The sequence below is a fragment of the Dipodomys spectabilis genome, unplaced genomic scaffold (assembly GCF_019054845.1).
Source record: "Dipodomys spectabilis isolate Male_0828 unplaced genomic scaffold, ASM1905484v1 ptg000215l, whole genome shotgun sequence".
NCBI classification, from domain to species: Eukaryota; Metazoa; Chordata; class Mammalia; order Rodentia; family Heteromyidae; genus Dipodomys; species Dipodomys spectabilis.
In genome coordinates, this window is record NW_024870892.1 from 8678695 (window position 1) to 8749216 (window position 70522).

The 70522-nt window shown below is 45.4% G+C and overlaps 3 protein-coding genes and 2 pseudogenes across 5 annotated transcripts; 2 read left to right on the forward strand and 3 right to left on the reverse strand.

Annotated features, from left to right (window-relative positions):
* The first annotated feature begins 1237 nt into the window (after positions 1-1237).
* Positions 1238-15009, forward strand: Champ1 (chromosome alignment maintaining phosphoprotein 1). 3 transcript variants are annotated; one of them, XM_042697178.1, is made up of 3 exons: positions 1238-1315; positions 5758-5868; positions 11346-15009. In XM_042697178.1, the coding sequence occupies exon 3, from the start codon at positions 11398-11400 to the stop codon at positions 13792-13794; it is 2397 nt and encodes a 798-aa protein (XP_042553112.1). In that variant the 5' UTR covers positions 1238-1315; positions 5758-5868; positions 11346-11397; the 3' UTR covers positions 13795-15009. The 3 variants fall into 3 exon arrangements, with proteins under 3 accessions (XP_042553112.1, XP_042553113.1, XP_042553114.1); XM_042697179.1 differs by lacking the exon at positions 1238-1315 and adding an exon at positions 1489-1548; XM_042697180.1 differs by lacking the exon at positions 1238-1315 and adding an exon at positions 1489-1548 and having other exon boundaries at positions 5758-5857.
* Positions 14078-28638, reverse strand: Coprs (coordinator of PRMT5 and differentiation stimulator). Its single transcript, XM_042697183.1, has 5 exons — positions 28514-28638; positions 26262-26328; positions 23844-24053; positions 23203-23402; positions 14078-14206 (listed from the first exon to the last, which is right to left on the reverse strand). The coding sequence occupies exons 1-4, from the start codon at positions 28610-28612 to the stop codon at positions 23233-23235; spliced, it is 546 nt and encodes a 181-aa protein (XP_042553117.1). The 5' UTR covers positions 28613-28638; the 3' UTR covers positions 14078-14206; positions 23203-23232.
* A 7169-nt stretch (positions 28639-35807) lies between these two features.
* On the forward strand, positions 35808-45976 carry Ptchd3 (patched domain containing 3). The gene is made up of 4 exons (XM_042697008.1): positions 35808-36800; positions 37980-38101; positions 42563-42708; positions 44376-45976. Exons 1-4 carry the CDS (start codon positions 35808-35810, stop codon positions 45869-45871), a joined length of 2757 nt encoding a protein of 918 aa, XP_042552942.1. The 3' UTR covers positions 45872-45976.
* On the reverse strand, positions 39062-40585 carry LOC122122857 (annotated as a pseudogene).
* Positions 45977-49720: 3744 nt separating the features above from the next.
* On the reverse strand, positions 49721-51242 carry LOC122122695 (annotated as a pseudogene).
* Positions 51243-70522: the final 19280 nt, after the last annotated feature.

Sequence of the window (70522 nt, forward strand, 5' to 3'; positions counted from 1 at the left end):
GGTAACGCAGATACTGGGCGAGATCTGTTCGCTGTCCAGGAATGGACCTTACAATAAGAGTCTCATGGAGGGCTGGGAAGGTGGTTCAGTGGTAGAGCGCTTGCCTTGCATGCTTGAGGCCCTGGGTTTGATTCCTCAGCACCACAGAAGCAAAAAGAAAAAAGCTGGAAATGGTGCTGTGGCTCAAGTGGTAGAGCGCTAGCCTTGAGCTGAACAGCTGAGGGACAGCGCCAAGGCCCAGAGTTCAGGCCCCACGACTGAACCCCCCCCCCCCAAAAAAAAAAAAAGAGTCTCATGGAGTTTCTTACTTGTAGGCTTTGAACCTTAATCCTCAGATCTCAGCCTCCTGACTAACTAGAATTACAGGTGTCAGACACCAGTGCCAAAATAGTCTTAAAGACTAAAGCTTAAGGGCAAGCTTGCTCTGATTCTGAAACTGCAAACTAAAGTAATAAGTAATATGGTACTGGCACATGGACAGACATGAATAACAATGGAATAGAATAGACAGCTCAGAAATAAACTTTTTTTTGGTGGGTCGTGGGGTTTGAACTCTGGGCCTGGGCACTGTCTCTTCAGCTCAAGGCTAGCGCTCTACCACTTGAGCCAAGCACCACTTCCAGCTTTTTTCTTTTTGCTTATGTGGTGCTGAGGAACAGAACCCAGGACCTCATGCATGGGAGGCAAGCACTGTACCGCTGAGCCACCTTCCCAGCCCCGGAGTGTATGCTTAAACAATTTTCCCAAGGGTTCCAAGACCATTCAGGGGGGAAAGGATCGTCTCTTCAACAGACTGTACCATGAAAACGACGCCACACGGAAAGCTCTTTAGCACAGTATCGTAGGTGAAAACTGGTTCAAAGTGGATCACATGCCTAAATGTGAGGTTTGATCGTCCGTCCGCGTGCGTGGCGTCCGGAGTTCATTCCGTCACACCACAAGAAACAGCGCAGAGCTTCGGTAGACGTGTTGACGCTAGCGTAGAAGAACCACACTCCCGCAGTTCAAGGACTGAGGCTGAAGGAAAACCAGTGCGCGACCTAGATGGCAGTCTCTTCCAGTGAAAGCAAAACGGGGTAACAGGCAGACGGTGGGGAGAAACGGCCCCGGCCGCACCGCCGCAGGCTCCGCCCGCAGCCGCGGAACCTTGGGTTGAAGCCGCTGCGCGCGTGGAGGCTGTGACGGGACAGAGCGTGCGCAGCACTTCCGGGGCGGGGGCGCAGCACTTCCGGCAGGCCCGGCGTCGTGCCGCCATTCTGGCGGTCGCTGCAACCCTGGCTTCTGCCGTCCCCGCCCCCGGACGCGGCGTCGGACGGTGAGGAGTGGGCGGCCGGGCGGGGGTGGGCGGCGCGGTGCCTTTTGTGCGCCCGGCCGGGCGTCCATTCAGGACCGCGGGCCGCTCTCGCCGCCTGCTACCGGCTTCTCGCGCTTCGCGCCGCCGCCGCGCCGCTGTGGCGTTCCGCGGGCGAGGTCCGTCGGGTGGCGGGCGTGAGCGCTGGCTGTCCCTTTCCTAGGAGCCTGCGGCGGACAGGGAGCGGCCCCTCCCAGGTGGGCCGGGCCTCGGGTCGCTCGAGTCGGGCCGCGCCGGGCTCGGCCGCGAGGCGCGGGGCGGCGCCGGGGAGCGCGGGGCGGTCGCCCGGCCCGAGGGCCGAACGCGGGGCTGGGAGAGCGGGGAGGGCGGGATCCTAGGGGGGGCCGCTCGCCAGCTCCGCCCCGTCTCACTCGGGCTCCCCCTGGGATCCCGCGCATCCAGCCGGGGAGGAAGAGGAACCGCCGCCCAGAGCACAGCATTTCAGGGCGGAGATCTGGGACTCAGGAATTGCGCTTTAGTGCGAGTCCCGGGGAAGCGTGAGGCCTGAACCGCGGCCCCGAGCACAGATGGACCGCTACGACGACCGAGACTGTAGTTCCGTGCTCGAGCGCTTGGGTGGCGCCTGAAAACAAAGTCACTTCATCCCTTACCGCCAAGGCACCGCCGCTACCTAGTGTTAAGAGGTAGTGATCGAGAGGGAGGGGTATGGAACAACTGGGAGCGCTGTGTTCTTCCTGTGCAACTCATACTTTAAAATAAAACTTCAAAAGTAACTTTAAAAAAGCTAGATGGGGGCTGGGAAGGTAGCTCAGTGGTAGAGCGCTTGCCTTGCATGCTGAGGCCCTGGATTCGATTCCTCAGCACCACATAAGCAGAAAAGCTGGAAATGGCACAGTAGCTCTAGTGGTAGAGTGCTAGCCTTGAGCTGAAGAGCCGAGGGACAGTGCCCAGACCCAGAGTTCAGGCCCTACGACCGGACCCAAAAAAAAAAAAAACAGCTTGATAGAGGGGAAGAACAACAGTGCTTTTATGCATACAGACAACGAGTCCAACTAGCATGTAAACATGCTCTACATCTTGGATATACATCAGAATGCGATTTAAAAGATCATTAGTGGTAGTTAACCTCAAGATAGTGAATGAGATGAATTTGAGATTTGCCACATAGCATAGCATAGTACTTACTGGATGGTGGCAAAATGCAGTCTGTTGTGGTAGAGAGTAGTATGAGAAGAGTTTCTATTAATCTAAGCTGTTGAGTTACCTTTTGCTAGTCCACTCGCTTTCCCCCAGTCCTGGCTCTTGAACTCGGGGCCTGGGCACTGTCCCTGAGCTGCTTTTACTCAAGGCTAGCACTTTAGCCACCGTGCCACTTCCTGCCTTTTCTGTTTATGCCAACCCTAGGCAAGCACTTTACCACTAAGCTAACATTCCCAGCCCTGATTTGAGCTATTGATTTATTTTTACAGATGTGTATGAACGCTGATTTTTTTTTTAATTGTTAAAAACTTAAAGCTAAAACAAAACCACAGTCACTAGCCCCTGTCTGGAAGCTGGATTTTCGACTGGAGTCTGTAATGTCAGCCTGGGTAGTTTAGACAGGGTAGGAAAGACAACATTGTGTTACAGCAGAGGTTGAGAATCAGGACATTTCCCACCCCCAGTTTCCAGACTGAGTTGCTGCTATCTTTGACAAGTTGCTTCTTTCCTTCAACATGTTTTCTCAGTGGTAAAATGAAGAGGTCGGATTCCGTTCCTCTGAAGACCTTTTTAGTCCTCTACTTATTACTGGCACTACAAGTGTTGAGCTGGAATCTGCTTTGCTATTTTCTAGTTTACTAGAGATTATTTAGTTTTTGGTAGGTTGTGGGTATTGAACTCGGCCTGCAAACTGTCCCTTTAGCGCAAAGCTAGCACTCTACCAACTTGAGCCTCAGTGCCACTTCTGGTTTTGGGGTGGTTAATTGGACATGAGTCTGACGGGGAATTTCCTGCCTCGGCTAGCTTTGAATCATGATCCTCAGATCTCAGCCTCCTGTGTAGCTAGGATTACAGGTGTGAGCCACCAGCACCTGGCTAGAGATGTTTTTAAAGTGCTCGCCAGAGCTGGAAACAGAGTGTCTGGAGCAGAATATGGGAGAAATATGTATTAAATTGATACATGGATTCTAAATATTTGATAAGGCTCATTTTGTTAGTTTTGGCCTCTTGTGCTGGATTTTCATGATCTTAATCAGTTCTACTGTGTCAGTTTGATCATAATATGTAAAAAGAACCTGAGTAGAGAGCAGAACTTTTTCCTGTCCTCTGTCAGATGCTGGTCATTTGCCTAATCTTTGGCAGGGCATTTAACATCAGACTTGAGTTTGCTGAACTATGAGTTGGAGTTTTAAAGTTAACTGACAGGCAGTGTGCACACTGGTCTTCTCTAGTTTTAAAATTTTTAATCTGAGACTGGTTCTAGTCTTTAGGAAACAAGGGTATGACTGAGCAAATGTTTTCTGAGCACACATTTGGGTACCAGAGACGCACAGGGGTTACAAGAATGAATAAATGGTTGGATCATCTGTGGGGTGAGAGGTATGATTTGGTGTGGAGTCAGACTTCATGCCTACAGGGTAATGTCAGTTATACTGGAAGTGTGCATATGGCAGAGTAGAAAGGAGTGGGAAATCGGCCTCTGCATTAAAAAAAAAAAACTCAGAAGGATGAAAGAAATTTCTCGATGGCTAGATTGCAAGATGAATGTAAAGAAGAGGAATTGTGTTCTAGAAAGGCCTAAAGCTTGAAGAATCAGGGAATTACAGGAGTCAACAACTTGAAGATGCAGTCTATGAAGAACTTTATATGTTATGCTCTGATTTTATTCTGCAGGTGTCTGGGAGACTTTAAAGAATGTTCAGACAAGTTACCTCAGCCTTTTGGGTTTAGAGAGGACTCTGCTAGCAGCACCATGAGTGGGCTTTGGGGAAGGAGTTTAGAATTAAAGCAATGACAAAAGAATGAAGGAGGGGCTGATAGATATTTCAGATATATACTGGCAGTAGTTATGCCTGACTAGTTTATCCTATCCTGTGTTTGTCAACAAATAAACTAAATCATGCTTTGATTTTTGAAATGCACACACAGAGAGAACAGTCCTAAGCAATCACTGAAGCAGGTCCTTAAGAACCTTCTCTGGGTCAGAACTCTACCATCTGTCTCCTGCCAGAATCCTCTTCTTTTTCACCTTTGTGTTGTTCCTTCCACAATTACTTGTTAGTAATTGATAATCAACAGAATGTCAGCTGTTTTTACAGTATGTAGTCACACCAACAGTTGTTAAATGCTTGTCAAAACTGTGGCTCACACCTGTAATCCTAGGTACTCACGAGACTGAGATCTAAGGATTGCAATTCAAAGCCAGTTTGTCAGGAAAGTTTGGGAGATGCTTATTCTAGTTAACTATCAAAAACAGAAGTGGAGCTGTGGCTCAAATGGTAGAGTGCTAGCCTTGACCAAGAAAGCTCAGGAACAGTGCCCAGGCCCTGAGTTCAGACCCCAAGGCCAGCACAAAAAAATGATATAAGACATGGGACAACATAAATTGAAGTTAGATGGTGAGTTTGAGAAAGTTCTGGCATAATCTGTAGTAGGTTGTCATGTGAAATTAAACCAGAACAATGTCCCAGGGAGTGGGGAGCATCTACTGCTCTGATGCTGTTTTAATAAAGGTCCAAGCTTAATGGGTTTGACCTAGTAATGATGGGACCACTGTTGGAGGGTTCCACATGATGAGAGAAGATATAAGGATACTACTGTAAGGGTCAGGGTTATCATTGGCATGTAATTCATTCCTCCCTCCTTTCTTTCCTTCCTGTCTCTGTCTGTCTGTCTGTCTCTCTCTCTCTCACTCTCTCTCTTTCTCTCTTTCTCTGTCTGTCTGTTTCTCTCTGTTGGTTGTGGGCCTTGAACTTGGGGCCTGGGCACTGTGTATGAGCTCTTTTGCTCAAGTCTAGTTCTCCCACTTTGAGCCACAGTGCCACTTCTGTTTTTTTTTGAGTAGTTAATTGGAGTCTCATGGCAACTTTTCTGCCTGGGCTGTCTTTGAACCATGACCCTCAGATCTCAGCCTCCTGAGTAGATAGGATTTGAGGCGTGAGCCACCAGCACTTAGCTGTATCACTTTTTGTGTATATGTGTGTACTGGGCCTTAAACTCAGGGCCTTGATCTCTCACTAGGCTTTTTCCCTCAAGGATGATACTTTTCCACTTGAGCCACATGTCCACTTCTGGCTTTTTGCTAGTTAATTAGAGTAAGAAGCTCATGGACTTCTCTGACTGGGCTGGGTTTGAACCTCAGTCCTCTGATTTCAGCCTTCTGAGAAGCTAGGATTACAGGCATAAGCCACCATTTTCTGACTTCAGGCATATACTTTTGATTACCTTTCCTTTTTTTTTTTCAGATTCAACTTCTTTTTGTCCTACTATCGTCTGTTTTTTGTGGGTTCATCAAAAAGCCATGTAGGCTGTTTGCCCTTTGAAGACTACTTTTAAAGTGTCTAGGAAGACAGCTGGTAAGTCTATCAGGGGAAGGCATGCAGCGCTTTGTTTCTTTGCAACTCTGAAAGTATTGTTCTAGGATTTATAAAGCAGTATTCTACTAACATCTTTGCATATGCTGTTTATTTGCCTTAATGTTTTCTACTTTTTAAGTAGACGATTTTATCATGAGAGAATTTTTGGAAAGTGCTTGGAGTTGTTGAGGAAGAACTCTATAAAAACATATACTGGCCAGAAATGGAGGCTTGCACCTGTGGTCCTAACTACTCAGGAGGCAAGATCTGAGGATCGCGGTTCCAAGCCAACCCAGGCAGGAAAACCTGTGAGACTCATCTCCAGTTAACCACTAGAAAACTGAGCGTGGAGCTGTGGCTCAAAATGATAGAGCACTAGCCTTGAGCTCAGGGACAGTGGTCCAGGCCCCAAGTTCAAGCCCCATGACCCACCACAAAAAAACAACAATGTAATCTGGGCACTGGTGGTTCATGCCTGTAATCCTAGATACTTAGGAGGCTGAGATCTGAGGATCGAGGTTCAAAGCCAGCCCAGGCAGGAAAGTCTGTGAAACTCTTATCTCCAATAAACCACCAGAAGACCCAAAGTGGCACTGTAGCTCAAGTGGTAGAGCACTAGCCTTGAGCTGAAGAGCTGAGGGACAGCGCTCAGGCCCAGAGTTCAAGCCCCATGACCAACCAAAAGAAAATGTATACTATCTGTTACAGTACAGAGATAGTGCATGCAGGAAGATATGCTTGATATATATGTCTGTGGTATAATGTGGGATATGAAGAGTAGGTTCTATAGCATTCTTTGAAGAACTTGTTTTTGTGTGCATGCCAGTCCTTTGGTTTGAATGCATTGCATGGGCATTGCTCCTAAGCTGCTTTTGCTAAAGTACTAAAGTGCTCTACCACTTGAGTCATAGCTCTACTTCCAACTGTTTTTGGTAGTTTATTGGAGAAAAGAGTCTCATGGACTTTCCTGCTCACTTTTTTTTTTTTTTTGGTCGGTCGTGGGGCTTGAACTCTGGGCCTGGGCGCTGCCCTCAGCTCTTCAGCTCAAGGCGAGCGCTCTAGCACTTGAGCTACAGCGCCACTTCCGGTTTTCTGGTGGTTTATTGGAGATAGGAGTCTCATGGTCTCTCCTGCCTGGGCTGGCTTTGAACCATGATCCTCAGATCTCAGCCTCCTGAGTAGCTAGGATTACAGGCGTGAGCCACCAGCGCCCGGCTTTCCTGCTCACTTTGAACTGGGATCCTCAGATCTTAGCCTCCGAGTAACTAGGATTTCAGGTGTGATCAACTGTTGATTGGTTTGAAAAACTTTTTTAAGTTGGAGGGTATGATGGTGAAACTTGGTGGGAGGCAGACATGTGAGTGGATCTTTACAACTGGTTGGGAGAGTTGGTGATGGGTAGAGGAAAAAAGGATGTGTATGCTTTTATATATAGCTGTTTTTTGCCCACATGGTATTTAGTATGATGGCTCTTTTTTTTTTTTCTTGGGTCCGGTCATGGGGCCTGAACTCTGGGCCTGGGCACTGTCCCTCAGCTCTTCAGCTCAAGGCTAGCACTCTACCACTTGAGCCACAACGCCACTTCTGGCTTTTTTCTTTTTGCTTATGTGGTGCTGAGGAATCGACCCCAGGGCCTCAGGCATGCAAGGCAAGTGCTCTACCACTGAGCCACCATCCCAGCCCCAGTATGATGGCTCTTTACTCTGAGCAACCGTTGGCTGTTTACTGTTACCAATTAGAGCCAGATGGGACTATTAGGAAGATCTGTTTTTCTCTAAAGTCTTCTAGTTTTATTGAACTTTGGGCTGTGAGATGATTGATCCATTATTTTTAGATATTTTTCATATTTGTCAGTTAATATTTTCAGAAAATTTTCTAATATTAAATTACTGTATTAAACTAAGTTACTGTATTTTATATTCTTTTTAATCCTAAAAGCAATTTTCTAAAAGGATGTATAATTGTCCAGGGGTTAAGTATTCTTTTTTTTTTGTTGGTCGTGGGGCTTGAACTCTGGGCCTAAGCGCTGTCCCTGTGCTCTTCAGCTCAAGGTGAGCACTCCACCTCTTGAGCCACAGCACCACTTCCAGTTTTCTAGTGATTTATTGGAGATCAGAGTCTCATGGACTTCTGCCTGGGCTGGCTTTGAACCGTGATCCTCAGATCTCAGCCTCCTGAGTAGCTAGGATTATAGGCATGAGCCACCGGTGCCCGGCTAGGAGGTAAGTATTCTAAAAAAGTTGTTTTTTCCGTGGTCCATCTCCTTTTTAGTTTTTGACTAAAATCAAAAACATCACTGATAGAGGTAATAGAAACCAATAATGTCAACAGCAACATTTTTAAAAAAGGAACTTATAAGAGTTATTAAGTCTTCTATTGGTGTTTATGAGATTAATGAAGTATGCTGTTCTCTGAGGAGCAACCCATGGGGAGAATGTCTCTTCAGCATTACCAATAACACAGAGCGTGACACATGCTCTCATCAGCACTTGACACTTTTGGTGAGCAATGGGTTGTCACTTAATGAGAAGGCATTTCTTTTCATTTTTAGAGACAGGATTTTGTTACATTGCCCTGACTGTTTTGAACTCCTAGGTTTGTGTGATCTGTTATCCCAGCTTTCCAAGTAGCTGAGTCTGTGGGCTCATACCACTCTTCCTGACTATTAATAAGCAAAGATTTTATGCTCTTCTCACTTTGTATTAGTTTCAAATTTTATTTTATCAGTTTCTGGATTTCATGCTGAGAATGGCATGCCAGAATGGAAGTTGGAAGTGATGAAAAGTAAAGAGTGAAATGGTTAAAAAAAACAGAAGAGCCTGAGAATGGAGTTGGAAATTACATAAATACTAAATGGAATTTACATATAAAGTGAAGAAAAGAGTTGTGTAATCAGTGTGATTTAATACTTGATTTGGGGATGAAAAACTAGGTTGGACTGGGACCTCTTCATGCTAAGTGGGTTGGAGGTGGTGCAAGTCCTTTATAGGCTGGAGATGTAGCTCCAGTAGGAGAGGGCTTGCCTAGCCTGCACAGGGCCTTGGATTCCATTCCTAGCACTGCAGGAAAAGGTTGGGGTGGGGGCGCGGTTACAGATATAAGAAAGAATGAAGTCATCATAATTAGATTAGGGGCAACTTATTGATGATTAAAAAATTAACAGTGATAAAGCATAATTTAGATCAGGCATAGTGGTGCACAATTATTATCCCCGCACTTGAGAGTCTGAGACTAGAGGATTGTGAATTGAGGCTAGCCTGTGCTATGTAGTTAGCAAGACCCTGGCTCAAAAAAACAAGAAAAAGAAAAAGCATAATTTAAAACCTATAGTGTAATGAGAACAGTCTTAAGTTAAATTTTTTATGTAAACCATATGTGGTTTAAAACAATGCTATAATAAGCCAGGTGCTGGTGGCTCATGCCTGTAATCCTAACTATTTAGAGGAGGTTGAGATCTGAAGATTGTAGTTTGAAGCCAATCCAGGCAGGAAAGGCCATGAAATTTAGCTACAATTAACCACCAATAAACAAAGTGGAACTGTGGCTCAAAGTGGTAGAGCCCTAACCTTGAGCAGAAAAAAAGCTCAGACACAGCGCCCAGGCCCTGAGTTGAAGCCTCATGACTGAGCAGAAAAGGAGGAGGAATGGGGGAGTAGGGGACTATAAAGTTAAGAGACAAGAACCTGAGAAAATACTTTCAATAAAAAGACGTGGGGTTGGAGGTATGGCTCAATTGTAGAGCACTAGCCAGTGACTGAAAATGGCAGAAACCAAGTTTGAATCCTGGTCTCAGATCTAAAGAAAAAAAAAAAGGCTCTGTGTGTTTGTGAGAGAGAGAGGGAGAGAGGGGGAGAGGGGGAAAGAGAGAATTCTGGCACCTAACACAGGGCCTGGGTGCTGTCCCTGAGCTTGCATGCTCAGGGTTAGCACTCTACCACGGGAACCACAGCTCCATTTCTGGCTTTTTTGGGTAGCTAATTGGAGATAAGAGTCTCTTGGATGTTCCTGCCTAGGCTGACTTCAAACTGTGAAACTCAGATCTCAGCCTCCTAAGCAGCTAGGATTATAGGTATGAGCCACCAGTGCCCAGCTTGCTTATTTCTTACATTAAAAAAAAAAAGTAGCAGTGATTAGAAAAAATGAACAATATAAACCGACCATTAAGAAAAAAGATGTAGGGTTAATAAGAGAAATGGTTAATATTTTAAAGAGAAAAGCAGTTTAAACATTTGTGGAGCCATCTCTGCAAAGCTTAACATCAGGGTTTCAGCTTGAGCCTCTCTCCTCCAGCCAGCCACTGGGCAGCTTCCCAACCAACCTTCCTGGAGCCCTTTCAAGCCTTGGACCAAACGAAAATAAAGCTTTTTGCAGACAAAAAAAAATTGTGGTGACATAGATAGTGGTTCCACCTACGTGAAGTTAATTCTACATCTCTGCAGAGATCTCTTACCAGGGAGGTCCTTCTGATAGTTTCTGTCCGTTTCTCTATATCCTTTTACCTCCCCAGCCAGCACAGGTAGCACATTACATTACAAAGTGCTATGTTAAATATAAGTACCTCGCTAGAATAAATAGAAGTGTAGTTTTTTTTTTGTTGTTGTTGTTTGTTTTTTGTCAGTCTGGGGCTTGAACTTTGGGCCTGAGCGCTGTCCCTCAGCTCTTCAGCTCAAGGCTAGCGCTCTACCACTTGAGCTACAGTGCTACTTGGGGTTTTCTGGTGGTTTGTTGGAGATAAGAGTTTCACAGACTTTCCTGGCCAGGCTGGCTTTGAACCGCGATCCTCAGATCTCAGTTTCCTGAGTAGCTAGGATTATAGGCGTGAGCCACTGGCTCCCGGCTAGGGGTGTAGTTCTGTTGGTAGAGGACTCATCTAGCCATTTCCAAAAGCCCTAAAGCATTCTAAACAGTAAATGAATGGATTAAATAAAACAATACAAGAAATGTTGATACTAAACCAAATCAGCATCAGATTAACAAAAAAATACCTTTTGGAAGCAAGATTTAATTTTTTTTGTTGTTTTTGGTCATGGGGCTTGAACTCTAGGCCTGAACACTATCCCTCAGCTCTTCAGCTCAAGGCTAGCATTCTACCACTTGAGCCAAAACTCTACTTCCAGGATTTTGGTGGTTAATTGGAGATGTGACTCACAGACTTTTCTGCCCTTGTTGGCTTACCTACCCCAGACTTGGACTTGCCCTGGGTATCTGATACTTTTGCTTATTGTCTGGCACTCTACCACCTGAGCCATACCCCCTCTCCCATTGATTTTGAACCTTGATTCCCAGATGTCAGCTGCCTGTGAGTAGTTAGGATTACAGGCATGAGCTGCTAGCACCAGCTTCATAAATCCTTTAGAGATGTTTAATAAAGCATATAACATTGTAGACTCTTGGAATGACGCCTTCATAGCGTGGAGTAGAAGAACGCTTCATTCAAAATCACATTCCATAAAGCAACTCACTTCTACTTTTTGCAGCAGTGTTGCAAGACTGTAGAGTACACATTTGTCTGTGTCGTAAAGAAAGAAGATGGAAGTTTTGCCGGAACCGCGTAGACCTTCAGCACGCCTGGAGTGTGACCACTGTGGGTTCCGAGGCACTGATTATGAGAATGTGCAGATCCACATGGGTACTATCCACCCTGAATTCTGTGATGACATGGACACTGGGGGGTTAGGTAAAATGATATTTTACCAGAAGAGTGCAAAGCTCTTTCACTGCCATAAGTGCTTCTTCACCAGCAAGATGTACTCCAACGTGTATTATCATATCACCTCCAAACATGCAGCCCCAGAGACATGGACTGATAAACCAAAAAACCAGTTGAACAAAGAAGCAGATCCTGTGAAAAGCCCATCTCCTCCTGAGAATCAGAACATACCGTCTAGCCCCACAGAACCAAAGTCTGTGTCTGCTTTCTCCATGGAAGCACAGAAACTTAGTCCTGGATTGTCTCCAGAGTCACCAAAACCTGCCCCTCCTATTCTTCTGGAGCCTCAGAAGCCTGGCCTTGTTCCTCCTGAGCCACTGAAAACGTCTCTTTCCTCTGAACTTCCAAAACCAGCCTCTGTGGTTTCTGAAGTGCAGAAGCCTGGCCTTGTCCCTTCTCCAGAGCCACAGAAGCCTGCTCCCATGTCTCCTGAGCCAGTGAAGGCTGCTCATGTGAGCCCCAAGGCTCAGAAGCACTCTCCTTTTGCAGATATTGGTCCTCCCCCTTCAGCCTCTTCTCCAGAGTCACCAGTCCTGGCTGTTTCACCTGAACCTTGGGGGCCATCCCCAACTGCATCTCCAGAGTCTCGGAAGCCAGCCAGGTCTGCCTCTCCTGAACCAAGGAAACCATCACCTTCAGAATCCCCTGAACCTTGGAAGCCATTCTCTACCATTTCCCCGGAGCCACGTAGACCAGCCCCGGCTGTGTCCCCAGGTTCCTGGAAGCCAGGGACACCTGGGTCCCCAAGGCCTTGGAAATCCAGTCCCTCTGTATCACCAGGACCTTGGAAGCCAACTAAGCCTGCTTCATCTATGTCTCCTGGACCTTGGAAGCCAATTCCTTCTGTGTCACCTGGACCTTGGAAACCAACTCCATCTGTGTCCCCTGCATCCTGGAAGTCATCATCAGTTTCACCTGGTTCCTGGAAAACTCCTCCCACATCTCCAGAGTCATGGAAGTCTGGCCCACCAGAGCTCCGAAAGACAGCCTCCACCTTGTCACCTGAACATTGGAAGGCAGTTCCCTCTGTGTCTCCTGAGCTTCGTAGGCCAGGCCCACCACTCTCCCCAGATATCCACAGCCCAGCAGGGTCTCCAGAGCTCAGGAAACCCTCAGGGTCACCAGATCTTTGGAAGCTTTCACCTGACCAACGGAAAGCTGCCTCTCTTGATTTTTCTGACCAGAAAAGTTCCCGTGGTGGCTCACCAGACCTCTGGAAGCCTTCCTTTAGCATAGAACCTCAGAAATCTGTCTTCCCTGATGCCAGGAAATTGGGTCCTTCTGGGCCATCTGAGCCTCCCAAAGTGACATCAGATATCTGGAAGCCTGTCCTCTCTATCGATGCTGACCTTAGGAAGTCTTCACCATTTTCTGAGTCCACCAAAGTAGTGCCACCTGTTTCTCCTGAGCCACGGAAACGTGCACTTTTCCCTGAGACCCGGAAGCATGCCCTTTTCCCTGAACTCCCCAAACCTGCCATGTTCTTAGAGTCTCAGAAGGCAGCAGAGCTTGGAGATGAGCTACAGCTAGATGCTGGAGATGAGGAAAAATGTGATGCTTTGGTTCAGGAAGAACTTCTGGCTACACCTAAGAAACTCTTAGAAGATGCCTTATTTCCTTCCTCTAAGAAGCTCAAGAAAGACAGCCAAGAGAACTCAGATGCTGAACTTAGCAGCAGTGAATACATCAGAACAGACTTGGACACTACAGACATTAAGGGCCAAGAATCAAGCAGTGATCAAGAACAGGTGGATGTAGAATCCATTGATTTTAGCAAAGAGCACAAAATGGATATGACTAGTCCGGAGCAATCAAAACATGTGCTGCAGTTCACCGAAGAAAAAGAAGCATTCATCTCTGAGGAGGAGATTGCAAAGTATATGAAGCGTGGAAAAGGGAAGTATTATTGCAAAATCTGTTGCTGTCGTGCTATGAAAAAAGGTGCTGTTTTGCATCACTTGGTTAATAAGCATAATGTCCACAGTCCATACAAGTGCACAATTTGTGGGAAGGCATTTCTTTTGGAATCTCTCCTTAAAAATCACGTAGCAGCCCATGGGCAGAGTTTGCTTAAATGTCCACGTTGTAATTTTGAGTCAAATTTCCCAAGAGGCTTTAAGAAACATTTAACTCATTGTCAAAGCCGGCATAATGAAGAGGCAAATAAGAAGCTGATGGAAGCTCTTGATTCACCATTGGAGTCTCAGCAGATCTGATTTTTAAGGACAGCGTGAGTATTTGTTCGGCAGTGTCATTTGCTGACTGACATAGTTCATTAGCCTAGTTGGATCAGTATATGGTGATGTTCATGGTGTACTGTGTTGAATGTCTCTAGTGTTGCAAAGGAAGCATTTGGTTATTTTTTTTTTTCATGTTACCTGTTTATGTGTCTTATCTTGTAAGTCAATAAATTTGTACTGGGTATTCCAGATGGATAACGTTTCTTATTTAAGTATATTTGAATAGTAATGCAAAGGAGTAGATATTCCATTTAGTAAATAAGAACAAGTTATAAACACCCAGTTAAAATGTATGTGAAACTGATTTCAGATAATAGATATTATTAAGTGGAGAGCTCAGTAGTTTCCCTAGCCTGTGTGAGACCCTGGGTTCAATCCCTTGTACCTAAAAAGAAAAAAAAAAATTATTAGGTGAAATGCATAAGTATTAGGCATGAAAAGTAAAGTTGGAAAAGAAAAAGTTCTTCCCTTTACTGAATGTATTTTCAAATATGAGTTATTTTGTTTGATCATGTCAAATTAGTTTATAAATTTTTTAAAACAGTTTCTAGGTGTTTATTAGCTTTGATATCATGGAAAGGTGTAGTCAGTCCTCAGGGTCACTGATTTTCTGCCAACTAGGAAAGTTGAGTAAGTCTTGAAGGTGGTCTGCAGTCCTCTATAGGAGGTGAAGAGAAGGATAGTGTATTGGGAGTTTGCTTTTGTCCTTCATTATTTCCAGGAGAGTCTTCCATGTGGTGTCTTGCCCTTCACTTTCCTGCCAGCTCACCCTAACAGATGACCTTTAAGTTGTCAAATGTGTTAAGAGTTTATACTTCCTAATCCTGAACCTTACGTGCCCCTATTAAGGTTTAAGCCCAGGGCAATGGGTAGGAGCTGAAAGTCTTCCAGATCCATAGTAAAACGTTTTATAAACAGAACCAGGCATGGTGGTGCATATCTGTAATCCAGCTACTCAGGAGTCTGAGTGCAAGGATTGTTTGAGATCAGTAGTTAAAAGACCATCCTGAGTAGCGTAGTGTAGCCCTATCTCAAAACAACACAAGTGGACATTTCTGTTTTGAGAACTGTTTCAATTTTGTTTTCCATGGTTTTGTCACTGTAAATACCTCAGACCTGTTCATGGATTATTTTATTCTAAACTATTTAGTCAAATGTGTTACCAACCAAATTAAAAAGGCTTTCATGTCAGCAGTGTCTTCATGTGATTTCTTATGTGTAATTGCAATAGTCAGACTCTTGTTGCTATGGCAAATACATACGGGAAACAATTGAAAGGATGAAAGGTTTAATTACGGTTGATGGTTTCAGAGGTTTCTGTCTATGGCCAGCTGGCACTATTGTGTTTATCCCTGTAACAAGGCTGAAACACTATGAAGGAAGTGCCAGGAGATGGAAAGCTCATGGCATCCAAAGAGATCACAGGAAGGAGGCAGGGCCAAGATACACCCCTTAAAGGGACACTCCCAAAGACCCACTTCCTCCAGCCAGGCCCCACCTTCCCACAGTTCCATCACCTCCCAGTAATCTATCCATAGTTTGACTCTGTCAGTAGATTAAAACCATTGACCAAATCAGAGCCATTGTGATCCAAATGGTTTCTGGAAATGCTCTCACAGACACAGTGTGCTTTACTATTAGCATTCAACGAAGTTGACCAGCAAAATAAACCATCACAGTAATTTTCATTGTGTAATATCCAAATTCCATTTTTTTTTTTTTTTTTGTCGGTCGTGGGGCTTGAACTCTGGGCCTGGGCGCTGTCCCTCAGCTCTTCAGCTCAAGGCTAGCGCTCTACCACTTGAGCCACAGCACCACTTCCGGCTTTTTTCTTTTTGCTTATGTGGTGCTGAGGAATCGAACCCAGGGCCTCAGGCATGCAAGGCAAGCGCTCTACCACTGAGCCATCTTCCCAGCCCCTCCAGTAGTTCTTGACTTTTTTCCCCCTCCAATCCTGGGACTTGAATTATGGTCCTGGGTGCTGTCTCTGAGCTTTTGTGCTCAAGGCTAGCCATTCTACCACTTGAGACACAGCTTTATGTCCAGCTGTTCTTGTAGTTTAGTGGAGATCAGAGAAAGTCTCACAGACTTTCCTGCCTTGGCTGTCTTCAAATTGCAACCCTCAATCTCAGCCTCCTGAGTAGCTAGGATTACAGGTGTGAGCCACAGCATTGGGCTCAACCCTTTCTGTTTCCATTTTGCATTGAACATCATTTCTGAGCTGTGTTTTCTTTGAGCTCTGTAATCAAATGGTGTGTAGGATATCTCTACACACTAGTTTGTACAAGATTCGTTGAGCCCGGTGCTTGCTTCATTTCAGGTGTGATGGAGATTCTGATGCCTTGCCAGAATTGAGACAGTGGATCTCAATGAGCTATTTGACCTCAGAACCTTAAAACCCTGTTTAGTTGAACCATTTTTCCTACTGGAAAGTGTTACTCTCCAAGAACCACCTGAGTCAGGATAGATGTGAAAACAATTGTCTCAGTAAGGCAAAGTTTACTTCTGGTGGTTGTTTCTCTTTCTTACTTTGAAAAAAAAGTTATGTACAGAGGGGTTAAGTTACATAGGTAAAACGTACATTTCTTTTTAGACAATGTTGCCCCTTCCCTTTCTGTCTCCCAGTTTTTCCCTCCTGTTTCCACCCATGTTACAGTTCATATTCAACAGTGTCTGCTGCATTTGTTTACCCTTTTTCCTCCATTTCTGTGCCCTCCCTCTTTTGCCCTTTCAGAGACAGATAACACACAAGATAAAAAAGAAAACAAAAACAACAAAACCTCCTGCTTCTATTTCCTTGATCTTGTTTCAGTATTTTTTTTTTTTTTTTTGGGTCCGGTTGTGGGGCCTGAACTCTGGGCCTGGGCGCTGTCCCTCAGCTCTTCAGCTCAAGGCTAGCGCTCTACCACTTGAGCCACAGCGCCACTTCCGGCTTTTTTTTCTTTTTACTTATGTGGTGCTGAGGAATCGAACCCAGGGCCTCAGGCATGCAAGGCAAGCGCTCTACCACTGAGCCACCTTCCCAGCCCATTGTTTCAGTATTTTTTATGAGAGACATATAGGCATTGCTCCTTTGTGTACCTCCCCTTTGGTCTCACTGTGTGTGAATGCCTAGAGTCCTATATAATTCATTATGTCCTGGTGTACTTTAGATCTAATTTCCACATATGAGAGAAGAAAACGTGCTGTTTGTGTCTGAGCTTGGCTTGCCTCACTTAACATGGCTTGTTCTAGGTTCATCCATTTCCCTGCAAATGACCTAATGTAATAGCTGTGCAATATTCCACCATGTATAGTTACCACATATTTTGGATCAATTCATCTGTTGCAGGGCATCTGGGCTGTTTCCATAACTTGGCTATTGTGAGTAGTACAGCAATGTATGTGGATATGCATGTGTTCTTAAGTATTCCTGGCTTATGATGTTCTGGGCAGATGCCCAGTAGTAATATGGCTGGGTCATAGGGAGGTAGGTTTTTGTTGTTGTTGTTGTGATGTACAGAGGGGTTACAGTTTCTTGTCAGACAACGAATACATTTCTTTTTGAATAGTATCACCCCTTCACTCTTTCCCAGTTTTTCCATCTTGTCCCTCCCACCAGAATTCACTTCTGCAGAAGGGTTTGTAATCAGCCAAAAGTTTGACAAGCAAGCACACAGAGCAGGCAGGTTGCTCGCTATTTATCCCTAACATAGTAGGCCCTGCCCTTCTGCTTGGATTGGTTGAGTTCAAGTCCACAATCTGCTCATAATTGGCTAGTTTGAAGAGGGTAAGATGTATTTACATAAAGTGACCCTTTAAAAGTCTTGGAGGGGGGGGCTGGGAAGGTGGCTCAGTGGTTGAGTGCTTGCCTTGCATGAATGAGGCCCTGGGTTCAATTCCTCAGCACCACATAAGCAGAAAAAGCCAGTGCTGTGGCTCAAGTGGTAGAGTGCTTGCCTTGATCTGAAGAGCTGAGGGACAGCGCCCAGACCTAGAGTTGAAGCCTAGGACTGGCAAAAAAAAGTCTTGGAGGGCTGGGGTGGTAGAGCACTTGCCTTGCATACATGAGGCCCTGGGTTCGGTTCCTCAGCACCACATAAGCAGAAAAAAAAAAAAAGCCAGAAGTGGTGCTGTGGCTCAAGTGGTAGATTGCTAGCCTTGAGCTGAAGAGCTGAGGGACAGCGCCCAGGCCCAGAGTTCAGGCCCACGACTGGACCCCCCCAAAATAAATAAATAAAGTCTTAGAAATAAGATGCCAGGGCTGAGAAGGTGGCTCAGTGGTAGACTGCATGCCTTGCATGCCAGAGGCCCTGGGTTCGATTCCTCAGCACCACATAAGCAAAAAGAAAAAAGCTGGAAGTGGCGCTGTGGCTCAAGTGGTAGAGTACTAGCCTTGAGCTGAAGAGCTGAGGGACAGCACCCAGGCCCAGAGTTCAGGCCCCACAACCGGACCCAAAAAATAAAAAAAAGAAATAAGATGCCAGGGACTGCAGAAAGGCAGCGAAGAAGGTCAGATCTGCCCTGAGGACGGCCCTCCCCCCTCTTCTCCACCTGCCTGCCTGCCAGCCAGTCAGCAGAAACCCTGGGCTCAGGTCACTCCTGAGCTGCCCTGGCCCTGCCTCCCTCCCTCTCCTATAGACACTGACTTGACACAAGGCCCTCACTCTCTTTTCTCCCTTTTTCAGGTAGAAAAGGAGTTTATTGGGGGGAGAGCAAACTGCGGGCCTGCAAGAGATGGAGACAGGTGGAGATGGGGGCTGGGGAGGGTGTGTGGGAACGTAGGATAGCACATTGAGGGCCTTGTGTGGAGCCAGAGTCTATAGGGGAGGCGGGACCAGGGTGGCTCAGGAAGTGACCTCAGAGCCTGGGGTCCTTTGCTGTCTCACAGTCAGGTGATTGACAGGTGATTAATGGTTTCAGGCCAGTGGAGAGGAAGGGGGAAAGGGGCTGTTCTCCCAGACAGACCTAACAGAATAATAATAGAGAGAAAGTGGTAGGTAAAATAAGTTACCAGTGAAAGAAAGGAGAAAAAACTAGGCAGCAGTGACTGTAACCTGCAGTCCCAGCTACTTAAGAGGCTGAGATGTAAGTATTGTGGTCAAAGACATCTGGAGCAGGAAAGTCTGTGAGACTCCTATCTCCAGCTAATCACCAAAAAGCTGGAAGAAGAGCTGTGGCTTAAGTGATGGGCAAAGAAGCTAAGGAACAGTGCCCAGACCTTGAGTTCAAAGCCCAGTAATGGTACAAAACTAGAACACAAAACAGCCAATTTTTCTTGTTGAGGGTAAGAATACCTGCCATCTGGGCTATATCACTAGCAACTGGGCTCTTAGTTCCTGAAAGCAGTTCCTACTAGAATCTATGATGCACCAGTGTAGTAGCATACTAGGGGAAGAAAAGGGATTCTATCTCATTGGACTGCACCATTTGCCCCATCCAGGTTGCTATATAAGAGCCCTAACAGTGCCCCAGGGTAAGATAGGCTGGAGGAGGTTCCTAGGGCCTTGTCTTCTGGCTTTAAAAAAAAAAAAGGCCACCTGCTCAGTGTGTCATTGAAAACCCACCACCCCATTTGGGAGGCTGAGTGGGGAGGGTTCTTGGTAGGGCGTGGTAAATGGCAAGATGATCACAATGTTGCTCTGTTTTGTCATCTATAGAGGCTGGAATGTGCTGGATAGTATCCCTCCTAAAATTGTATGCACTGCCTAATCCCAGGACCTTTGAGTGAGACCTTATTTGGAAAAAGGATCTTTCTAGAAATGATCTTGAGACCATCCTGAACTACTCTAGTGGACCCTAAATCCAATCACAAGTAACCTCTTAAGAAAAGACAGACACAAGTCTACTTGTGTGTTACTTCCTCCCTGAGAGCAAGAACAGGCCTTCCCCTTGTTCATCCTGAGTATATGGGCATATAAATCTACAGAGGAACGCAGCACAACACATTTTACCTTTCTTTGCATATACACACACTGTGAGGTCAGCACACATATATTGAATTCTTACAATGTGCCAGTCTTTGAAGGTGGGTGGGTGTTGGAGTAACAATGATGACCCCAGTGATGGGTTTCATGATAACTTTTTCTGAGAAAACTCATCTCTAAAATCTGGAGTAATCCTGAGATTCACAGATGAGTTTATCAAACCCCACAAGAGACCAACTAACAGGAAAATAGCCCTTAAACAATCTTTGCATCTTGTTTAAGGCCTCTTTGTTTTCCCTGTGGATCATGCTGGGTTTTACTGCTACCCATTAGGTGAGTGGAATGTAGCCACAGATCACAGCCAGGAGAAATTCAAGGTGCCAATTACTGGCTCTTTTGTCTGCCACATTTCTTCAACCGTTATGAAAACATTTCAGAGATTGATTTTGAAATAAAAAACTTCCTTATAAGAAAAAAATAAAAGGGGCTGGGAAGGTGGCTCAGTGGTAGAGCGCTTGCCTTGCATGCATGAGGCCCTGGATTCGATTCCTCAGCACCGCATAAGCAAAAAGAAAAAAGCCGGAAGTGGCGCTGTGACTCAAGTGGTAGAGTGTTAGCCTTAAGCAAAAGGAGCCCAGGACAGCACTCAGGTCCAGAGTTCAAACCCCAGGACCAGCAAAACTAAATAAATAAAAGGAGAGCTATAAGAGTAATTGTCAAGAGTGGAAGCATACTTTCTGAGATAATTTCTCTCAATGGGGAGAAGGATCAGAGAACACTGTGAGGTAAATAGAAATATCTTCTTCAAAGAAACCATGACCATATTTTCCTCCAAGGCCACCAGCAAGTAAAATCCTAGAACAGTCCAATAAGTTTTGGTACCCTGAAATCCACTGAACTGTGCTTAGGCTAGGAACCAGCTAATAGAAACTGCTGAGAGCAGGGAAGCCATTGTTTCCCAAAGCTTTGGCTTTCCTAGTTAACAAAGTGGGGCCCAGTGCTGCCTTTTGCCTTTGTCCTACCCTTCAATTTCACCATTTTTCCTAGTGGTTTTCCTTGGTCTTGCATACTCATGTATGAGTATGCACACAAAATCACATTCCTCTAGATCCATTTTCTCATAGAACTAGGAAGCAGAATCCAAGTGCTTGACATACTAAGGACAGACAATGCAATGCCAAAATGTTTACCAAGCTGACACACTGCTTCTGTCTCTTAGGACGGCAAGTTAAGATTTATCAGGGAAGCTGGACTTGGGAGTCTAGTCAGTTGCTTCTGTGTATGAAAAGTGAGCGGTCTATAGCCTCTATTTCAGTTCCTAGATGGGGAAGAAAGCTCTCACAAGAGGCTTCACTTGGCTTAGGTACATGTGTGTCTAGGAGTAAAGCTTAAAAACCCTCTTAGCTTGCTGGGGTCTCATGATGACCAGATTGTCACTGTGAACATGGTACCAAACTAAGGGGTGAGGTGAAAGGGTTTACCCTACACAATTTCCTAAAGACAATAGAAACGTGGGAGCTGTCAAAAATAACCCATGCTGATAGAGTACATGCATAGCTAGAGCAAGGCCATGAGCTGTCTCCCGTCCTCCTTCCCGCAAATTGTAAATGGCACAAATCAGTACATAATTGCAAGTTTTATTCAAGATAGAAGATAGAAACACTTATCAGTACTCTTAGTACTGATGGATTGATGAGGAACCCTCCAGTACATCAGCTGTGCATAGGTAATGACCCATCTTCAAGCCCCCACAGTAACTTGTTCACATCCAGGGGTATCTCTTGCATCCCAAGAGTTGGAGAAGTCTACTCAAGTTTTCAAACTCAAGTTCTCATCTCACTGTCTGGAGTTCTTGTATCCTCAGAATTGTCCCAGGGATTCATGCAGTGAGGCAGAGTGGATAGGAATCAGTTCATACATTATCTGTCCTACAGCCCATCTACATCCTACAGGCCCTTGACCATCAAGGCATGAACCTCTTTGGCAAATGGTCCCAGCTGCCTGAGACATCAACATTTAGTACTGACTGACCTCTAGGTCTGCTCTCAGTATCCCCCATCTCTCTCAAGGTGCCTAGAGAAAATGCTTTGTTTTTACTTTTTTTAAAATTGTGGTACCTAGATTTGAACTCAGGGCCCCACACTTGCTAGGCAGATGCTCCTGCTAAGTCATCCCTTCAGCCCTCTTCTCCTTCAGATTTCTTCAGCAAGCACAAAATTCCTATGCCTCTAACCAGTTAATCAATTGAAAAAGCCAGAAAAAAAAAATGTCTTACTCTCCTCAATCCTGTGGCATGCCCATGCCTAGGTGATGAACAGGAAGCAACTACCTGCTTGTGTGGGAAAAAGGGGTGAGAGAAAACAAGTGCACATAGGAATTTTATCCAGACACTGGATAAAACCTCCCAAGGTTTGGTCAGTAGTTCCTTTCTTGGAAACTTACTATTTGAAAGAAATATCAGAATAAAAATTTCTGAGCCACATAGCTTTTAATCCCAACACAGGTGGAGGAAGGATTATGAGTTCAGTGCTAGCCTGGACTACTTGGGTCAAAAACCAAATACTAACCAAGTTTTATTTTTCTTCACCAAAAAAGCTAGAAGTGAGCTGTGACTCAACTGATAGTGCTAGCTTTGAATGAAAAAGCTCAGAGACAGTACCCAAGCACTGAGGACCAGCACTAAAACAAACAAAAAAACCAGCCAGGTGCTGATGGCTCACACCTGTAATCCTAGCTATTCAGGAGGCTGAGATCTGAGGATCGCATTTTAAAGCCAGTCCAGGTAGGAAAGTCCATGGGACACTTATCTCCAGTTCACCACTGGAAAATTGGAAATGGTGCTGAGGCTCAAAGTGGTGTAATGCTGGCCTTGAACAAGAGAGCCTAGGGACAGCATGTAGGCCCTGAGTTCAAGCCCTACCACACAAAAAAGAGAAAAGGTAAAAGTGACTTCATGTAATTTTGAGGGTTAAAAGATGAAAAACAATTTTATACCAATTAAGGATTATATTGTTGGCTTACTTTGCTTTTTATTTTCCCAGCCTATATAAAGCCCTTGTAAACTATATGTTGTTTTTCCATCAATGGGAATAGAAACAACCATAAATTCACCAAAATCTCTTGGATTCCATCTCCTGGACAGGAATTCCAGATGTACAGAAGAACAAAACTAAGATTTTTCTTCTTTCAGAGTCTTTTCGGATCTTTAATTACGGTAATCCTTACAATATAGTTGTGGGGCTCTAAATGAGGAATAAGGCTCTGCTCAGAAGCACATAATTAAATGGAAGAAAAGCAGACAAAGCATAGTGACTTTTTTACCTTTATTTATAAAGACAACAACTAACAAAGATGTGAATACACATTCCAAGGAGTGCATTAAAACAACAGAACTGGGGAAAACAATGGACCTTGTCTGTGTAGCCAACTCACAAACACTTCAAAGACAGGAAGAGATCTTGAGCTGGAGGACCCCAGTCCACACAAAGTAGAAAGTGCATTGCTGCCTTCAGTCTTCAGCATCATCAAACTGTCCCGTTTCAAAGACCATTTTTGAATAATGGGGTATCAGTGGAGGTGGGTGGTGCCAACTGGGATCATAGACCATGTCTCCTTGTGGGGCACAGCGCACCCATGGTTTGATCTCTTGAGAAATGCTCCCCTGGATATCATCAGCATCTGCAGGCAGTTTCAAAAGAAAGGTTGATGGAAGGATAGAAGATGAACAGGTTGCTAAAAAAAAAAAAAAAAAGCTAGGGGGCAAAACTTTTGTGTAGTGACATGTGCTATGTATGGCTGTAGACACAAATTGCAGACATGATTACTCTGAATCACCTGTTTGTGGTTCTCAGCAGTGAGGAAGCAAGTGGATGTCAGAGCACCTATATCTGCAGCCTCTCAGTTCAAAGGTTTTTAGAGGAGTAAAATTGTTTTTCATGTAGTATATTGTGGAGTCAATTTTTTAAAATCTTCAATATGAAAAAGAAGCTATCATAGATACTTCAGACCTGGGATGAGTATGAGGGTGAGTTCATACACTTGGCTCCCTCTTCCAAATTATTTGCCTTCAGGACTTGTCTGAGAAGCTCTGGCTCAGGACCCCAGGAATTCCATACCTACCATAAGGATTCCCTTGATCTGCTTTCAACTCCAAGTCCCAGTCTTCATTAAAAAGATCAGCAGTCTGTTCCCTGGGTGGACAGCGTGTTTCTTCTGATAGCTCCCAGGCCTTCAGTTCCCCATCAGCCTCCTCAGCAAAGCCTTCCTCTCCACAGTGTGTGCCCTTGCCATGGGTACAAATATCACTATGGGTGCTTTGGGCTCCACTGGCTAAGAAATCAACAGGAGGAAGGTCTTAAAACTGATAAAGCAGTAAAGGCCTGCTCTGTGCTTGGAAAACATTTGGTTGACTTGCTAGGGAGATAGTTTAAAACAAGTATACAGAGTGTGTGAGTTACCTGAGCACTTAAGAAAATGTTTGGTTTATGTTTTTAGAAGTAGATAATTTTTCAGTAAGATACTTTGTCTTAAACAAGGCCACAAATTGCCAGGTCCTAATAGTTCAACAGCAAGCCAAGCATGGCTGACATTTTTAGGTGGTTTACACATCACTGTGCCCAAGGGCCTCTGACAGATGTTACACTTTTACAATCCAGGCCTGTGCTGCATTTTGCTCTTCAGTTCTTCCCTTTGAAGGCTTCTAAGAACATGAGAGGTAAGTGCAGATGAAATGAGGAATGGTTTTGCAGAGAAAAGGGCAGGCCCCATCCGATCACAATGGACAGCCTCCATGTTCCCCCCATCCCAACATTGGGAAAGCCAGAAGGCACACTGCCAAAAGGTCTTTCAATGGAAGAAAGCCTAGGAAGGATAATGGACATCCGAGCAGAGTGCTATGTGATACCAATTGGGAGGTAGGAAAGGATTCAGTTGTTAAGCATCTAACACTATACTAACAATAGCTATAAGCAATGAACTAACAGTTTTAGAGTATAGGGATAGATTCTGTTTCTGCTTAGGTTCTGGCCTGTCAGTTACTAAATATGTAACTCAGCTGAAATTTACTTAACCTATTCCTCAATAACTGAAACACAGAATTACCTTATGATTCAGCAGTTCCACTCCTAAATAAAGAACTAAAAGCAGTATTAAGCAAAACAAGGATGTTCATGGAAACACTATTCAGTCACCAAAAGGCAGACCATACTGAATGTCCATCAGTGGAGGAATGATAGATGAAGTTTGCTACATCCAATGGATTTGTCAGACACAAAAAGAATGAAATGCTGATTTACCCTGCAACATGAATGAACCTTGAAAATACGCTGAGTCAAAAGAAGCTGAACTATTTACACTTAACTAGGCAGAACAGGTAAATTAAGAGACAGAAGTAGATTACTGGTTATGGTTCAAGAAGGGGATGACTACTTAATAGGTACAGGATTTCCTTTGGGTGATGAAAACATTCTAAAACTAGGTAGTGGTGATAGTTTGGTACACAGTGTAATTGTGCTAATGTGCCATAAAACGACAAGCTTTAAAATAGCCAAGCGGCAAATTTATGTGTCCTTTACCTCAACTGAAAAATATTTTTTATTCTATGTCTCCATTTCTTCATCTGCAAAATGGATGCAGTGAAATTTAGATCAAAGGAAAAGGAAAAAGAAACACTTAGCAAGAGCTGTGGTTAACACACAATGAGTATGCAGTGTTAGCTGCACTGATTACCCATTCTAAACTAACACTGTCCAATACAGCTTCCTACAAGGACAATATTCTATAGTCTGTGCTGTTCAACATTATTAGCCACCCACAAAATGTGACCAGCAGCCAGGTGTGGTGGCTCACGCCTGTCATCCTAGCTACTCAGGAGGCTGAGATCCGAGGATTGTGGTTCAGCACCAGCCCGGGCAGGAAAGTCCATGAGACTTTTATCTCCAATAAACCACCAGAAAACTGGAAGTGGCACTGTGGCTCAAGTGGTAGAGCGCTAGCCTTGAGCTGAAGAGCTGAGGGACAGTGCCCAGGCCCAGAGTTCAAGCCCCACAACCGACCAAAAAAAAAAGAGTGACCAGCATAACTACAGAGCTTAATTTCTCTTGAGTACAGAGCTTAAATTTACATAGCATCAGTGGCTTAGAGAGTAATGCATCAGACAGTTTTGGTCAAGATCCTCTCATTCAATCCTCAGAAAAACCCTAGGAAATAGGCATTATCAGCCAATTTAAAAGATAAAGGCAAAGTGACAAAACTCAAGTCTGGACTCTGACTAAAAACAATTATGCCTAACTTCAAAGCCTCTTCACTGTTAAAAGCTGTTTCTCTCAATAGAAGGGGTAGATCTAGATTTAAGAAAAGTCTTGGACTTCCTTGAGGAAAATCCAGTAGAGCTTCTAAACAAGGGATCTGTTGAAGCACTGGACAGAGAGGACTCAGCATCCAAGAGGCTGTCCAGAGAAAAAAAGGTGCCCAAAGACATAAGGATTCTCTTTTTGCCTCTCCCATCTCTCCCAACCACCCAACTCACTATCTACTTGCCTAGTTGATCCGTGGTGGTTTCACTCTCTCTCTTCTGACCACAATGGTAATCTGTGGCAAAGCCAGCCTGTGGAAGAAGAAATAATTACCAGCAACTTGGGTATCTGGAACATAACAGAAAGCCATTGACCCCATATCCACTATTCTTTTTTTTTTGGGTCCGGTCGTAGGGTCTGAACTCTGGGCCTGGGCACTGTCCCTCAGCTCTTCAGCTCAAGGCTAGCGCTCTACCACTTGAGCCATGGTGCCACTTCTGGCTTTTTTCTTTTTGCTTATGTGGTGCTGAGGAATCGAACCCAGGGCCTTAGGCATGCAAGGCAAGCGCTCTACCACTGAGCCACCTTCTCAGCCCCCATATCCACTATTCTATATGGCCCTTGATGATGCAAAGCTGGGATCCTGCACCCCACATTTCTGCTTTGCCAGCAACAGTTCTCCATCAATGCAGAGTGTGCCTTCCTGTAATGCCCAATGTAAGTCAGAAGCCAGCTTTACCAACACTTGCACAGCCTTGTCACTGGGTCTTTTCAGAGATTTAAGTTCCAGAACCTCTTTTCCAAGCTTAAGAGATTCCAGTGCCAGCTAGGGTAGCACCCTATCCTCAAAGCCTGGAATTTCTGCACTGCGAAGCCTTTTGACTAAGCTCATAAAACTTAACCAGGCTGGGAAGGTGGCTCAGTGGTAGAGTGCTTGCCTTGCATGCATGAGGCCCTGGGTTCGATTCCTCAGCACCACATAAGCAGGAAAAAAAAGCAGGAAGTGGCACTGTGACTCAAGTGGTAGAGTGCTAGCCTTGAGCTGAAGGGCTGAGGGACAGTGCCCACGCCCAGAGTTCAGGCCCCACGATCGGACCAAAAACAAAAAAACAACCATCATCCATTTCTTTTCTCAGCTATAGAGTTGGTGCTGTTTCTCCAGTTAGTTTCTGGCCTTTTTTTTCCTTTTGTCAGTTGTGGGGCATGAACTCTGGGCCTGGCCACTGCGCTGTCCCTCAGCTCTTCAGCTCAAGGATAGCTCTACCACATAAGCCACAGCACCACTTCCGGTTTTCTGGTGGTTTATTGGAGATCAGAGTCTCACGGACTTTCCCGCCTGGCTGGCTTTGAACCTCGATCCTCAGATCTCGGCCTCCTGAATAGCTAGGTGACAGGTGTGAGCCACCAGCGTCCAGTTCATCATTTTATTTTTGACTTTAAAGTTGCTTATCTTTATATCTAGTCCACAACGAACAAAGTCTGTCTCCTCACTAAATATGAGAGAGATGGGCCTTTAGTTGCACTGCAAAGCTAAATGCTGAAGTACTTGCATACCCCATAGTCAACCATATACTTCTCTGCCTATTACTTAAACACCCTAAAGCCCTGTGGCCTCCAAGCCCTCTCCAGTGCATGGAGAAATGTTCACCATTTACACATCAGTTCTTTGTCTGCCACCCTCTCTGGGGGCCGGGAGTGCCGGCTCTGCCTTGCAGAGCGCTGGTAACCAAGCATTTAGGGAAGACGGGCAGCGGGGAACAGGAGTGTACTATGTCTTGGGTTTGCGCTCACCTGTCAAGAGGGAGTACGATCGTGTATGGAATAGAATGGAACCCACTGCTTTTCACAGTCTGCGCGAAGAAAGCATCAAGTTCACTGCGCTAATTAACACCGGTCACCGCGTCACCCCGTGTTGAGCTGCCCGCCGGAGGGCCCCGACCACCCCCCCCCCCCGCCCCACCTTGCCCGGCCTAACAGGGAAGAAGCACTGCGGGCCTCAAAGCCTCTGCAGCCGTCCCGCCACCGCCCGGCCCGAGGTGCCGTCCACGGGCTGGACGCGGGCCAGGCCGGGCCACTCCAACCTCGTCACCGGTCACCCGGGCGCGGGCACCCGGCGCAGCCCTGCGCCGCACGGCCACTGTCCCACGAGCCCCCGGCGACGTCGCTCCGCTCCGGGCGAGTGCCCTCCCTGAGGCGCCTCGGCCGGCCGGACAAGGCGACGGGAAAGAAGTTTCTGGAAGCCCCACGTCAAAGGCGGCCTTGGGCTCCCACTACCAGCACAGTTGACCTCCGAGGCCCGTCCTCGCCTCCCCGGCCCCACCTGCTGTCCGCCGAGCCGCCGGTACTGCAGCCCTCCCTGCCCGCCCGCCCCGGGCCGGCAGCCGTTACCCGCCCGGGCACGCGCCCCGTCAGCGCTGCGCGTTCCGGCGGCCCCCGCCCCGCCCCTTTCCGCGCCGGGCCTCCGGCGATGGCCGCACCCGGCCCCGCGGCGCTCACCTCCAGCCCGGGGAGAGACGCCCTCGCGCTGGGCAGCGGGGCGCCCGGAGGCGGCCCCGCGACTCTCGGCGCCAGGGTCCCGCTCGCTAGAGGATCCATGCCGGGCTCCCACCGCCCGGCGCCACAGACGCTGCTCGACCACGTGACGCGCGGGCCGGGCCGCCAGCTCACGGGGACAAACGGAGGGGCCAATCAGCGGGGGCGCTGGCGGGATGGGGGCGGGGCCAGGAGGGGCGGGGCCTGAGGGGACCGGGGGCGGTGGACCCCGCCCACCTGCCTCAGGACCGCCGGGCCTGGGTACCCGAGAAGCTCCCGCAGATCGTAGCCTGGCGTGAGACGGCAGGCGTCACCGCCCCCTTCCCGCCCCCGGCCGGGCTGGCGGAGCCTCAGCTCCAGCTCCTCAGGCTCCCTCCGGACCTGTCAGAGCCAGGGAAGCTCCGACCACAGTCGCCCTGCGCCTGCCCTGGGCTTCCGAGAACGAAGGTGCAAGTGGACTGACAGTCTACCAGGCCCGTCGCCTCCCGGAACGTGCTGGAAGCGGGGACAGAGGGTGAGAGCCAGTATGCAGTGGATGGAGGCCGGGGCCGGGGGCGGGGGTCGGGGACGGCGCCGGCCCGATGGCAGAGGCCCCCGGAGGGCGGAGGGCCTGCGCGTCCCCAGCCGAGCTCGGGTCACCGCTGCCCATCCCGCACGGCCGCCGAGGCCTCGGAAGCTCGGGAGAGCCTGGCTCCCTGCTCGGCCGCAGCCCTCACCTCCTCCCGGTGGCCGTGGAGAATCGGGTGGCGCCCCACTCCGGCAGCGAGTCTTCCCTCCGCGGACCGCGACCCGTTGATGCCCACTCGGTTCCGCGGACCCCAGGCGCTGCCGGCGCGGTCTGCCGCTGGTGCGGTCCTGCGTGCGGTGGCCGCGCCCACCGAGACTGGAATGCCCGCCTGAGACTCCGCTTTCCTTCAGACGTGAAGTGCCACACGCCGCGGCAATTGTCACCTCAGAAGCCAGCGCCAGTCAGGTGCATTTTCATCACCAGCACTGGGAACGGATACAGGATGAGACCACCAGCACGGGTCGCCACGAAGGGGCCTCCGCTCCTCTCCCTACCCTGTGGGTAACACATCTCTTTGCTAAAACAAGAATTCCAGGTAAGATTTAGAAAAGTGAACCTCTTAAGCAGCTTGTGAGGAAACAGGCAACATTCTCTTACAAGGAACGAGAAGCAAACAACACTCAGAGTCCAAAAGCACAAAATAACTATCTCCCTCTTACTTTATGCATCGGATTCAATAGGCACTGAACATGGTAGGCAAAAAAGTACTGAATTTATAGGCAAAAAGGACTCGCCAAGTAAGGTTAGAAAAATTAGTTAACTTTGGCAGGGGGAACAATGTTATCTTCAACAAGAGGAAAAGTTTGTTTTGTTGGCGTGTCGTGCGGTTTCAACTTTGGGCCTGGGAGCTATCCCTGGGCTCTTCAGTTCAAGGCCAGCCCTCTACCACCTGAACCACAGTGCTGGTGGTTAATTAGGGATAAGTCTCAGGGACTTTGCTGCCTGCCAGTGGAGCCTGGCAGGAAAATTTGGTGGGGGGGAGCTTTAAAAAAAATTTTTGTCATGGGGCATGAACTCAGGGCCTGGGTAAAAGGAAGAATTTTGAAAGCCTTAAAAAAAAACACACATTAAGCAGGTGTCAGTGGTTCACACCTGTCAGCTACTTAGAAGGCTGAGATCTGAGGATCTCGGTTAAAAGCCAGCCTGAGAAGGAAAGTCCATGAGACTCTTATCTCCAATAAACCACCAGAAAACTGGAAGTGGCACTGAGGCTCAAGTGGAAGAGCACTCACCTTGAGCTGAAGAGCTGAGGGATAGCGCCCAGGCCCAGTGTTCAAAGCCCCACGACTGACAACAACAACAACACATTAAACAGACATCAAACACATAAAAATGCTCTGGACATCAAAAACACCACAAAAGAGATTCAGGGATTGAAATTATTTGCAACAAATGAGAGACAGGCAAAAGATTAATGACATATTATTTTACTTATTAACATGGCTAAAATAAAAAATGACAGTGCAGGCAAAGGTGTTGTCACTTTCATTATAAAGCTTGGAAGAAGGAACAAATCAGCAATATGTATCAATATTCTCTTTCATATCCTTTGACTCAGTGAATATACTGTCTCCTACTAGCCATGAATGTGACCAAAGATTGACAAGAATCATAAATACCTGGTATAAACAGGAAAAATTAAAAAATGACAAGGTCTAACCATAGGGTATGAGTACATTAAGTTAATGACTCATTTTTATGATAGAACGTTATGCTTTAACACTTTAATGTCAGCAAATATATTTATAAAAGTAAAAAAGTCAGAGCTGGGCACTGGTGGCTCATGCCTGTAATCCTAGCTACTAAGGAGGCTGAGATCTGAGAATCACCATTCAAAGCCAGCCCGGAAAAGTCTGTGAGACTCTTGTCACCAATATACCATTAGAAAACCAGAAGTGGTGCTGTGGCTCAAGTGGTAGAGTGCTCACCTTGAGCTGAAGAGCTCAAGGACAGTGTCCAAGCCCAGAGTTCAAGCCCCATGACCTACAAAAGAAAAAAAAGTAAAAAAAAATCACTGATAACTTTTCCTAGTGACATCATAATGTTAAGGACATATTTCAAATAATACTCTCTCCTGCTTCCAGAATGACTTTGCTCCAGTACACCATTCTTTCCTCCCCACTAAGGCCCTACTGCACAGCTTTGACCAATCCTGTTCTTGTGTTGTTGCTGGACCTGACAATGTGCAGACCTTAAGACTGACATTTATTTATTTATTTATTTTTGGGGTCTGGTCATGGGGCCTGAACCCTGGACCTGGGCGCTGTCCCTCAGCTCTTCAGCTCAAGGCTAGCACTCTACCACTTGAGCCAGAGCGCTACTTCTGGCTTTGTTTTCCTGCTTATGTGGTGCTGAGGAATCGAACGTAGGGCCTCGTGCATGCAAGGCAAGCGCTCTACCACTGAGCCACTTTCCCAGCCCCAAGACTGACATTTTTATACCGTCCTTTTTGTTTTTGTTTTTGTTTTTTTTGGGCGGGGGGTCCGGTCGTGGGGCCTGAACTCTGGGCCTGGACGCTGTCCCTCAAGGCTAGCGCTCTACCACTTGAGCCACAGCACCACTTCTGGCTTTTTTCTTTTTGCTTATGTGGTGCTGAGGAATCGAACTCAGGGCCTCAGGCATGCAAGGCAAGCGCTCTACCACTGAGCCACCTTCCTAGCCCAAACATTGTGATTATTATTATTTTTTTGGTTGGTCGTGGGGCCTGAACTCTGGGCCTAGACGCTGTCACTCGGCTCTTCAGCTCAAGGCAAGTGCTCTACCACTGAGCCACCTTCCCAGCCTTACTGTCTTTTTTTTTTTTTGTCGGTCATGGGGCTTGAACTCTGGGCTTGAGTGCTATCCCTCAGCTGTTCAGCCCAAGGCGAGCTCTGTGGCTTGAGCCACAGCACCACTTCCAGTTTTCTAGTGGTTTACTGGAGATAAGAGTCTCGTACTTTCCTGCCCCGGCTGGCTTTGAACCATGAACTTCCATCTCAGCCTCCTGAGTAGCTAGGATTACAGATGAGCCACTGGATGCCCAGCTGTATACTGTCTTAATCTTCTTAAAAGAAAAACATTCACTGATACCCAGGTGCTTCCTTCCCTGCTGATCACAGTAACAACTTTTTTTCCAGTCCTGAACTACATCCCCACATCCTCCCTTTGTTCCCGCACAAAATGAGTACTATACATATTTTTCTTTTTTTAAATTTTCTTAGAACATTTGTCTTTGTTTTACCAGTCTGTAGCTGGAACTCGTCTCTGAGCACGGTCCCTGCGTGTCTTTGTACTCAAGACTAGTGCTCTATGACTTGAACCACAGCACCATTTCTGGCTTTTTCTGAGTATGCAGTTTACTGGAGATAAGAGTCTCACGACTTTCCTGCCTGGGCTGACTTTGAGCTGAGATCCTCAGATCTCAGCCTCCTGAGTAGCTAGGATTACAGGCATGAGCCACTAGTGCCTGGCCTCAGAACAGGTTTTAAAATTTTGTTTTTACTGTTATTATAAAGGTGATATAGCCAGGTGTTGGTGGCTCATACCGGTAATCCTAGCTACTCAGGAGGCCAGTTTGGGCAGAAAAGTCTGTGAGACACTTATCGCCAATAAACCACTCAGAAAACTGGAAGAGGTGATGTGGCTCAAGTGGTAGAGCGCTAGACCCAGAGTTCAAGCCCCATGACAGACAAAAAATAAATAAATAAATAAAGGTGATGTATAGAGCGATTACAGTTACATAATTCAGGTAAAGAGTGCATTTCTTTTTGGGCAATGTCACCCTTTTTCTCACTCGCTAAACATTTCTTTTTTTACTTTGTTTTTAATTGTATATGCCTTGGAATAAATATTATTAGATAATGCAATTGTATAAGATGTTCCAAGTGCCACGCACCAATGGTGCACACCTGTAATCCTAGCTACTCAGGAGGCTGAGATCTGAGGATCATGGTTCAAAGCCAGCCCGGGCAGGAAAGTCTGTGAGACTCTTAACTCCAATTAACCACTAGAAAACAGGAAGTGGTGCTGTGGCTCAAATGGTAGAGTGCTCGCCTTGAGCTGAGGAGCTCAGGGACAGTTCAAGCCCTACAGCTGACAAAAAAAAAAAAGCGCTTGGCAGTGGTGGCTCATTCCTGTGATCCTAGCTACTTGGAGCTATCCTGGGCAGGAAACAGGAAAGTCTATGAGACTCATCTCCACTAAACTACAAAAAAGCAGAAGTTGAGCTGTGGCTTAAGTAGTAGATTGCTATACCATTGAGGAAAAAAGCTCAGGGACAGCCCACAGACCCTGAGTACAAGCTCTACAGCACACGCGCGCACACGCACACCGCGCGCGCGCACACACACACACACACACACACACACACACACCATGAAAGAAAGTTTTCAAATTAAACAGCCTAACTTTATAATTTATGGAACTAGAAAATTAATTCAAAGCTAGTAGAAGGGAAGGCATAATAAAGATCAGAACATAAATCAGTCCAATAAAGCATAGAAAAAAAGTTAACTCAATGGAACAGTTTTTCTTTAAAAAGATCAACGAAATTAACAAATATTCACTAATTATGAAAAATGGAAAGACAAATGCAAAATCTACCAACACTAAACCATAAGGAAATACAAAATTTGAATAAATATATCACCAGTGAAGAGATTGAACCTGTAATCAGAAACCTACCAAAAGATGGGTGAACAATCCTGCAATCCTAGCTACTTAGGAGATCAGGGGATCATGGTTCAAGGCCAACCTGGGCATAATAGAGGCTCCTTCTTAACCAATGGCTGGCTATGGTGCTATGTACCTGTTAAGTAGGCATAAGCATAATGGCTGCCATCCCCAAACAACACAGAGTAGCACAAGTAGGCAGATCACAGCTTAGGGGGTCCCACCAAACATACAGCAAAATACTACCTTGAAAAATGGCCAAAGCAAAAAAGCTGGGGGCATGGCTCAAAAGCACCTGCCTAACAAGTTCAAGGCTTGGAGTTCAATCGTCAGTACTATCGAACCAAACCATACCATCTACTAACAAGAAAAGCCCTGTGATGACGATGACATATGAAAAAGAACCAACCCTTCTCAAGCTCTTCTGAAATACTGAAGAGGGAAAATTTCTTACTGTAATCTAGGGATTGTACCCTAATGCCAGAGCCGATAAAACCCCCAAGAAAATTACAGAAACTTGCCCTTCTGAACAAGGATGAAAAAAAGTCAGCAGAATACTAGTCAATGGAATCAGCAATATGCTGAAAGAATGATAAACCATGACCACGTGGGATTTATTTCTGGAATGCAAGAATAGTTCGATGTAAATTTATCAACACAATACATTCCATTAATAGGAAGTAAAAAAGGGTACAATAACTTCAATTAGAAAAAGCATTTGACAAAAGCAAACATCTTTTCATGATAAAAGTACACTACAAGCAATAAATCTAAGAAAACCACTTTGAAACAATAGAAAACGGGAAAAATCACAGTCAACATGATACGCATTGTGAAAGACTGAGTTTTTCTTGTAAGAAAGGAGGATGTGGACGTTCTTCGTGTTTTGTTTTTTTTTTTTTGGTCGGTCGTGGGGCTTGAACTCTGGGCCTGGGCGCTGTCCCTCAGCTCTTCAGCTCAAGGCGAGCGCTCTACCACTTGAGCTACAGCGCCACTTCCAGTTTTCTGGTGGTTTATTGGAGATAGGAGTCTCACAGTCTTTCCTGCCCGAGCTGGCTTTGAACCGCGATCCTCAGATCTCAGCCTCCTGAGTAGCTAGGATTACAGGCGTGAGCCACCAGCGCCCGGCTTTTCGTATTTGTTAAATACAGCTTTGGAGGTTGACTCGGGAGCACTCAGGTAAAAAGAAAGAAGATCCAAATCAAGACTGTGTGTGTCTGCCCGTGTGGCTGGCCTGTGGAGTCAGCGACCCTAGTGTGGACGTGAGGCCACGTGAGCAGAGCGGAGACCACCCTAGTGAGGCCACTTGAGCAGAGCGGAGACCACCCTGCTGCGGCTGGCGCACCGACCTGGATGATGGGCGGTCACACCGCACCAAGTGTGTGGGAAGCGCCGAGAGCTGGGCGCTTGGGGGGGGAGGGGGGGAGGGAGGAAGACGGGACCCGGGGTGTGGGCGGTCCTGGGACCCTGGGACCTCTCGGACCGAGTGGCCGGTTAGGGCTGGGGAGAGTGTGAGGTGGCAGGCCCCATCCCTCCAGCCTCGGACCTCCGAGTTCGCCGCTCTCGCGGGCGTCGTGCTCCTCCCGTCCTGGGCTCGGCTCCGTAGGCTCGGCGCGCTCGGTGGGTTTCTAGCGGAGCCGCCGGGGCGCGGGGCCCGGGCAGGAGGGCCTGGGCTTGGTGTCTTCTTTCTTCCCCGCCTCCCGCACGCGGTGCCCGCGCCCCAGCCGGCAGCTGGGCGGACGCGCTGACCTGGGGCCCGAGAGACGCAGGTGAGCCGCGGAGCCCACGTCCCGCGGGGACGGGACGGGTGGGAGCGCCGGGGAGAGGCGACGTCGGGGCTGGGGACGCGGGTGGCCGGCGGGGCCTGGCGAGGCCGGCGCCGTTGGGCCGGCGCCTGCCCGCGCGCGCCGACAGTTGCCCCCGCCGCCGGGCTCCTGGCGCGAGCGGCGCCGGCCGGGCGTCGGTTGCGGAGCCAGCGTCGGTGCCTTGCCGGGCGCCCTCGACTGGCGGCACGCGTGCGGGCGCCGTCGGGGCCGGGAGATGAGCCGCAGGTCGTCCAAGGTGGCGCCACGGGAGCCACACGAGGCGGCGGCGGGGTCGGAGGCGGGGTCGGAGCCGGAGGAGGGCGGGCGGCCCACGTCGCCGCCGCCGACCCCGGCGCGCAGGCCCGCGGAGGAGCGGGAGCGCCGAGCGCCGGCGCCGGAGGCCCTGGGGCCGCCGTCGGAGCGGCCGCAGCCGCTGGGGCAGGAGGCACCCGCCGAGCGCGAGGCGCCGCGCCGCCGCCGCTGCCACACGAGCTGCGTGGAGCGGCCGCTCTCGCGCTCGTTCGGCCGGCTGGGCCGCGCCGTGGCCACGCACCCCTGGGCCTTCCTGCTGGCGCCCATGGCGCTGACGGCCGCGCTGGGCTCGGGCTTCGCCTTCCTGCCCGAAGAGGAGGAGAATCTGGAGGAGCAGTACACGCCGGTGGGCGGCCCTGCCAAGGCCGAACGGCGCTTCGTGCAGGCCCACTTCTCCACCGACGACGCGCGGCGCTTCTCCGCCTCCCGCATGAGCACTGAGACCAACTTCGCCTCGGTGCTGGTGGTGAGCGACGCGGACTCGCTGCTGGACGCCGAGGTCTTCGCGGAGGTGAGCCGGCTGGACCAGGCTGTGCGGGGCCTGCGGGCGGCAGTGGAGAACGGCTCCCAGGTCCGCTACCACGAGGTGTGCGCCAAGTTCAAGGCCGGTTGCGTGCCACCCAACCCGCTGCTGTACCTGTGGCAGCGGAACCCCGCGCTGGACCTGGGCCACGTCACCTTCCCTGTCCTCAACCTCTCAGGCCACCCCATCTTCCTGGCCGGCTTCTTTGGAGGCAACACCCTGGGCGAGTGGCTGGGCCCGAGCCGGCGGCTGGCGGCATCCAAGGCCATGCACCTACTGTACTTCCTGCAGACGGAGGAGCCCGAGCAGAGCCGGCGCAGCAAGGCCTGGCTGGTGCACTTCCTCGATCAGTTTGAGGACCTCCAGAGCAGACTGGCCTTGCGGACTATTAAGGTGCATGCGGGGTCAGGCTCGGGGGCGACCGCGGGGCACTGGAGGGGGGGGGGGCCGCGAGGACGGGGTGTCACGGGGCAGGGGATCGGAGCACCCTAACTACTTGACGGCACCTGGCACCTAGCCGCCGTTCGCGTGGTGCTTGGCCCTCGGCCCACCTTTCTACTAGGACGGGGACCGTGTCCCGAAGCCGCTGCGCAAACCCAAACCTGCGACGTAGACATCTGTGCAAAGCGGCTCCTTGCTTAAGCAGGATTTGATTTCTAACCAAGTGGCTCTGAAATGGCCGAGCCCTGCCACCAGCCCACCCGACACAGACCCCAGGCAGCAGGGCCAGGCCAGTTATAGGCAGGCCCTGTGTAGTGTGAGACACAACACCTGCTAAGAAATTGCCTCGCACGCAGGAGGCCCTGGTTCGATTCCTCAGCACCACATAAGCAGGAAGTTGCGCCGTGGCTCAAGTGGTAGAGTGCTCTCCTTGAGCTGAAGAGCTGACAGTGCCCAGGCCCAGAGTTCAGGCCCCACGACTGACAAAAAAAAAAATTGGAGCTAGCAACACTATTAATAGTCATAAATAAATCCGACGAATGCGAGAGCTACTGGAAAAAGCCCATGGAGGAGACCAGCTCATCGTGAAATGATATTTATGCAATTAAAATACTAAAATGTCAATCAGTTAAAAATTTAGGAAAGCCACCAGTTCCACAGTTATTAATTTTCAGTTTCATGTAAAATCTAATTCTGGTGTATTAATTTTCAACTTTTGGTTTTGAAAGAACTTTCAAAGTACAACACAGATTTTGTGGGAAGAAGCAGACCTACATAATTTTCTCTGTTCCAAAATTCCACAAGTCTTGATATTCCTTTTTTTTTTTTTGTCAGTTTTGGGGCCTGAACTCTGGGCCTGGGCACTGTCCCTCAGCTTTTCAGATCAAGGCTAGTGCTCTACTGTTTGAGCTACAGCACCACTTCTGGCTTTTTCTGTTTATATGGCGCTGAGGAATTGAACCCAGGGCCTCATGCATGCAAGGCAAGCATTCTACCACTGAGCCACCTTCCCAACCCCGATATTTTCATTTTTTAACATGTTTCTGCCGATAAGTTGAAGTGGTTCAAGACAATGTGTAACATATCAAATACTGGAATTGAAAACTATTTTCCTAACTTTGTTTGTTGCAGGTGGTCTACTTTACATCACTTTCCAGACAGCTGGAATTTGAGGCAACTTCTATGACAGTGATCCCCTTGTTTCACATGGCATATGTTTTAATCATACTGTTTGCAATCATATCATGTTTCAGGTAAGAGTTTCACATTTTCACTTCTTATGGTGCCAAAAAATTGTGATAGACTATAGGTGAGTACAAATTGTGTTTAATATGCATATATGTACATAATACATATACATAACTCAAGTATAATGTAATAAACAGATTATAAGTATAATGTAATTAACATTATACTTTTTTTTTTTTGGTCATGGGGCTTGAACTCTGGGCCTGGGTGCTGTCCCTGCCCTCTTCAGCTCAAAGTAAGTCAAGGTGAGATAAAGAGTCTCATGGACATTCCTGTCTTTGAACTGCGATCCTCAGATCTCAGCCTCCTGAGTAGGATGACAGGTGTGAGTCTCTGGTGCTTGGCTAGCACATTATACTTTTTAAGTATAAATTCAGTGCTTTCATGTCTACACTGTTGTGAAGCTATACAACTGTTTTAACCCTCAAAATCCTCTCCCTCAGTCCTAGTGAAGCTTTAATCAATTTCTTTTTACTTTTTTCCAGTTCTGGGGCTTGAACTCAGGGCCTGGACACTGCCCCTGAGCTTCTTTTGCTCAAGACTAGTGCTCTACCACTTGAGCCACAGTGCCACTTCTGGCTTTTTCTGTTTATATGGTACTGAAGAATCAAACCCAGGGTTTCATGCATGCTAGGCAAGCACTCTACCCCTGAGCCCCCTTCCAGCCCCTTTAATCAATTTCCATAGATATTTACTTACCTATTCTAGAAACTTGTCCTTTTAAGCTGGCTTAATCCACTCAGCATGTTTTCAATATCCATGTTGGAACATGTATCAGAGCTTCATTCCTTCTTATGTCTGACTAGTATTGAGTGCTCATATTTTGTTTTTTTTCTAAATTATTTTTTGTCCAGTTAGGGCTTCTTGCAACTCCATATGATTTTGAGTGCTGACTCTTTCATTTCTTTTCTTTTTTTCTTTTTTTTTTTTGTTTGGGGGGGGGGGGGAGGCGGTGGTAGATGACTTTATTTGCCTTTCCAGGCCTTGATCTTCGTCAGATAGAATTACAGCTTCTTGCCTTCTAGCATCGGCCACACTGGCTTGATTTTGGCATTCTTTTCCCTGTCATCATATTTCTTCTGAATTTTCTTGGATTGCTTTTTGTTTAAAATCTCTTCCTCTTCAGGAGTTAGCTTGCCCCCTTCTTGCAGCCCAAGGGCCGTGTATAGTAGCATTCATACTACAGCCAGTACAGTGTTCTGTCCATGAGCACAATGCAATTCTTCACCAGCAGCTTATTATTGGATGCATTGCAGAGGACATCAGTGATCTTTGTTTTATACTCAGAGCCCCAGGGAAAGTTGCTCACATCCAGCCTCAGAGCACAGTATTTCTTGTTGTCACCTGGAACTCAGGCTGTGTATATGTAATGTGGACCATCTTAGTGTTGGTGGCAGGGCATCCCAGCTTATATTTCCACTTCTTTGGTAGGACTTCCTTTTGCCCCCGGTTTTGTGGTGCTTGTGCCAGTTATCTCAAGAGATGCCTGTATATGGAGCAGGGATGCAAGCTTGAGCCACTGGGACTTGGCCGAAGTTCACTCGCTTCAATGACTTTCATTTCTGAATAAAAAGGCAGTTGGAATTTTGAGAGAGGGGTCAGAGATCAAGTTGAAAATGTAGATTATTTTGTGCAGGATTGCCCATTTTTAAGCAATAATAACTTCTTAACTAAAAGAGTTTCATGTTTATTTTGGTCTTCAGTTTCTTTCTTGGTTGAATTCCTATATATTTTATTCTTTTAGAGTTATTTAGATGAAATTTCTTCTCTTTTGGATTGAGCACATGTATAGAAATACAACTAATATTTGTGCCTATAACCCTTGCTACTTAGAAAGCTGAGATCCTAGATCATGGTTTAAAGCCAGTCTGAGCAGTAAAGTCCACAAGACCCTTTATCTCCCACTAACCACCAAATCACTAGAAGTTGAACTGTGGTTTGAGTGGAAGAAAAATAGCTCTGAATGAAAAAGCTAAAGGACATTGCCCAGGCCCTGAATTCAAGCTCCAGTATACGCACATAAACACACACACACACACACACACACATGCTCATGCATACAAAAAAAGAAAAAGAAAAAAGAAACCAAATGCTGAAAAGATGTGAGGACAAGGGGGGGGGGGGTTTACATTGTTGTTGGGAATGTAAATCAGTTTGTCTACTGTGTAAATCAATAGAAGGCTCCTCAAAACTAAAACATTTAAAATTATAGTACTCTGTTGTATCAGCGCAGAGTAGATTTTTCTGTACACTTGTGTTTATTGTGACATAATTGACAATGGTGAAGTTTAAAATAAGTCTGAGTGCCTATCAATAGCTGAGTGTATGAAGAAAATGTAATATACATACAGTATAGATTATTATTTAGCCATAAAGAAGAATGAAATAATGACATTTGCAGGAAGATGAATAAAAATAGAGATCATCATGTTAAGCAAAATAAGTTAGACTCAAAAAGACAAATATTGCATGAATTCTCTGATACGCATAGTCTAGATTTAAAAAATGACACAAACACAAATGAGGGGGTCCGTTGTAAGGGAGAGTCATTGGGATGTAGGAGGGGGAAAGAGAGGGAAAAGGACATTAAATGCATGTGGGAAAAAGCCTTAATGAAGCCCACTAAAAATAAATTGTAAGAAAGATGCTTAAAGGGAGATCGAGAAAGGTAGGGTAATAAAGAGGTATATTCTGAGCATGTGCAGAAAGACAACAGTGAAACTTGGCATGCTGTGTGCTAATAAAATGTACAAGAAGAGATAAATAAAGTAGACTAGATAAACAACAACATTTAACCAAACCAACATTTGTTATAGAGAAACAAAGAGGAGGTCAGATGGAAATAAACAGATATGAAAGGGGAGACATAATTATGATAATAATACTATGAACAATAATAATACTATGAACAACTGTATGCTAATAAACAATAACTTAGGTGAAATGCATAAATTGTTATAGACATACACATGATTTAAAATGAAGTGAAAATCTGAACAAGAGTAACAGACAAAAACTTTATATAACACAGTATACATTATACTAGCTTTGAACTGTAGGAGCTATATAATACTGTGATTATGGCAAAATAAGGATCACAGGTGGGGTAGAAAGATAACTGGATAAGAATGCGTCCCCAACCGTTTGTGTGCAACAAGGTTGGCTCTGGTGTGATAGTGTTAAGAGGTGATGAAATTCTATGAAATGGGGCCTGCTTGTAAAATGGTTAGGTTTTGGGGTTGTGGCTTTCAGAAGGGATTAATATAGTTCTCATGGGAACTGGTTAGGTTCTGTGACAAGTTTTTTGTTTTTTTTTTTAAGGAAATTTGGCTTCTGAGTCTTTTCCTGACTTGCTTGAGCACTCTTTCTTCCTCCTTCTCTTCCTTCTCCTCCTCTTCTTCCTCCTCCTTCTCCTCCTCCTCCTCCTCCTTCCTTCTCCTTCTCCTCTTCCTCCTCCTCCTCCTCCTCTTCCTCCTTCTCCTTCTCCTTTTTCTTCTTCCTCTCTCTCTTTTCCTCTCTTCCTCCCCTACCATGATGTCATCTACTATGTTTCTTTATAAATTCCCAGCCTCAGGGATTTTGCTAAGCAACAGAAAATGGATCAAGACACCCTCCATTACTGCTGCATTCCAACTCACATTCCTCTTTTTTTTGCAGGGGGGGTCTGGTCGTGGGGCCTGAACTCTGGGTCTGGGCACTGTCCCTCAGCTCTTCAGCTCAAGGCTAGCGACTCTACCACTTGAGCCACAGCGCCACTTCTGGCTTTTTTCTTTTTGCTTATGTGGTATTGAGAAATCAAACCCAGGGCCTCAGGCATGCAAGGCAAGCGCTCTACCACTGAGCCACCTTCCCAGCCCACATTCCTCTTATCAATATAAAATTAATTAAATTAATCATCTGCAGAGTTTCAGTAAATCTTTATGATTCTGAAATGTTAGTCTGTGGAATAGTGCTTGGCTAGCTGCATAAGAACCATCTAGAAAGTTTAGTAAATATGCAGATTGCCTACTTTTCTGTCTCCCCTTCCTCCTCTTCTGCCGCCTCCTTCTTTTCCTCCTCCTTCTCCTCTGTTTTTTTTGGTCGGTCCTGGGACCTGAACTCTGGGCCTGAGTGCTGTCCCTCAGCTCTTCAGCTCAAGGATAGCACTCTACAGCTTGAGCCACAGGGCCACTTCCAGCTTTTTCTGCTTATGTGGTGCTGAGGAATCAAACCCAGAGCCTCATGCATGCAAGGCAAGCACTCTACCACTTCCCAGCCCACCTCTTCCTCTTTCTTTTTAGACAGTTGGTATGGTATAGTGCTTGCAGGCTTCAAGACACCAGCAGACAAACAGACACACGTATACATTATTAGTCCAAAGACTTATGACTGTAGGTATCCAAGTAAAGAATGGTATCAATTGGTGGAATTTCAGTAGGTAAGCAACCACCACAGATTTTGTGATTATTTTCATTCCAAATTTACAGGTTGAACTGTATACGAACCAAAATGGGAGTTGCAGTTTTTGGAGTGTTTAATGTTGCCATGGCAGTGGTGAGTGGCTTTGGCCTGATGTTGCACATTGGTGTGCCATTTGTGATCATAGTTGCCAATTCCCCGTTTCTTATTCTAGGTGAGTAAATAAAATGTGAGGCTGTACGATGTATGTGAGTGTGGGGGGAGGGAGGTGCTGAGTAGATAAGGAAATACATTTTATGTAGGTAGCTGCTTAGATCCAAAGGGAGCATGAATCTCAGATAGGAAATAGGAAAAATCAAGATGAATTATGTATCTTTAGAGTTGGAAAAAATCTAGCATCATTTTTGGGCAGATAAATAGGGAATATGGATAGCAGTTCATATAAATAAAGCCAAAATATAAGTTACTGAAAATATGAGAACAGTGTTTGACTTCTCAATCAAGGATGCAAGTTAAAAATGGAGAAATCGGGCTGGGAAGGTGGCTCACTGGTAGAGTGCTTGCCTTATATGCATGAGGCCCTGAGTTCGATTCCTCAGTCCACATAATCAGAAAAAGCCAGAAGTATATAATTTTTTTTTGTCAGTTGTGAGGCTTGAACTCTGGGCCTGAATGCTGTCCCTCAGCTCTTCAGCTCAAGGCTAGAACTCTATAGCTTGAGCCGCAGCACCACTTCTGGTTTTCTGAGTGGTTAATGGAGATGAGTCTCACATACTTTCCTGCCTGGGCTGGCTTTGAACCATGATACTCAGATCTCAGCCTCCTGAGTAGTTAGGATTACAGGCGTGAGCCATCGGTACCATATATGATTCTTAATATATGATTCTTAAAATTTTTTTAAATTGTTATTATAAAGGTGATATGCACTGGGTTAAAGTGACATAAATCAGGTAGAGTATATCTCTTTTTGGACAATGTCACCCTTCGCCTTGCTCTCCTAGTTTTTCCCTCCCACCCTCACCTACGAGTTGCATAGTTTATTTTCAACATAGTGTGTAGTGAGTAAGTACCTCTGCTGCATTTGTTTACCCTTTGTCCCTCTACTTTGTTGCAAGGATTCTTAAGATTTATTTTGGTAGTGCTTCTGATTCAGGGGCACTCAGGGCTGGCAGCACAGCTCAGTTGCAGAGTACTGGCCTAGCATGTATGAAGACTTGGGTTTGACCCCTACCACTACAAAAAGTAAGAAGCAGAGTACTTACTAGCTTCTGGAGCAGTGAGCTGATACCTTATCTGCTAGATTGAAGTTTGAATAATCACATTCTAAGTTTCAGAAACAGGCTAGTAAGAAAACCATGTTTGTGAACATGTATGAGCTCTGTGTATGCTATAAACTATGTGATACCATTCAAATCTTACCACATAGATAGCCAGATGCAAACTGTAAGCATATATATCCAGCTTATTTTAAGCAAGAGAATTTTGGCTGGATGTGTTTGTACATTAGCATGAAAGAACTTATGAACAAAAGTGATCTTTCATGGAATTTAATGGAATCAATGATACATACTGCTAATACTGTTTCAACTAACCATCAGCCTGGTTTTCAGATCTAATTACTAAAACATCTGAGGACTAGAGTATGTCTTGGTATGTATAAAATTATAGGAGCATGTACAGAGCAAAGACTGACAACAGAGGAAGGAATGACAAATTCTGTTGTGAATCTAGAAGCAACCAGAGAGAACGTTACAGGGAAGACAGTGTTCAAGCAGAGACTGGGGAAGACAAGTAAGGGCTAAACATAGAAAAATAAAATGGTCAATGTATTCACTTGATGTACATTAATATGTATGATGAGTTTGTTTCTTATTTTCCCAGGAGTTGGGGTTGATGACATGTTTATCATGATTTCTGCCTGGCAGAAGACCAGCCTCCTGGTTACCGTAAGAGAACGGCTTTCCAGTGTGTATTCAAAAGTGGCCGTGTCCATTACAATTACCAGCATCACCAATGTACTCGCCTTCTATACTGGTATAATGAGCTCCTTCAGGTCCGTACAGTACTTTTGCATCTATACAGGAACAACCCTAGTATTTTGTTATTGTTACAAAATCACCTGTTTTGGGGCAGTTATGGCTCTAGATGGTAGAAGAGAAGTAGGATGCTTGCACTGGGTGAAAAAGCCAGACCCCAAATATGCCTCACTCAAAAAGACCTGCTGTTTTCCACTTGGGTCTGTCCCTGATGAATATGGAGCTGATAACCATCCAATGAATTTGTTTTTTAGAGACTATTTTGGTCCTTTTCTCACAACCACCAAGTGCAAGCTTTTTGTAGTGTTGACATATATTTTGTACATCATAAGCAGCATATATGGGTGTTTCCATGTGCAAGAGGGCTTAGACCTTCGAAATCTGGCAAGCGATGATTCCTATATCATACCGTATTTTAACATAGAGCAAGATTATTTTTCAGAGTATGGTCCCAGGGTTATGGTTATTGTTACTGAAAGTATTAACTATTGGGATGAAGATGTAAGGCAAGAATTAGAAAAATGTCTGATAAAGTTTGAAGAAAATAGCTATGTAGATAAAAATCTCACAGAGTTTTGGTTGCGGCAATATGTAAAATACATGAAAAATAGCAGTCAGGATATTAATAATAAGAAAACTTTTATGGACAACCTTTCTGTTTTTTTAAGTACATTTCCAATTTTTACATATGATGTTAATGTTTCTTCATCAAATGAAATCACTTCTTCCCGGGGTTTCATTCAAGTTATGAGTGTTTCTTCCTCCAAAAGTAAGAAGCTAATGTTACTCCAATTACGAGACATAGCTGACAAGTGTGAAGTTCCCCTAATGGTGTACAACCAGGCCTTCATATACTTTGATCAGTTTGCTGCCATACTAGAAAACACTGTTAGAAATGTCATAGTTGCATCAGTGGCTATGTTCATAGTTTCCCTACTGTTAATTCCTCATCCGGTGTGCTCCATATGGGTAACTTTTGCCATTGCTTCTGTGATTGTGGGAGTAACAGGTTTCATGGCATTCTGGAAAGTCAATCTTGATTCCATATCCATGATTAATCTTGTTATTTGTATAGGATTTTCTTTTGATTTTTCTGCACACATCTCCTATGCATTTGTTTCCAGTTCCAAGACCACAGTAAATGGAAAAGCTACTGATGCATTGTATATGTTAGGTTATCCAGTGCTACAAAGTGCCATTTCAACAATAATAGGAGTATGCGTTTTAGCTGCAGCTAAAGCGTACATCTTCAGGACATTCTTTAAGATTATGTTTCTTGTTATGCTATTTGGAGCTGCTCATGGTTTAATTTTTATTCCAGTATTCTTAACCTTTTTTTGATAATTTGTTTAACATGTCCATCAATAAATCAAAGACCAGTTATTGAATTGTTTATTGCTTGATTCAGTCTGGTTTAACAAAAAGGGGAGAGCACTGTGAGGAACAGAAAAAAAGAGACATGCAAGTATAAGAGGGACTACTGGGGAAGAGAAAGGAGACTGATGAGAATGGGAAGGAGAAGGGTGGAGTAAAAAGGTAATGGATTATGTAATTGTAACCCCTCTGTACATCACCTTTATAATATCAATTAAAAATTTTTTAAAAGAAGGTAATGGAGGATACATCATAAACGTGTGAAAAGTTCTCAATGAAAACCGTTACTCTGTACAATTGATATACACTGATAAAAAGAATAAACACACAATGTATAATAAAAAAGAAAAATTTAAAAGAGAATTGTTAACCTTTAAGACATGTTTCCATGACTCAGAAATCCTTCTACTTATTTTAAAAAATATGCTCAAAAAATTGGTCTTACATTAAACTACCTTTACTAAATGAAAAAGTATTGTCATATTTATCATTTTCTCTTAGAGTCAGTATATGGTATAATTTTCCAGTTACTTTCTGATGATTGGGAATTTATTCCTAGAAATTCAAGTAATAGTATATATCATTCATACTATAATAGAAGAATATTTTTAAGTATGCTTTCTACATGCATTATGATGTAAAAATACAACTTATTTATTTTCCCAGTTTGAGCTTTTCTAAAAAGTTCTTAAAAATTTTTTTGTCAGTTGTGGGGTTTAAACTCAAGGTCTGAGCACTGTCCCTGAACTCTTTTGCTCAAGACTAGTGCTCTATCACTTTGAGCCACAGTTCCATTTCTGTTTTTTGAGTGGTTAATTGGAGATAAAAGTCTCATAGGGACTATACTGCCTGGTCTGGTTTTAAACTGCCATCCTCAGATCTTAGCCTCCTGAGTAGCTAGGATTACAGGTGTGAGCCACCAGTGCCCAGCTTATCATATTTTCAATAATACTTTCTAGTCTTACACTTTGACAGCTTTAAGGTTGTGAAAAGCTCCATTTCCATTTTTTAATCAAAGTGTTAATAGTTTTAATTTTACATTTAGGTCAGTGAACCCCATACTGTTGTATTTGTTAAGAGATAAAGACAGGGATTCATTTTCTTCCCATAATACATACCTAGTTGAATTACGATACAGTTCCTTTTGCTATTATTAGTAAGGTAGCTAGAAATAATATAAAAAGGTATTTAAGCTCAAATTTGATTGGATATATCTCAATAATTGAGACAGGAAGGTATATCTCAATGTTCTTTTTTTTTTCTTCTTGTGTTGCTCTTTGGGCTTGAACTCAGGGCTTGGGTGCTATCCCTGAGGTGTTTGTTTTGTTTTGTTTTTGTTTTTATTGTTTTTTGCTCAAGGTTAGGCTCTACCATTTGATCTATAGCCCTGTCTTTGGCATTCTGGTCTATATATGGTAGTACTAAAAATTTTGAATACAGAGAAAATGGAAGCCCTCTTCCCATTTCAATTAACCCAACTGCCAAAGGTAGCCACTTTGAAGTTAGGCTTTGTGTTTATGTTTGCTTTAAAAGTATATGTTGATATGTGTGTTTAAGCCAAGTGCCTGTGGCTCATGTCTTTAGTCCTTCAAATATCAACTCAGGAGGTTGATATTTGAAAGGGATGGTGTTTGGAAGTGAGCCTGGGCAGAAAAGTCTGAGAGACTCCATCTCCAATTAACCTGTAAAAAGCTGGGCTGTAGGTGTGCCCATAGTGGCAGAGTACCATGTAAGAGCAAGAGAGCTGTCAGATGGCTTAAAGCCCTAAGTTCAAACTCTGTTACTGGAAAGAAAAAAAAGCAGAAAGTATAAAGTCCTGGCATGGTAGTGAAAGGCTATAATCCCAGGTATTCCACAGGTGTACTTCAGGAAGATTGAGATTTGAGGGCTGTTGGGGCAAATGAGTCAAGAACTTATCTGAGACAATAAACCAAAAAGGGTTGGGGGGCTTGGCTCAGGTGGTAGCACATTGGTTCAAACTTTGTACCACAAAAAATGAAGGAGGGAGGGAGAGAGATGGGGGCGAGGGGAGAGGAGTGGGGGGGGGGGCGGGAGGCAGGGAGTGAGAAAGAGCCAAGTGGGCAAGAGAGAGCAATCCTCTTTCCATGTCAATATGTAAAACCGTATATTCTGAGTCCTTTAATAAGTGGTTGCACTATGGCATTTAAGTTCCTTGTCTGCAAGGAAGATGCTGCCCAGGGCCTGGGTGCAGCAGTGAGAATTTTTTTGATAGGTCATGGGGCTTGAACTCAGTGCCTGGGCATGTCCTTGAGCTTTTTTGCTCAAGGCTAGCACTACCACTTTGACCCTCAGCTCTACTTCTGGTTTTCTGGAGGTTAATTGGAGATAACAGTCTCACAGACTTTCCTACCTCAGCTGGCTTTGAACTGTGATACTCAGATCTCAGCCTTCTGAGTAGCCAGGATTACGGGCATGAACCAACGGCACCTGGTCATCCCTGAGCTTTTTTTTGTCCAAGGCTAGTGCTGTAGCAGTTGAGCCACATATGTACTTCTGGCTTGGAGGTCAACTGATGATAAGATTCTCAGGAACCTTTGTGTCTGGGTTGGCTTTGAACTATGATCCTCAGATTTCCTGAGTTGCTAGGATTACAGGCATGAGGCTCTGGCACCCTGCAATGTGCCAACACTTCTTATTTCATGATAGCAAAGAAAGTTTGTGATATGAAGTCTTCTCATAGCCTTACTCAAGATTGCTTGCAGGTGGTCCCTTTGCTCTTGCTTGTCAAATCTTTTGTTTGTTTTGGTGTGATTTTCATGTGTTTGGTGTAGGTTTCCTTTATCTTTTCTGTTTATAGGTTGAGTTTCTTGGGTACTTCTTTTATTGTCCTTCATTAACTCAGAAAATTTCATGCCATTATTTCCTTTAGTGTTTTCTTGCCCTCTTTCCTCTCCTCTCCTAGTATTCCTGCATTGCTATGTTGCCCTGGTTGATGGTGTCCACAGGGCATTACAACTGATCACTTTTCTGAAATGCTTTTGTCTGTTCTTCAACTTTTTGGTTTCTATTGGTCCATGTTTGTTTACTGATTGTTTCTATAGTTTGCTGAAATGTGCCTTTGAATTTCTGCAGTTTGCTTGTATGTATTTCAGTTATTTTCCTTTTTATTTCTACAATTTTCATTTGTTTTTATGTTTTGTCTCTTTACTGATATTTAGAATTTACTCATGTGTAACTTTCCCCTTACCAATAGTTTTATTTTTCACAGTTTCTTTTCTCTGCTGTCTACTGCAGTGTATATATAGTACATGGAATATTCAAGAAATATACAATTCATAAATTTTAAACAACTTATGGCATGCTATTATGGTTATCTTTAAAAAATTATTGGTGGCTGTTGCTATTACCCTACTGTACTTAATTTCTATGTTCAATTCTGTAATAGGTATATTTGTTTAGAAGAGAATGTAGATAGGTACATTTACACTAAATAGTCCCCAGTCAATGGAAAGAAAAACTTCTGGAAGAGGAAACTTGAATTTCAGGAGAAAAAAAGTCATCTCTGATCACAAAAGAGGAAAAAAATACATTTTTTGGGGGGGTCCGGTCATGGGGCCTGAACTCTGGGCCTGGGCGCTGTCCCTCAGCTCTTCAGCTCAAGGCTAATGCTCTACCACTTGAGCCACAGTGCCACTTCCGGCTTTTTTCTTTTTGCTTATGTGGTGCTGAGGAATTGAACCCAGGGCCTCATGCATGCAAGGCAAGCGCTCTACCACTGAGCACCCTCCCAGCCCAAAAAATACATTTTTTATAATATTTTGAAAACATCATATTAAACTCAGGGAGAGTTTAAATCTATGGCTAAAATGTGTAAAAGTGTAAAATGTGTTTCAGTTTCATATAACTCAACTGTAGGAGTAATTGAAAAGGAAGAAAGCAGCTTAAAAAGAGACAAATTTGGGGGGGGGTAGAAGAAAAAAATAGGAAAAAGAAAAAAGAGCCAGAAAATTAGAAATGAATTAACTCAATAAACAGAGTGACTTAAATATATAAAAATATATGGCATATTGGAATTACAGTTTCTGAATCACCTTAACTTGCAAATCTCAGGCACTGTGATTATGTGAGGGGGTCAGATGGTTGGGATAGAGGATTTTTGAGGTTCTCAAGCCTCTCAAAATACTTTCTGCTTAGCTACTAATTCTGTAAGTGTAAGTTTCTCTAAGTAAATAATACACTTGAATAGATGGTGATTGCCACATCCTCAGATCTTCAGGATCTGCAGAACCTCCAGATCCTTACCAGAAGTCTTCTGAGAGCTCCTTTCACAGCCTTATTGCTCAGGGTGTATGAAGGGATTCAGGGTGGAGTGACTATGGAATAGAAGAGAGAAATAAACTTGCCCTGCTCCTGGGAGTAACCGGAGGGGGGCTGATTAGTAGATACATAGAAGAGAGAGACCACCACCAGGTGGGAAGAACAAGTCCCAAAGGCCTTATGCCTTCCCTTGGAGCACTGGATCCTGAACACAGCATGGCCTATGATGAGAACTAGGGGGACAAGTGAAAAGAAGGCCACCAACCTCACAGAAAATATTGTTTATTAGTCAGGCACCGGTGGCTCACGCTGTAATCCTAGCTACTCAGGAGGCTGAGGTCTAAGGATCATGGTTCAAACCAGCCCCGGCAGGAAAGGCCATGAGATTCTTATCTCCAATAAAAACCACTAGAAAACCGGAAGTGGGGCTGTGGCTCAAGTAGTAGAGCACTCTCCTTGAGCTGAAAAGTGCAGAGACAGCGCCTAGGCCCAGAGTTCAAGCCCAACAGCCAACAACAAAAGTTGTTTATCACATGATGCCCACAGAAAGGCATTTGTACAGTCAGAACCACTTGAATAAGAGAGCTGCCAAAAACACTGGACCAGGCCACAGCCATCAGATGCTGGCAGAGAAAGTGGTACATGATAATGGCATACTGGAGGGGTTCACAGATGGCCACATAGTGATCCAGAGCCATGGTGGCCAAGACAATGCATTCAGTACACCCCAATCATTGGAAAATTGCATACTGCACTGTGCAGCCTCCATAGCTGATGGTCTTCTTGGAGCTGCCAATGTTGAACAGTATCTGGGGGTACCATGGTGGTGGTATAGCAGAGGTCCAGGAAGGACAGGTGGCTGAGGAAGATGTACATAGGGCTGTGGAGTTGGGGATCCAGGCAGGAAAGCAGGATGATGGAAATGTTTCCCAACATAGCCAGAACGTAGGACACCAGGAGGACCACAAAGAGGGAGCTCCAGCCATGGTCAGTCAGAAATACCCAGAAGGATGAAGTCTGTCAGTAGATACCGCAAGGCGCTGTGCCTGTCACTTCTCATACTGGGGCATTTGCTGGTAGCTGTCAAGAGGTAAAGAAAACTCCTGAGATAAGTAGTGAAATCATTTTCTGATGCCAGTGTCTTCTCTTTGTTACAACCTCGTCTTACCCTGCTTATCTTTGTCAAGACACTGGGATGTCAGAAGAGCAGCATGCAGTTCTTAGTGTCTCCTTTCTCTTTTTGATCTTAATTGTGTAGTCTCTCAAAACTTCACTTTCTGTATCTGTTAAAATGAGGAAAACAAAACTTGCTTCAATGTCAGAATCTTGAAGATGGTACAAGTATGCGATGCAAGTTGTGTTACAGTTTTAGATATCATTTCAGCTCTTAAAATAGTTATTGTAGAGTGCACCATGCACCGTGCTCTTCTCCTCAGGACCCAGGGTGCAGTGAGTGCCTCTTCCCAGCAGAGGGTGCTCCAGATATGGGCACCATCCTCCTCTCCTCAGGACCCAGGGTGCAGTGAGCAGTGATTCCCACCAGAGAGCACTCTAGGTGTGCACACCGTCCTCCTCAGGACCTGGGGTTCAGTGAGGGCTGCTTTCCATCAGAGGACACTTTAGGCGTGCTCACCTGTCCTCTCAAAACCAGGGGGTGCAGTACTGGTTCCCGCCAGAGGGTGCTCTAGGCACTTCACACTGTCTTCCTGAGGACCCATGAATCCACCAGAGGGCATGCTAGGCATGTGCACACCATCCTCCTCTCTGTAGGACCAGGGGTGCAGTGACTGCTGATTGCCACCAGATGGTGCTCCAGGTGTGTACACCGACCTCAGGATCTGGGGTGCAGTGAGTGCTGTTTGCTGCCAGAGGGCGCTCTAGGTGGGCTCAGTGGTCCTCCTCTCCTCAAGACTGGGGGTGCAGTGAATGCTGATTCCCATCAGAGGGAATGTACGTGTGTATCATCTATCTGCCTGCCTGCCTGCCTGTCTGTCTGTAGTGGTATTCATGGCATCACACATGCTAGACAAAGTACTCAGCCACCGGGCTACAAACATTTTTCACATAACTGAAGCCGTCTTGTCAAGTTGACTGGTCAGACTTCTAACTCACTACGTAGCCCAGAGAGGACTGGAACTTGCAGTCCTCTTGCCTCCGCAGGAGGTGGTACTGGGAATACAACAATGCAATGCCACAACAGCTCCTATGGTCTCTATTCCAAGTGTATTATCACTGAAAATGCAAGAGAGCTGTGGTTTACTCAGTGGGCTTAGCAATGGTCTACATAGACATGTTGGACAGATAATGAATGTTGGCTGCAGTAGCCCTTCCTTCTCCCTCAAAGAAAGTGCTCAGAAGGATGGCATAAGGCACTGTCTGCCACATCTCGGCAGCGTCTCCTTCTTGACTTGGACAGCCTACAAGGAGGCTGTGAGGCCAGCCTGTCCTGGAGGCCCAGCAGGCGAGGACTGCTTGAGGACTCAAAGGGCATTTGGCTCTCTCCCATTCTGGGCAGGAAGCAGGCTGTTCTGAAAGTTCTAGAACTCTGACTTGGCAGCTGCTTCATGTGCACATTGAGAAAAGTGGATGAATGCACCAGTTGTGACTGTTGCTGGGCCTGAGCATCCTGCAAAGAGTCACTTCACACTGTTCAGAGGCCTCATGTTGATGGAGCAGGAGGCCCTTCGTCAGCCCTCAGACCCATGGGGAGGAGTTCCTACCCTTAGCATCCTGACACCCAGCCTCTTTCTTCTCTTTTCCCCTGTGGTTTTGTCCTAGGCCTCTCTGAGAAGGGTGTGAATACATTGCCTGTTCTACCCTTCCCCCTTTAAATGGCCAGCCTGGGCTCAGTGGATACAGATGAGATGCCATGACCAGCTGGAACAGCCTCTTCACGTACCTTCCTGAGTCACTTTCCCCACTGAGTTTACAAGGGATGTCTTGGCTGTTCCAAAGTACAGATGACCCAAGCACTGGGATCCTGTGATCCAGCATCAGCAGGGTAGAGTCTCACCAGCTTCAGAAAGTTATACCTCTGTTTCTTGTCCTAATTTCCCCATTGGTCCCAGGAGGTGGAGAGCTGAGGCCAGGGATGCCAGACAGACTCAAGTGACCACCTGGTAGTAGCTATGTCCTGTGAATGGCCCTGCTTTCCATAAAAACTTGTTGGGTGACGTTGGGGGAGGTGCCCATGGTCTGGAGAGCATGCGGAAAGAGCAGCACATTTATGTGTTATTTTCCTAGGGTAGCTCTGACACATCGCCCTCCTCAGGACTCGGGGTGCAGTGAGTACTGCTTCCCACCAGAGGGTGTGCTAGGCACATGCACACCATGCTCCTCTCCACAGCCCCCAGGTTGCAGTGAGTACTGATTCCTGCCAGAGGGCGCTCTAGGCACACACTGCCTCTCCTCAGGACCCAGGGTGCAGAGTGCTGATTCCTGCCAGAAGGTACTGTAGGCGTGGCCACTGGCTTCCTTTCCTCAGGGCCCAGGGTGCAGGAAGTCCTGATTCCCACCAGAGGGTGAACTAGGTGTGTGCACGGTCCTCCTCAGGACCTGGGTGCAGTTTGACCTGATTCCTGCCAGGCAGTGCTCTAGGCATAGGCTCTACCCTCCGGAGCTAGGGTGCGGTGAGTGCTGCTTCCAACCAGAGGGCACACTAGGCACATGCACACCATCCGCTCCTCAGGACTTGGGATGCAGTGGGCGCTGGCTGATTCCCACCAGAGGGCATGCTAGGGATGTGTGCACCGCCCTCCTCGCTTCAGAAGACATGTGGAGACCATGTCCTATGAGCTACATGGAGTCACAGCATCCTGAAGCTGAGGACATGCACAGGTTAAGTTGTTCTGTCTGACTCCATTCTCAGGAAATGGTTATCAGAGTAAGATTTAGGGTGTCTTCAAATACAACAAAATGAAATGAATACCATGGTTGTATTATAATAATAACTAGGAATAGAATTATATAATAATAACTGAATAATTATGTAGAATTATATAATTATATATAGTTATATAATATATAACATGTTATATATATTATGTGTAACTATATTACATACATTATATTGTATAGATTATAATTATATATTATAGAATTATATAATAATAACTGAAATAGAATTAGTATTGAAATATATATTTTTTAAGTAATTTTCATGATACTGAGTAAGGATGAATAGTCATTCCATACTAATTAGTAGGTGAAGAATAATTTCAGATCATACGACTTTTGGAATATCAAGTTGTAAAGATTTGTATGTTTATGAGGAGAATAATTTTTAGCATTGTCAGAGATTAAGGCTTTGCAGATAATGACTGCTGAAGTTATTTGACATTATAAGAATAATGCCAGGGCTAGGAATGTGGTTTAGTGGTAGAGCACTTGCCTAGCTTGCATGAAGCCCTGCATTTGATTCCTCAGTACCACATACACAAAAAAAGCTGGAAGTGGAGCTGTGGGTCAAGTGGTAGAGTGCTAGCCTTGAGCACAGAGAGGCTCAAGGACAGAGTCTGGACCCTGAGTTCAAGCCCCAGAAGTGGCAAAATAGTAATAATAATAATAATAATAACATTGCCAAATCTACAGCTTCACAGCCTGTCAATATAAGAATAGTAATTGCAATTTGAAGCCAAGCACCAGTGGCTCATGCCTGTAATCCTAGCTTTTCAGGAGGCTGAGATATGAGGATCATAGTTCAAAGCCAGCCCAGGCAGGAAAGTCCATGAGAGTCTTACCTCCAATTAACCACCAGAAAACCAGAAGTGGTGGTGTGGTGCAAGTGGTAGAGCACTAGCCTTGAGCTGAAGAGCTTCGGGACAGCGCCCAGGCCCCGAGTTCAAGCCCCAAACTGACAAAAAAAAAATTGAAATTTGAGAGTAAAATGTATTCAAGATTATTCATGAGGGTAGCAGAGGTGAAGGATATGAGTCTGGAAAATTAAGATGCTTATTAGAAATGCCACAACCATAATATGTAGACTTAATACAGTTTAGAACACATTGATGGTTACAAAATTAACACAATTTATGAGTCCATTATGTGCGGTCCTGGATTGTGCTGGCCAGGGCAGGGTGTTTACCTGCATTCCATATAAGGTCACATTCATAGGTACCAGGTGATGAGAGTGTCCATATGTGAACTTCGGGAACACAACCCATTACAATGTTCCTGCCTCTGCCGGCAGCGTCTACCTATCTATTGACCTCGTGGCTCCTCTGGGGCCCCATCTCCTTCCTGGGCACCCAGCAGATCACTGGGGGCCCTGACTGCTGGCTTGAGCTGACACTGTGAGAATTCAGTGAGCACAAAGACTACTCTGGGATTTGGGGCACTAAAGTTTGGAGCAGGACCTAACAGAGGCTAATCTGTCTCTGGGCACTGAAGAATTGGGACACTTCCTCAGGGCTTCAAGTTTTCCTGTGTCCTGGGCAGAAGGAAGTAGTTGCAGCTACAGGCTAGTAGGAGGAGTGGAACACTACAGGAGTGGAGCAAGAGCATGGAAGTGAGCAGCCCAGGGACGGGTTTGTGGGGAAGCAGAACGTGAGAGGGATGCAGCAAGAGTGAGGAAGTGAATGGCCCAGGGGTGGGGTTTGGGGGGGGGGGGGCGCAAAGCTTGAGAGGGGGCTGGGAAGGTGGCTCAGTGGTAGAGTGCTTGCCTCTCATGCACGAGGCCCTTGGTTTGATTCCTCAGCACCACATAAGCAGAAAAGGCCGTACGTGGCGCTGTGGCTCAAGTGGTAGGACACTAGCCTTGAACTGAAGAGCTGCGGGTCAGTGCCTAGGCCCAGAGTTCAGGCCCCACGACCGACAAAAAAATACTTGAGAGGGATGGGGCAAGAGAGAGCAATTTGGTGGCAGGGCTTGTTGGAAGACAGAGCATGAGAAGGGATGTGGCCAGGGAGAAGTGAGTGGTCCAGGGCTGGAGCCTGTGGGAGGTCCGGGGGTCCTGAGGAGGATGGTGTGCACACCTAGAGCACCAGTGGTGACTGCACCCTCCCTAGTCCTGAGGATGGTGTGCACCTAGAGCACCATCTAGTGGGAATCAGTGGTCACTGCACCCCCTAGTCCTGAGAAGAAGAGGATGGTGTGCCTACATAGAACACCATCTGGTAGGAAGCAGTGGTCACTGCACCCCTCCCCTTCCCCCCCCCCCCCCCACACACACACTGAGGACGATGCATACACCTAGAGCACCATCTGGTGGGAATCAGTGGTCACTGAATCCCCTGGACCTAAGGAGGATGGTGTGCACACTTACAGCACCATCTGGTGGAAAGCAGTAGTCACTGCACCCTCTGGCCTTGAGAGGTGGACAGTGAGCATGCCTAGCGTGCCCTTTTGTGGGAAACAGCCTTCATTGCACCTCAGATCCTGCTGAGGACAGTGTACCTGCCTACAGCACCTTCTGGTGGGAATCAGCACTCACTACACCAGGTCTTGAGGAGAGAAGCAAGGAGCTCAGCTGCCTGGTGCAGCCTCTGGTGGGAAGCAGTGCTCACTGCACCCTGGGTCCTGAGGAAAGGAAGACAGTTCACAAGCCTAGAGTGCCCTCTGGTGGGAATCAGTGCTCACTGCACCCTGGGTCCTGAGGAGAGGAGCAAGGTTCTCCCCTGCCCTAGTGCGCCCTCTGTAGGAATCAGCCCTCAATGCACCCCATGTCCTGAGGAGAGGACAATGTGCAAGCCTAGAGTTCCCTCTAGTGGGAATCAGTGCTCACTGCACACTTTGGTTTGTGGGAGACCAGAACACTGAAGTGAGTGGTTGAAGGGCAGGACTTGTGGGGTAGCAGAGTAGGACAAGGAAGGGGCAAGAGCTTGGAAGTGAGTGGCCCAGGGGCAGAGCCTGTGGGGTGGCAGAGCATGAGAAGGGAGGGGCCAGGGCATGGAAGTTTATGGTTCAGGGGCGCTGCTTGTGGGGGGCACAGCACCAGAGGGATAGGGCAAGAGCTAGGAAGTAAGCACTGCAGGGGCGGGGCTTGTGGAAGAGCAGAGCACAGGACGGGTGTGGCAACAGGAGAAGTGAGTGGTCCAGGGATAGGGCTTGTGGGAGGACCCGGGATCCTGAGGAGGACAGTGTGCACACCTAGAGCACCAGCTGGTGGGAAACAGCTCACTGTATCCCTGGTCCTGAGGATGACCGAGCACAAGCCCAGTGCTCCCTCTGGTGGGAATCAGTGCTCACTGCACCTTCTGGTTTTGTGGGAGGATCAGAACAAGAGAGAGGTGGGGCAAGAGTACAGAAGTGATTGGACTTGTGGATGAGCAGAGCCAGGAGGGGCAGGGCAAGAGCATGGAAGTGAGCAGTCCAAGGGCGGGACTTGTGGGGTGGCACAGCATGAGAAGGGAGGGGCCAGGGCTGGAAGTGAGTGGTCCAGGGGTGGGGCTTGTGGGAAGCAGCCTTCAGCCACCATGGGAACACTGCAAACTCAATGGTGTCATTCAGCCACCACAGGGACACTCAGTACTCAGCCACCCTGGGGACACTCAGCCACCAGGGGGACACTCAGTACTCAGCCACTGCAGATACACTCAGTACCGCAGGCCTGCTGTGGGGACACTCAGTACTCAGCCACCACTGGGACACTCAGCACTCATTCTTGGACCCGGTAGGCCAACAGGTGCTCCTGGTTAATATCTGCTTTTGAATCCTACATGTTTTCTACATGCCTCAAGTTTGGCAATTCAAATCAGTTTGATTTGCTGAACAAGTGGAGTTGAAGAGCTCTGCACTGGTTCAAGTGTTCAGAATAGGCATTCAGGTTTGCTTTTCCCCATAGGGCGATATACACTTATTGTTCCTACATCGTGAGAATTGGTGAGAATCATTTATGCATTCACTCAGTTCAACCAGCAGAGTAAGTTGAACCTCCCCTTATTGCACTGTGTTGAAGATTTGAGAACAAGCCTTGCGGTGTTTTTTGTTTTTGTTTTTGTTTTTGAGGTAACCTATGGCCATACAAGTGTATGGACACTGACAGGAAATATCAGCCTCCAAATACTCCATCATTGTTGTTAGCTGAATGACCTCTGCCAGGCACACTGTGAAGGAGTTTCTGAGCCATCACAACAGAACAGCATTTCACTGCTTTCAATGCTACTTAGGAAGAATTCCAGATTCTTTGACACGGTATGCTCACAGGTGCTCCCAGTTAATATCTGCTTCTGAATCCTACATGATTTCTTCCACATGCTTGAAGATGAATTGCTGAACAATTGGAGTTGCAGAGCTCTTCACTGGTTACAAGCATTCAGACGAGGCATTCAAGTTTGCTTTTCCCCATAGAGCAATATATGCTAACTGGGAATATTGCTGCTTGTTCCTACAACGTCTGTATTATTGAGTAGAGCTTTTACACATTCACTCAGTTCAACCTGTGGAGTAAGTTGAACCTTGCCTTATTTCACTGTGTTGAAGATTTGAGGACAAGCTTTGTGTTTTGTTTGAGGCGACCTACATCCATACAAGTGTAGGGACACCGACTGGAAATATCAGCTTCTACATACTCTACCCTTGTTGTTAGCTGAATGACCTCTGCCTGGCAAACTGAGAATGAGTTTCAGAGCTATCACACCATAACAGCATTTCACTGATTTCAATGCTTCTTAGGAAGAATTCAAGATTCTTGGACCTGGTAGGCCCACAGGTGCTACCGGTTAATATCTGCTTCTAAATTCTACATGGTTTCTTCTACACGCTTGAAGTTTGGCAAAGGAACGCAGTTTGAATTGCTGAACAATTGGAGTTGCAGCTTCAGATGAGGCATTCAGGTTTGCTTTTCCCTATAGGGAGATACATGCTTATTGTGAATATTGCTTCTTGTTCCTAAAATGTGGATATTGGTGAGTAGAGCTTTTACGCATTCATTCAGTTCAATCTGGGGAATAACTTGAACCTCGCCTTCTTGCACTGTGTTGAAGATTTGAGAACAAGACTTCTGTTTTATATGATGCGACATATGTCCGTACATGACCCTGACTGGGAATATCAGCTTCTAAATACTCCACCATTGTTGTTAGCTGAATGACCTCTACCAGGCACACTGAGAATGAGTTTCTGAGCGATTGCAACTTAACAGCATTTCACTGCTTTCAATGCTTCTTAGGTAGAATTCCAGGTTCTTGGACCCAGTAGGCCCACAGGTGCTCCATGGAAATAATCTGCTTCTGAATCCTACATGGATTCTTCTACACGTTTGTAGTTTGGCAAAGCAACTCAGTATGAGTTGCTGAACAATAGAATTTGCAGAGCTCTGTGGTGGCATTTGGGTTTGCTTTTCCCAATAGGACAATACATGTTTATTGGGATTATCTGCTTCTTGTTCCAACAGTGTGGGTATTGGTGAGGAGAGCTTTTACTCACTCACTCAGTTCAACCTGCGGAGTAAGTTGAACCTCACCTTATTGCACTGTGTTGAAGATTTGAGAACAAGACTTCCATTTTCTTTGATGCGACCTATGTCCATATGTGTGTATTGATGGCGACTGGAAATATCACCGTCTAAATACTCTACTGTGCTTGTTAGCCGAATGACCTCTGCCGGGCACACTGAGAATGAGTTTCTGAGCCATCACAACACAACAGTATTTCACTGCTTTCAATGCTTCTTAGGTAGAATTCCAGATTCTTGGACCCGGTAGGCCCACAGGTGCTCACAGTTAATATCTGCTTCTGTATCCTACATGGTTTCTTCTACATGCTTGAAGTTTTTCAAAGCAACTCAATTTGAATTGCTGAGCAATTTGACTGCAGAGCTCTGCAGTGGTTGCAAGCATTCAGATGAGGCATTCAGGTTTGCTCTTCCCCTTAGGGTGACACATGCTTCTTGGGAATATCAGCTTCTCATTCCTACAATGTGGGTACTGGTGAGTCAAGCTTGTACCATTCATTCAGTCCAACCTGCATAGTAAGTTGAACCTCGCCTTATTGCACTGTGTTGAAGATTTGAGAGGAAGACTTACATTTTCGTGGAGGTGACCTATGTCCATACAAGTGTACGGACAGTGACTGGAAATATCAGTTTCTAAATACTCCACCGTTGTTGTAAGCTTAATGACCTCTGCAGGCACACTGAGAATGGGTTTCTTAGTGATCAAAACATAACAGCATTTCACTGCTTTCAATGCTTCTGAGGAAGAATTCCAGATTTTTGGACCCAGTATGCCCACAGCTGCTCTTGGTTAATGTCTGCTTCTGAATCCTACATGTTTCTTCTACACGCTTGAACTATGGCAAAGCAACTCAGTTTCAATTACTGAACAATTGGAGTTGCAGAGCTCTGCAGCATTTGCAAGCATTCAGATGAAACATTCATGTTTGCTTTCCCCCATAAGGTGATACATGCTTATTGGGAATATCTGCTTTTCATTCCTACAACATTCTTAATGGTGAGGAGAGCTTTTACACATTTATTCAGTTCCACCTATGGATTAAGTTGAACCTCACCATATTTCACTGTGTTAAAGATTTGAGAACAAGACTTTCATTTTGTTTGACATGACCTATGTCCATACATGTGTAATGAGGCTGCCTGGAAATATCAGCTTCTAAATACCCCACCATTGTTGGACGAATGACCTCTGCCAGTCATTCACACTGAGAATGAGTTTGTGAGCCATTGCAACATGACAGCATTGCTCTGCTTTCAATGCTTCTTAGGGAGAATTGCAGATTCTTGGATCTCCTTCCGAATCCTACATGGTTTCTTCTACACATTTGAAGTTTGGCAAAGCAATTCAGTTTGAGTTGCTGAACAATAGGAGTTGCAGAGTTCTGCAGCAGTTGCAAGCATTCAGACAAAGCATTCAATTCAGGTTTGCTTTTTGCAATACAACGATACATGGTTATTGGGAACCTCTTCTCCTTCAGACAACGTGGGTATTGATAAGTAGAGCTTTTGCACGTCCACTCAGTTCAACCTGGGGAATAAGTTGAACCTCGCCTTATTGACTGTGTTGAAGATTTGAGAACAAGTCTTCCATTTCCTTTGACGTGACCTACCTCCATACATGTGTAATGACCTCTACTGGAAATAGCCTCTAAATACTCCACTGGTTTTGTTAGCCAAATGACCTCTGCTGGGCAAACTGAGAATGAGTTTCTGAGCCATAGCAACATAACAGCATTTCACTGCTTTAAATGCTTCTTAGGAAGAATTCCAGATTCTTGGACCCAGTAGGCCCACAGGTGTTCCATGGAAATATCTGCTTCTGAATCCTACATGGTTTCTTCTACATGCTTGAAGTTTGGCAAAGCAATTCAGTTTGAGTTGCTGAACAAATGGAGTTGCAGAGCTTTGTAGTGGTTGCAAGCATTCAGATGAAGAGTTCAAATTTGCTTTCCCCAATAGGACAATGCATGCTTATTGGGAATATCCGTTTCTCATTCCTACAACGTGGGTATCTTTGCATAGAGTTTTTACACATTTACTTAGTTCCACCTGTGGAGTAAATTGAACCTTGCCTTATTGCCCTGTGTTGAAGATTTGAGAACAAGACTTCTGTTTTCTATGATGTGACCTATGTCAATTAATGTCTATGTACACTGACTGGAAATATCACCCTCTAAATACTCCACTGTTGTTGTTAGCCAAATGACTTCTGCCGGACACACTGAGAACGAATTTCTGAGCCATCACAACATAACAGAATTTCACTGCTTTAAATGCTTCTTAGGAAAAATTCCAGATCCTTGCACCCGGTAACCCCACAGGTGCTCCATGGTAATATCTGCTTCTGAATCCTACACGGTTGGAGTTTGGTAACCAATTCCATTTGAGTTGCTGAACAATTGGAGTTGCAGAGCTCTGCAGCAGTTGGAAGCATTCAGAAGAGGCATCCATGTTTGCTTCTCCCCATAGGATGATACATGCTTATTGGGAATACCTGCTTCTCCTTCCTACCACATGGATATTGGTGAGGAGAGTAAGTTCAACCTCACATTATTGTGCTGTGTTGAAGATTTGAGAGTAAGACTTTCATTTTCTTTGACCTGACCTATGTTCATACATGTGGAATGATGCCAACCAGAAATATCAGCTTCTAAATACACAGCCAGAGGTGGAATTTTTTCCCACCCAATTCTGGGAGCGATCACCAGTGTTGGGAGATAAGGATGCAAAAGACTAGAAAGAGCATTCAGAAGTTGGGGGCCTTAAAAGATTTCATTAAGGCCAGAATTCTGAGTGTACTACTCCTTCCCCATAGGACAGAAAAGCCTCCAAAGGGAAATAGATGCATCTTTCTGACACAAAGAGCTCCTGTGTGCATCCTAGCACCTCTTGGAACTTGGGGGCCTTACAATAATTTTGTTTTAAGCTCTCAAGTTCTGAGTGTTCTGCTCCTTCCCCAAGGGACAGACACAACACCAAAGTGAAACAAACACCATCTTTCTGACAAAAACATGTCTTGTTTGCATCCTAGCACCGACAAAAGCCCCTCTCCCTGTACACAGCCACAGCTGTAATATTTTTTTCAGCCAATTTTGGGAGAGCTGATGAGTGTTTGGGAGCTCAGGATGCAAATGACAAGATAAAGCACAAGTTCTGAGTGCTCTACTCCTTTCCCAAAGGACAGACAAACCACCAAAGAGAAATAGACAGCATCTTTCTTTTTAATTTTTTTTTTTTTGTTGGTTGTGGGGCTTGAACTCTGGGCTTGGGCGCTGTCTCTGTGCTCTTCTGCTCAAGGCGAGCACTCTACCGCTTGAACACAGAGCCACTTCCGGTTTTCTAGTGGTTTATTGTAGGTAAGAGTCTCACGGACTTTCCTGTCCAGGCTGGTTTTGAGAATTTGAAGCCATCAAACTGACCAATTAGAAGGAAAGGAAATAAAAAACAAAGTAGAAAGTCTTGAAAGTAGGTTAGACCATGCAGAAGATGGAATCTTGGATTGAAGACAGCCTAGATATGATAGAGAAAGAACATACAGGGCTGGGAAGGTAGCTCAGTGGTAGAGCGCTTGCCTTGCATGCTCAAGGCCCTGGGTTTGATTCCTCAGCCCCACATAAGCAAAAAGAAAAAAGCTGGAAGTGGCGCTGTAGCTCAAGTGGTAGAGCACTAGCCTTGAGCTGAAGAGCTGAGGGACAGTGCCCAGGCCCAGAGTTCAGGCCTCATGACCGGACCCCCCAAAAAAAAAAGAACATACAATTATCCAAGACAAATCCAAGAAATATGATAGATCTATTCAAAATTTGGAAGACATCATCAGAAGGCCTAATCTGAGGATAATGAGTGTAGAGGAGCACCTAGAGACAGAAGTTAATGTTCTAGGAAATTTAATTAACAGGATCCTAGCAGAGAACTTCCTAAACATGCAAAAAGATAGGCCTATTCAGATACAAGAAGCTTTTAGAACCCCAAATAGACCAGACCAGAACAGGACATCCCACCGTCACATTATAATCCACACAGGCTCAATTAAGATCAAGCTGTCAAGGAGAAAAGATCAATTACCTATAGAGAGAAACCAATTAGATAACCTCAGATTTCTCAGCAGAGACAATTTAAAGCAAGAGGAGCCTGGAATGATGTATGCCATGCCCTAAAGACAAACAACAATCAACCAAGAATACTGTACCCAGCTAAACTCTCCTTCATAACCAAAGGTCAAATAAAAACCTTCCATAGCAAAGAAAAACTGAAACAATATATCCCCACCAAACCAGCACTACAAAAGATACTTAAAGATGTCCTATACATAGAAAACCAACAAGACCACAATAAAGACCAAGAAACTGCATCCAAACTGAGAATCCAAGAACCACAGGAAGAACCCAGTTGTTGCAGCCCCCAAGAAGGTGGATAACATGGCAGGAACTGCCAAACACCTCTCAGTCCTAATGCTCAATATTAATGGACTTAACTCTCTAATTAAGTGACATAGACCCTCTAGTTGGATTAAAAAGCAAAATCCTTCTAACTGCTGCCTTCAAGAGTCACACCTTGCCCATAAAAACAAACATTCTGAAAGTGAAAGGCTGAAAGAAAATCTACCAAGCAAATGGCCCCCATAAACAGGCTGGAGTTGCAAATCCTAATATCAGATAAAATAGACCTCAAATTACAACTTGTAAGAAGAGATAAAGAAGGTTGCTGCATGGCCTCCTGTCTTCTGGCTCATCTCTGGACATCATGGCGTCCCAAGTCAGCTCTCCATCAGAGCTGAATTGGCTTTGTTGGTGTGGGAAGGCACTACAAAATGAAGTCCAATTGAAGGGTCGTGACCTCCTCACTCTAAAGGACTTCACAGGAGAAGAAATTAAATATCTGCTATGGCTATCTGCTGATCTGAAATTTAGGATAAAACAGAAAGGAGAATATTTGCCTTTGTTGCAAGGAAAGTCCTTAGGCATGATTTTTGAGAAAAGAAGCACTCGAACAAGACTATCCACAGAAACAGCTACTCCAGAGGCTGAGATCTGAGGATCTAGGTTCAAAACCAGCCGGGGGAGGAAAATCTGAGACTCTTAGCTCCAATAAACTACCAGAAAACCGGAAGTGGTGCTGTGGCTCAAGTGAGAGCATGTGCGCCTTGAATTGAAGAGCTCAGCGACAAGTGGCCAGGCCCAGAGTTCAAGCCCCATGACCAACCAAAAAAAAAAAAGTGTGTCGTAATTTTTTTTTTTTGAATTTTGTTTTGTTTTGTTTGAGAGCATGCTGTGCAGAGGGGTTGCAATTGCATGGGCGGGATGGTGCGTGCATTTCTTGCCGGGCGTTGCAGCCTCCTCCTTTGTTTGCCCTTCGCCTCCCTTCCTGGCCTCCTCCCTCCCCCCCACCCGGTCGTGCCCCCCCTCCCCCCCCTCCGACGTTGTGGGGCTGGTTTTGACATGACATTTTTGTGCTTCTCGTTGTTGCAGCGGGTCCACCTGGGTCCTTGAACGACTTCTTTGTCCCCATCTCCTCCACATGTTGTGCTGGCGTCAAATGTGGTGAGAGCGGGGGTTGCACTGTGGGGGAGGGACATGCAAAGCAACCAAGAAATGGTCTTGTGGATGCGTTGGAAACACATGCATGAAAGAAACAAAAACATTAGGATACATATTTGAGGGTTCGTTTTCCTAACATCACGTTCTCTGACTTTTTCCGCTTGACTCATACCTATACTAGATATTGCAAATGGGGGAAACCATGGGACCTATGTTTCTTTGGGCCTGGCTTACTTCACTTAGTGTGGTTTTTTCCGGGCCTTTCCATTTCCTAGCAGGTGGGGCAGTGTCATTCTTTCTGATGGAGGCATAGAGTTCCATTGTGTGTGTGTGCCACATTTTCTTGATCCATTCGTCTGCTGGGGGGCATCTGGGTTGGTTCCGTATCTTGGCTATGGTGGATGGTGCTGCAGTGAACATAGTTGTGCTGGTAAAAAAAAAAAAAAAAAAAAGAAGGTTGCTGCATACTAATTAAGGGATCAATCCTTCAGGAAGATATTACAATTCTAAATATCTATTCACCAAACAACAGAACACCCAAATTCATCCAAGAAACATTACTTTCCCTCAAATCTCACATAGATCCAAAGACACTAATTGTCAGGGACTTTAACATACCACTATCCCCATTAGAGAGATCAACTCTACAAAAACGCAACAGAGAAACTGCAGATCTAAACAACTGCATAGATCAACTAGATTTAACAGACATCTACCAAATATTTCACCCAGCAGCATCAGAATACACATTTTTCTCAGCAGCACTGGGAACATTTTCCAAAATAGACCACATTCCAGGTCACAAAGCAAACGTCCAACTTCAGAAATATTGAAGTTATGACCTGCATTCTCTCAGACCACAAGGGAATAAAATTAGAACTCAACACCAAAAGCCACCAAAGAAAGTCCTGTACCACGTGGAGACTGAACAGCACAATGTTGAATCACCAATGAGTCATGGAAGAGATTAGAAAGGAAATTCAAATGTTCATGATATTCAGCAAAAATGAACAGACAAATTACCACCTCCTCTGGGACACAACAAAGGCAATACTCGGAGGCAATTTTATAGCTCTGAGTTCCTCCATCAACAAACTAGAGAAATCTGAAACCAACAATTTAATGAGACATCTGAACCTCCTTGAAAAAGAGCAGCAAGCTAAACCCCTATCCAGTAGATGGAAAGAAATAATTAAAATTAAATCAGAATTAAATGAATTAGAATTAAAAAACATAGAAAGAATCAACAAAACAAAGAGTTGGTTCTTTGAAAAAATTAACAAAATTGACAGACCCTTAGCAAATCTTATCAGAAAAAGTAGAGAACACACCCAAATAAGCAAACTCAGAGATGAGAATGGAAACATCACCACAGAAACAACCAAGATTCAGAACATTATAAGGGAATACATCCCAAACCTTTATGCTAATAAGTTTGAGAACCTGAAAGAAAGGGACGATTTCCTAGCAATTATAGATATGACAAAACTAAACCAAGATGAGGTAAATCAATTTAACAGCCCATATCAAGCATTGAAATAGAAACATCAATAAGAGATCTCCCATCTAAGAAAAGCCCAGGACCGGATGGATTTACAGCTGAATTCTACAAGGCCTTCAAAGCAGAACTCACACCAATACTCCGTCAACTCCTCAACTAAATTGAAAGAGAAAGTTTACTACCGAACTCTTTCTATGAAGCCATCATAACCCTCATCCCAAAACCAGGCAAAGACTCATCAAAGAAGGAGAACTATAGACCCATTTCTTTGATGAACATCGATGCAAAACTTCTCAACATAAGTTTGGCCAATCGACTTTAACAATTCATCCAGAAGATCATACACCATGATCAAACAGGATTCATTTCAGGGAGGCAAAGCTGGTTCAATATACGCAAATCAACAAGAGCAAAGATAAGAACCACCTGGTTATCTCAATAGATGCAGAAAAGGCATTTGACAAGATTCAACACCCCTTTATGATGAAGGCTCTGGATAAACTAGGAATCTATGGAACATTCCTCAATACAATAAAGGCTGTATATGAGAATCCTACAGCCAGCATTATACTTAATGGTGAAAAACTAAAGTCATTTCCTCTAAACTCAGGAACGAGACAAGGATGCCCACTCTCTCTTCAATTTAGTATTAGAATGCCTAGCTACAGCAATAAGAACAAATCGCAAATATAAAGGGGATCCAAATAGGGAAAGATGAAGTAAACCTCTCCCTTTTTGCAGATGACATGATCTTGTATTTAAAGAATCCCACAGACTCCACTGCCAAGTTACTCGAGCTGATTCGAAAGTTTGGCAAAGTAGCAGGGTATAAAATTAACCCTCAAAAATCAATGGCTTTTCTGTATGCCCACAATGAGAAGAGAGCAGCTGAAATCAGGAAAGCAACTCCATTCGTAATAGCCCCACAAAAAATAAACTATCTAGGAATTAACCAAAGAAGTGAAAGACCTCTATTATGAAAACTTTAAAAACCTGAAAAAGGAAATCAAAACAACTTAGAAAGTGGAAAAACCTCCCATGCTCCTGGATTGGAAGGATCAACATCATGAAAATGGTAATACTTCCTAAGGCTATCTACAAATTCAATGTGATACCTATCAATAGTCCAACCTCATTCTTCAATGAAATAGAAGAAGTAATCCAAAAATTCATATGGAACAATAAAAGACTCCAAATAGCAAAAACAATCCTTTAACAGAAAGAACCGTGCTGGAGGAATATCAATGCCAAATTTCAAACTCTACTACAAAGCCATAGTCATCAAAACAGCTTAGTACTGTCACAGAAGAGACCTCAGGACCAATGGAATAGAATTGAATATCCAGAAATAAACCAACCAACCTATAGCCACCTTATCTTTGATAAGGGAGCTAAAAAAAATAGAATGGAATAAAGACAGCCTTTTCAGTAAATGGTGCTGGCAAAATTGGTTAATCACTTCTAGAACACTAAAGCTAGATCCTTATATATCACCCTGCAGCAGAATCAACTCCAAATGGGTAAAAAACCTTGGAGTCAAAGCAAACACCCTGAAAACATTACAGGACGGAGGAGGAGAAACCCTAGGGTTCCTTAACACAGGCCGAAATTTTCTTAATAGAGACCCAGAAACACAACAAATCAAAGAAAGGTTGGACAAATGTGAATGCATGAAGTTGCAGAGCTTCTGCATGGCAAAGGACATGGCTAGCAAGATCAATAGAAAGCTCATGAATTGGGAGAAGACCTTCACTAGCCAATGAAGGGACAAGGGTCTCATATCTAAAATAAACCTGGAACTCAAAAAATTAAATCCCCCAACCACAAATCCTTAAAAAAACAACTGCCCAATAAACGAGTGGGCTAAAGACTTAAAGAGAGACTTCTCTGAAGAGGAAAGAAGGATGGCCAATGGACACATGAAGAAATGCTCAACCTCTCTAGCCATAAAAGAAATGCAAATCAAAACAACATTGAGATACCACCTCACCCCAGTTAGAATGGCTATAATCAAGAACACTAACAACAACAGATGCTGAAGGGAGGTGGACAGAAGGGAACCCTACTGCATTGTTGGTAGGAGTGTAAACTTGTCCAATCACTTTGGAAAGTAGTATGGGGTTTCCTCAAAAGACCCCACATGGAGCTCCCCTATGATCCAAGAATCCCACTTTTGGACATTTACCGGAATGATCACAAACAAGACTATACTAAAGCTACCAGCACAACTATGTTTATTACAGCATTATTTACCATAAGATATGAAACCACCCAGATGCCCCTCAGTAGATGAATGGATCAAGAAAATGTGGTATATATACACAATGGAATTCTATGCCTCCATCAGAAAGAATGACATTGTCCCATTTGTTAGGAAATGGAAAGACTTGGAAAAAATTATATTAAGTGAAGTAAGCCAGGCCCAAATAAACATAGGTCCCATGGTTTCCCTTATTTGCAGAAAAGGTCAGATAAGATGATAAGCAAAATGAACCCCAAGATAAGGACACAAATGGTTTTTTCTTTCTTGCTATTGTTTCTAAGGTACCACGTGATTTTTTTGTTTCTTTGTATGTCCCTCCCCCACGGTATAACCCCTGTTTTCACTGCATTTGATGTTGGTATAATTTGGGGAGCGGAAAGGAAAAAAATTGTTTAACTAGGGATGCAGGGTGACCCATTGCAACAATGAGATATACAAGACGCTATGTCGAAAAACGAACTTTACAATTTAGGGGGGGGGCGGAATGTAGTTGTAGAGATAGGAAAGAAGGGATGGTAGGGGAAAAATAAAGGTGGAGGCACAATGCTTGATAAGAAATGTACTCATTACCTTGCTCATGTGATTGTAATCCCTCTGTACAGTATTTTCAAAATAAAAGATCTTACTAAAAAAAGAACTTGGGGGCCTTAAAACAATTAGTTCTAAGTACTCTATCTTGTTTCATTCTTAGCTCCCAAACACTCCTCAGCTCTCCCAGAATTGGGCAGAAAAAAAATTGGACCTGTGGCTATGGATAGTGAAAAGGGATTTCATTGGTGCTAAGAAATACCCAGTAGCTGCTTGTGACAGAAAGATGCTATTTCTCTGTTGGCTTATCCATCCTTTGGGGAAGGAATAGAGCACTCAGAACGTGGGGGACTTAAAACATGTTCTGAGTGCTCTACCTTGCTGTTTGAATCCTGAGCTCCCAAAAACCGGTCAGCTCTCCCAGAATTGGCTGGAAAAAAATTCCAATTGTAGCTGTGAACCAGAAGAGGGCCTTTTGTCAGTGCTAGGAGGCATACAGGAGCTCCTTGTGTCAGAAAGATGCTGTCTATGTCTCTTTGGTGGCTTGTCTGTCCTTTGGGGAAGGAGTAGGGAACTCAGAACTTGGGAGCCTTAAAACAAAATTGTTTTAAGATTGGGAGCCTTGGAGTTCCGGGAAGATGGCGGAGGAGAAGCTGGAATCTGAACAAGCTCTTGCATAGAAAACAGTTTCAGAGTTCCAGTGAACAGTCCCAAGCCAGAGAATCACACCAAGTGTGCCATCACAGGACAGAGAGTTAGTCAAGAGGGGGGAAGCCAAGCAGACAATCTGAGCAGCTGCCGCTGCGGCGGCAGGGTCGCGGCAGCGACCACCGCCGCGGGGGCATACCTGAGATACTGTCCGGGACGAAGGAGCCAGACGCAGCGGATGAGCGGATTCTACTCAACACCAGCAAGAACCGACAAGGAGCGGACAACTTCATCCTGCACTTTGCAGACCAGAGACGACCCAGGATCCAAGACTCGGCGTGAGTAGAAGCCCGACTTCCTCACTCCTTCTCAGGGAGCAGAGGAGGGAAGGCCACCCCTCCCCCCCCCAGCACCGGTGATCTCCATCTTGGATACCGACAAAGCTCGGAGGAGCGGCTAGCTCCAGCTCAGGCCT

Coding starts and splice junctions, on each gene's coding strand:
- Champ1 (XM_042697178.1), top strand. CDS start 11,398: ATGGAAGTTTTGCCGGAACCGCGTAGACCTTCAGCACGCCTGGAGTGT.
- Coprs (XM_042697183.1), bottom strand. CDS start 28,612: ATGGATCCTCTAGCGAGCGGGACCCTGGCGCCGAGAGTCGCGGGGCCG. Junction 26,329..28,513: donor CGTCTCTCCCCGGGCTGGAG/GTGAGCGCCGCG, acceptor CTTCTTCCACAG/GCTGGCTTTGCCACAGATTA. Junction 23,403..23,843: donor AGATCAAGGGAATCCTTATG/GTAGGTATGGAA, acceptor AACTGCCTGCAG/ATGCTGATGATATCCAGGGG.
- Ptchd3 (XM_042697008.1), top strand. CDS start 35,808: ATGAGCCGCAGGTCGTCCAAGGTGGCGCCACGGGAGCCACACGAGGCG. Junction 38,102..42,562: donor GCAATCATATCATGTTTCAG/GTAAGAGTTTCA, acceptor CCAAATTTACAG/GTTGAACTGTATACGAACCA. Junction 42,709..44,375: donor TTCCCCGTTTCTTATTCTAG/GTGAGTAAATAA, acceptor TTATTTTCCCAG/GAGTTGGGGTTGATGACATG.